This window comes from Protopterus annectens, chromosome 12.part0, assembly GCF_019279795.1.
Source record: "Protopterus annectens isolate FY-2018-M chromosome 12.part0, PAN1.0, whole genome shotgun sequence".
In the NCBI taxonomy this organism is placed as follows: domain Eukaryota; kingdom Metazoa; phylum Chordata; order Ceratodontiformes; family Protopteridae; genus Protopterus; species Protopterus annectens.
The window spans coordinates 551,147,346-551,219,434 of record NC_056746.1 but is presented as its reverse complement, the minus strand read 5'-3'; positions in this window follow the sequence as shown (position 1 = coordinate 551,219,434).

The window sequence follows — 72,089 nt, the reverse complement described above, 5'->3', positions numbered from 1 at the left end:
TGATTACAACCTGTATGAATCTCACCATGCAGGAATTGATATCTGTAGATTAGCAACAGTCCCATATTTACGTGGTCAAGACAGGTCAAGGATGTTGCATCCTCTACCGGGGATCAGTATGAGCTGGTCCAGGGCATTGAAAATGATGAAGCCCAGAAGTGTTGGGCCACTGTACTGGCACTTGGCTACTCTTCCCAGGTGATGGAGGGGAAGTCGAAGACTCATACTGTGTCAGTGTTGCGTTGGACCATCATAGATGGCAGGGTGTTGAGGAATGTGTACTGACAGTCTAGGGACATAGATGTGGACTCATAGCAGGCTGTGGTCTGGATTGCACTATTACCCCAAGGCTGTTATACCTGAAGTATCTCCAATGCATTATGATGGGATACTAGTCTGGAGGTGTTCCTAGCCAAAATGAATACGTAGACACCACCTGTTGAGGTATGCTGTGGTCCATGGTTGGGGGCTGACAGCTGTGGAATGCATCATAGCCTTATACTGCAGGTCTGCTGTCTGCTGATGTGAACCACCTCTCCATTACAGCAGACATGTGTCCTCCACTCCAGCTGCCATGAGTGACTGCATCCTGACAGTTAGATGTCTACTGTTGAGCAGCATGACTCTCAGACTGCATACATGTGTAGCTGTTATGGTGGTAATAACATTAGTAACACTGCCTAATAAGGCACCATTGGGGTGGGAAGACACTTAGCCAGTACAAGGTAACCCAGCGGTGACAGATGTAGGACATCCATGGCAAGTCATTAGGTTCTGTCAATCATGTCATCCCAAGCAGAGAGGTACTGGATTCCCCGAGAATGACACATAGCACACAAGACAATGTTGCAGTCAATCATCTGCTGATAGTACTGCAGCATCATTCTGGCAGTACACTGCCCAGGGCTACTGTCACACCTACCTGGACCACATAATCAGAAAGTTCAGCCATGTTTCTTGTCATGTAGTCCAGGGAGGTGTGTCCCATATCATTCACACTAACATGAATACAAAGTGATACTCATAGTTGTTGTGGAGTGCCATGACTGGCAGTGTCATGTGTTGGATGCTGGCATGTGATAGCTATTTGGCTGTTACCTGTTCTATGTTCAACTTACTGAGTGGGATATGTGTGTGTGCCTCAGTATTGAGTTATCCATGATCACTGTATTGTGCAAGGTGGTTAGCCTTAGGAGCTTAGGTTGAGGGGCACACTGTGTAGGTTAAATATGTGTCCCTTGGCAAGTGCCATGTCATGGTGTCTGAGTGGGTGTCTGCCTTAGTGGTCTATGCTGTTTAGGTAAATCTCCATCGAGGTCTATAGCATGTGGTCAAAAGCTAATAATAGCAAACGACCACAACTTCAAAAACACTGGAACTCGAAGTTGCAATTGCGGGGGCTGCACCCCCCACACCCCTCAATAAATATATATACCAACTCCAAGATCGCACTACAGTGAGGAAAGGGCAAATACCCCTATCTACACTGTAGTGCAACCCCACAGTAACCACTTTGAGTTCCAGTGTTTTCGAAGTTGAGATCATTCACTGTTATTAGCTTTTGACCATGTGATATAGACCCTAGCCATTGAGTGCCTCTGGGAAGGTGGGTGGGTGGCTTTTCACTGCATGTCATGGTTGTCAAAGTGGGTGTCATGTTGAGCTACATGTTCCACATGGTGTGATGCAGGTGTTAATCTTATCCTCCTGACCTGCTATTTCAGTCTTTGCTGGAGAATGCATTTGTCCACATTGGGTGATACATGGGAACCCTCACAGGTCTGAGTGTGTGGAGTTTAGAGGGGAAGATTGTCTGTGTACATGAGGCAGTTGCAACAGTGCCTTAGAATGGACAAGTGCACCAGGTTAATGGGTGAAAGTACATATAACAGCCCTTCAAACATGCCAGGAGGGATGGACATAACTAGTAAGTACTGGGGCTACATATGTGATGAATGAGTACTGCTGATGGCTCCCAGGTGTGCCACACTTATTGATACAATAACCTGGTGAAGTACCAAGCTATAATGCTAGTTGATATGCAAGACAGAAAGAACTAGCATGATGTATGGGTGCAACAGAAGGCAGACTGTCTGCCACCTGTAATACTTTACCACAGCTGCACAGTTATCAGCAACTTTGGCCATGTGAAAACTCAGTAACTCTGTAGCTCATGTGGTAACTGTGTAACACTATAGTAGACATACCTAGATAGGCAGGGGTGCTAATCCAAATACTGACAAGTGTGTGTGTGTGTGTGTGTGTGTGTGTGTGTGTGTGTGTGTGTGTGTGTGTGATGGCTTATACCATTTTTGACCTGTGTACTACCCTTTATATTTCCCTTTACTCCAATTTAGTAGTCCTGTTGATGTTATCCATCTTAGAAGTACCTGTGGAACAAGTGGAAATGTATAATCTCTGTGGTGCATCTAATAACTGTGTAGCAATCCTAGTAGGAATACCTAGATAGGCAGGAGTTCTATTCCCAGTACTAGCAAGTGAGTGTAGGTGTGTGTGAATCATGTACTGTCTAGCTCATACAATTTTCGACCTGTGTACTACCCTTTACATCTCCCTTCACTCCAATTTAGTAGGCCTGTTGATGTCATCTACCTTAGAAGTACTTTGGAAGAGGTGGAAATGTATACGCTCTGTGGTGCATCTGATAATGTGCATCACTATAGTAGGAATACCTAGATAGGCAGGAGGTCTAATCCCAATACTGGCAAGTGTGTGTATGTACGTGTGTTTGAATGATGTACTGTCTGGATCATACCTTTTTGACCTGTGTACTACCCTTTACTCTTCCCTTCACTCCAATTTAGTAGATCTGTTGATGTCATCCACCTTAGAAGTACCTTTGGAAGAGGTGGAAATGTATAACCTCTTTGGCGCGTCTGATAACTGTGCAGCACTATATTAGGAATACCTAGACATGCAGGAGTTGTAATCCTAATACTGGCAACTGTTTGTATGTGTGTGTGTGTGTGTGTGTGTGTGTGTGTGTGTGTGTGTGTGTGTGTGTGTGTGTGTGAGGATCATATCTTGTGTGGCTTATACCATTTTAATGTGGAGGGTACAGGATGGATGTAACATGCCTGCACATCTACAGTACTAACTGTAATAATACACTGTCCTGTCCTCACCATAGATGTGCACCTCTGTACATTAGAAAACCCCATCCACAACTGCAATTGGACTTTACACATGCATGTAGATACAATACAGATACATCTATGTTTGATACATTAGTGTACTAGTCCCCACTGGGCCCTTACTTGCACGGTCTTTGTCCAGTGTGCATGTGTGTGTGTGTGTCTGTGTGTGTGCGTGTGTGTGCATGTGTGTGCGTGTGTGTGTGTGTGTCTATGTGTGTGTACAAACCACCTCCACAATGCTTCCCTCAGCATCATGGCTTGTGTGTTGGGTGTGTGGCCCAAGTTTGGTGAGGAGCTCCTCGGTGGGTGTCAGTGGGGGCTGGATGGCTGGACCCCCACCTGTGTCTAGCTGGTCCCTCGCTACAGCAGCAGCCCATTGACAGGCATGGTGGTTGAGGTTGGTGGCCCGATGTTGCACATGCTCATAAGTTCTGCTGTGCTGGCTGGCATCATTTACCCTATTGATCACATTGTTCCACAGGGCAGTCCTCTCCCGCACATCTTCTGCTCTCCGTCCAAACAACAGTGCATAATGTCCAATCACATATTGGGTGATGATGTCAGTTTCCTCAACAGAGAATGCTGGTATGCGAGCACTCTGCATGTTACCTGGAACACATAAGCAGGAAAAAGGCCAAGGGACCTCATACGGTAGTCAAAATGCATGTCAACAGTGGATATTACGTGCAAATAATCCACACTACACCAAAACCGTCAAAGCTATCATGGCTATTGCAGCTTGCCTTACACGCCTGTCCCTGAGCTATCTTATTCCCCCCAATGTCTGACACTTGATTACATAATCCTGTATCCTCCATTCATTTCTTTGTAGAGGGATGACAGTGGGCATCTTCCATGTGGATGGTGGCAGGTCTGTGTTTGACTGTGGTGTATGATGGAGCTGTGAGCACATGGCTGATTTCATGTAGGAGGCAGATAGTGATGCTATTATGCCCCATGTAGATATGCTGTTGTTGCCATCAGTAGGCAATATCTACATGCTCACCATTGCTGAGTGGAGGAGTGTGGTTGATGTGCATATCCCCCTGTTCAACTGGGGTGGATAGGTTGGCAATGTTCCCAACTAACCTGTATGATGCAGGTTGCCTATAGCCATGGCATGTGTGCATGAGGTGTTCTTTACCCCCAGTACAGGGTAAATTGTGTTTTTTCCTCAGACTTACAACTCTGTCATTGTCCATGTTGGTGAAAATGACCTGTGACATACCTCACTAGACTACATGAAAAGAGACATAGAGGAGCTCTCTGATCTTGTAGCCCATGCAGGTATGACCCTAGCTCTGAGTAGCATCCTACCATCACCCAGAATTATACCACAGTACAAGCATAAAATGATTGACTTCAACAATTGGCTAAGTTTCTGGTGTCATTCTAAGGGGATCCAGTATCTGTCTGCATGGCATGACATGATTGACAGACCTCTATGCTTCACCATTGATGGCGTGCACCTGCCACCCCAGGGATTCTAGATACTGGCCAAGGCTCTTGCCACCCCTATAGTGCCTTTTTTAGTCAATATCCTAAAGTCAAAATTAACAACATAACAGCTACAAGCAAACACAATCTGAGGGTTATGCTACTCAATGCTAGACGTCTAAATCTCAAAATGCACTCGCTCGAAGCACTCCTTAAAATGGAGAACATCAAAATCTGCGCAATGACCGAGACCTGGTTCAAGGCTCCAAAGAACACCCCAGCACTACCAGGCTATAATTCATGCCACACCTTTCGGCCCCTAAACCTGGACTGAAGCACTAAAGGGGGTGGTGTCTCCATATTCATAAAGGATATGAACACCTTCAGACTAGTAGCCCAACATAACGCATCAGAGATACTTCAGGTAAAACTAACACTGGGTAAAACTGCAATCCAGGTTGTAGCTTGCTATAGATCCCCTACAATGTCCCAAGACTCCCACTCCATATTCCTAAACACATTGGAAAATATTAGGGTACAACCCAATACCCTTATACTGTGAGATTTTAACTACCCCTCCAATAAGTGGGAAAATTAAATCCAGTAACAAAAAGGCACAGCATGACCATCCATGTAAAACAAGGTTTATTGCTTGAAGCTTTTGAGTTGAAAATCTTTTTCAAGAATGAATCAGTGCATTAAAACCACAGAATAAATATAGAACACCAGCCAATCACATAACATATCTCATAAACACATTATATAATTATACAATTTACATAATTTATATAGTTGACTAAGCCTAGTTCACTAAAAAACTTCATTAAAAACAATGATCAACTTAACAAATTTCATTACTGCTTAAAAAGCTCCACAGGACAACTGTAATACTCTAACATATGCTTGTCTTAATTTCAAAATGGGTTTAATACTATTAGTTTTATTAAGCCCTGGATAGACATCAGATCTAAAAAAGTTTATCCATTTGTATTCTGCTCTCTCTCTGTAGCATTCACAATGTCTTCCCCCCTCTTGTTTTTGCAAACTCTCTGCAGTATCCTAAATTTAAATGTATGTTAATTTCCACAATGTAAAATATGCTTACTAAGTGCATTTGTCTCAACCTCCCTTCTTATATCAGATAAGTGGGATGCAGTGTTGGCTAGATGGGAAGAATGCACTATTTTTGATTCTAACAAAAATGAATACTTTAATATTGTTTTAATGCACTAAAAAAGTTTTGTAGATGACATAGTATTATTGTGGAGATGTAGCAAGGAGGCATTGGAGTTATTTGTTGAACATCTACAAAATAGCACCAGCTTCCTTAAGTTTGAAATATCTTGTTCAGTAGAGGAAATCACTTTCTTGGATGTTAAACTGATGAATATTTATGGTAAAATTCATACATCTATATACAGGAAAGAGGTACAAGCAACTAGATATATACATAATTCCAGTATGCACCCCACTCATGTTTATAAGAGTGTAGTAAAAAGTCAATTCCTGAGAGCCAGTAGGCTAAACACCACTGAAGAAGGGTTTGCAGCTGAAATTAGTACTATGACACAGGATTTTTGGCAAGAGGTTATAGTAGAGATTTATTAACTAAGAATATAGAATATGTTAAATACGAAAGGCCTAGTGTGGCTAAACCATAGTTACTTAGAGAAGGCAGTAATGCCAAGAATAACAGCCCAGTGAGAGAAGCTGGGTTTACTAAATTAGAATTTATGATGAAGTACAACAGACATTCTAGGCAGATTCAGTCCATAATTAAATGAAATTGGATTGTTCTTAGTTCTGGTGTTAATGTTAGGAAAACAGTAGGAGAAAAGCTTAATTTTGTATATAAGAAAGAAAAGAACCTCCAACAACTTCTTTGCTATAAAGAATTAGATAAAAGTGAAGAGTTACATAGATTTAACAAGGGGACAGCCCCCTGTTATAACTGCACCTTTTGTAAGCTCATTAATATGGAAATAGGATTTATACAGCCTATAACACACGTTAATTTTATTTTTAAGGCATTTGGGATGTGCAATAGTGAAAATTTAGTTTACTTGGCTAACTGTGAAAAATGTTTGTGTTTTTACATTGGAAAAACTAACTGTAAATTCAAGGAGGGGACTGCATCCCACTTATCTGATAGAAGAAGGGGGATTGAGACAAATGCACTTAGTAAGCATATTTTACATTGTGGAAATGAACATACATTTAAATTTAGGATACTGCAGAGAGTTTGCAAAAACAAGAGGGGGGGCATTGTGAATGCCACAGAGAGAGCAGAATACAAATAGATAAACTTTTTTAGATCTGATGTCTATCCAGGGCTTGTTAAAACTAATAGTATTAAACCCATTTTTAAATTAAGACAGGCATATGCTAGTTAGAGTATTACAGTTGTCCTGTGGAGCTTTTTAGGCAGTAATGAAATTTAAGTTGATCATTGTTTTTAATGAAGTTTTTTAGTGAACTAGGCTTAGTCAACTATATTAATTATGTAAATTGTATAATTATATAATGTGTTTATGAGATATGTTATGTGATTGGCTGGTGTTCTATATTTATTCTGTGGTTTTAATGCACTGATTTATTCTTGAAAAAGATTTTCAACTCAAAAGCTTGAAGTAATAAACCTTATTTTACATGGATGGTTGTGCTGTGCCTTTTTGTTACTGGATTTAATTTTGTGTTGGTTTACCAGTACGTTTAGCTGTTCTACACCTACTTCCTGGACTTTGTTAACTGTAAAAATTACTCATGTACCAACACACTTGCTCAACGTTTTCTGGAATTCATTAATTCCAATGCCCTGGACCAACTCATTCTTACCCTCACCAGGGATAGAAACAAAAATGACCTGGTCATTACTAACATGGGTGACCATTGCTCTACACCAGTAATCAATTCCTCCCTGGTCAGATCTGACCACAAGCTAATCACCATGGATATCCACATCCCACCCTCACTCCCCTAAAGGAAACCACTGTAAAAGACTTCTCCAAAGTCAATTTTGGGCTTCTAAAAACAGAGGTGGCTAACTTCACGACACCCATGCAAATGGAAAATAGGTGCATGACTGCTGAATCATACACCAATACACTGTATGAGCACATACACAAGTGCATGGAACAGGCCATACCGAACAGAAGCAAGATACTCTCCGCAAAAAAAGGAAGCCAATCTAGTGGTCCCCCATCATAAACAAACTCTACAACAAAAGGAAAAAAACTGTTGCAGAAAAGGGTGAAGTCTCAAGACTAGAAAAATCTCCCTTGTTAGCCTCAGCAAAAAAACTGAGATCCATCATCAAATCCTCTAAATCTAGCTGTGAAAACAAAATTGCTTCAGATTCCAAAGACAGCCACAAGGCATTCTATTGTTATGTCAAGAATCTACATAGTAATACTCAGATCTGCTCTGAGTTACAGCACAATGGCAATACACATACAGAACCAACTGATATTGCCAATATATTGGCTGCCAGGTTCAGTACGAACTTTACCCCCTTTTCACCCCCTAAAGGGCCTATCACAATACCTGAGGAATGACAAGTCCCTATTATCACAGCTACACAGGTAAAAAATGCTCTGTCCAAAGCCAAGAATACAGCTTTCATGGGACCTGATAATATCCCTGGCTGTGTTCTACATTAATTACAAAGTGAATCTGAGTACCCTGTTCAATCACAGCCTCATTTCTGGCTTTGTTCCTACAAAATCGTGCACTGCTATGGTCATCCCACTCTATAAAGGGGGAGAGACTACAGACCCTGGGAACTACTGCCCCATTAGCCTGGCGAGTCTGATATGTAAGGCCATGGAGCGCATCATCATGGACTTCATAAATAAGGACATAGGGAATCTCCAAATCCTGAACCTCACGCAGTACGGGTTTGTGAAAGGTAGATCATGCCTGCTCAACCTGATAGACTTCTTTGTGTCTGTCACTGTAGCTGTGGATGAGGGCAAGGTAGTTCACACAGCCTACCTAGATCTTTCCAAGGTCTACAACACCATCCCTCAATTAGGAATCATAGATAGACTCACTAAACTAGGCATAAACCCCTATGGAATAAGATGGGTTGCCAACTGGCTCACTGATAGTACCCACACTGTGAAAGTAGCAAACTCCAAATCTGACTACAGACCAGATACAAGTGGTGTCCCACAGGGATCGATCATATGTCCTCTCCTGTTTGGCATCTACTTCTCTGAAGTTGAAGCCAACACAAAGGGACTCTGGCTGACCAAGTTCACAGATGATTGCAAACTGAGAGCCATTATTGATTCTCCAACTTCTGTAGACTTTCTCAAAAAGGCCTCACTGACATCAGTGACTGGTGCCAGAACCATGGCCTTAAGCTCAATGCCAAAAAGTGCACTGTCATTCCCTTTAGGAAAAATTCAGTGCCTATGACCTACCACATGGGCGGTAGTCCACTAAACACTGAAGGTGAGATAAAATACCTGGGGATACAGGTTGACAGCAACCTCTCCTTTGATAACCACATTACAACTGTAGTCAAAATGTCCTTCTACGTGGCACATCTCATTAGAAAAGGTTTCTCATCCAGGAAGAAAGAGGTCATAATCCCTCTCTACTCATCCCTCATTAGACCTATTATAGAATACAATGCCCCATTTGGTATGTACCTTACTCGACACCTACAACAACTGGAGAGGCCACAAAAATACCTCACGTTGAGGATCTTAGGCCTTAGACACTTGCCCTATATGGACAGACTCAAAAAACTCCAGCTATACTCTGTCTCTTATCGCCTACTTAGAGATGATTTCTGCTGACCTACAAAGCCATGTCTGACCCAGAGCTGTTAGATATGCTACACTTAAAGAAATCCCAATCTCTCTGGGCCACATGCTCCAGGGACCTTAACCTCATTACCACAATAAACAGAACATTTTGGAAGGACAGGTTCTTAATCCAGAGACTTCCCATACTCTGGAACAAACTTCTCATTCATGTCAAGCAGAGCACTTCAATGGCCCACTGGTTGGGAAATAGGAAGTTCACCCAGGGATCACTTCAGTGGCCTTGCTTGACTGAGGCACTGGGAACTAACTTTGGGTGGCATGATGCCAGGTAATCTTCTTGGGCTAGGCTTATATAGGCTCCAGGGCTGTCAGCCTAGTACACACCTATGAACATATGGACATATGTGGTGATACAGTTGCAATTGTCCTTGTTGGTGTGGGTATGTCTAATTTATAGTTTTAGCCACCCTTACAGGGAGTCACCTTTCAACTTACATGCTTGCTCAGATATAGGTGAACTTGCTTCCAAGTTGTTGCCTGTACCTATATGTCCCTGTACAGCCAATGTAGCAAACTATTATGTGGTTTGTGTATTGCTGCTGCCCACCAAAGGGGATTATTCTACCTTGGTGGAGGCTGGATATACAGGTTAAGTACTGCTGTGTCCGTATAGTTACAGTGGATATAAAGGGTACCCACCCCTGATTAACTGCCTGGTATTTGTGCAATTGGAACATGACACCACAATAACTCATTTCATAGCAGTTCCCACCTGTAGTGTGACCTATAGCCTGTACAATTCAATTGAAAACATAACAATTTGGTCTGTGAAAACATATGGAAATAATACTCAGTACAATAAGCCAGTTAATACAGTTGAATGAATGTGCACACCCTTAAACTGATATGTTGTGTATGCACCTCTTGAGATGATTACAGCATTCATCCATCTTGTCTGGACTCTAACATCATGGCATATCTTCATTTGGCAATAGTTGGTCACCTTCCTAGAAACACCTTTGATTCTATTTCAATGGAATTGTACAAGTTAGGGGTCAAATAAAGATGAGAAACATTATGAAATGATCTTCTGTGGTCTGATTGTCATACAGCACACATACCTGGCATTCCAACAGGGATGTGTACACTTGTGATATCCACTGTATATAGGTGTTGATATAGCTGGTAGTGGTAGGCATGGAGAGAGGGTCATAACACAGGTGGACACTTCTCTGATTAATACCTGAATATCTTGCCTACTCTAATACAAATATCAGTGTTAGGGCAATGCAACAACCAGTAGCTGTACAGATTTATGTCTGTTGTATGCACTGACACTGATATTACACACATGTGCAACATGCACAAAATATGTACCTGAATGCTTGAAACCCATGTGATTAGTTTTGTGCCTTCCAGCTGAACATAAGCATACATACATGTGCTCAGGGGATACCTGGTATACATTTCTGTTGTATGTTAGTATGGCACACTGCATTTATTGTGTTGCCGCTCAATCATACTTCTCACCCTGTTACAGCAGTAAGTCAGGACAATGGCACACCTAAATGGGTGTCAAAAGGGACACCAGTATTGATACTGTATTAATATAGCTGCACCATACATTAATAAATTGATTGCACAGTAGGTTTTGACATCACTGTGACAACCTGGATGATGTCCAACAGTCATACGTAGGCTATTATAGTACAATGTCATTGCTCACAGACCTGCCAATGGTTTGGCTGACATAACACAGGTATATGTGTATGTGACTACAGATATCAGTCACACATGAGCTTATTGTCCAGTAGAACACTGTACAGTTGAATGTTATTAATTCAATATATAATATGCAGGTCAACACATGTCTGCAACAGTACTTTACTATACACATGCCCTCTTAGCTTTACAAGGCAAACATGTGTCAAACTCATAATCACAGGCAGCATGGATATGGTAAACATCCCATTAACTGGCCTAGTAGTGGCACAGTCACAGCTGTTTGACAGACATTCCTGCCATTGTCATATATGAGCTGTCCTTTCCCAGGGTGAGTCAGGCAGCTGAGCTGTGATCCTACCTCACAACCTCTCAGAGCATCACATCTAGACAAAGCCTAAAATGATGGGGGGATAAATAGGGACAGAATTTAAATATTCCTAGGAAGTTCATAGAATGATACATTTTGCATTACAGTCAATATTCTTAAGGATGTGGAGTCTTAAACTCAAGTGTTTGTCATTACTTGATGCCTTCAACCCTCAGCTATTTGCCAGAAAAGTACATATCTCAGGAGGAACAGACAAAAATATATGATGGTAAAATGTGGGCATTCTGTGAAGATCTGTTCAGTTGAGAGGTATGTCTGTGATATCCCCCACTGCAGAGAAGGCCAGATGCTATGGCCATAGCAGCTGTTTAGCAGGACATTAGTACAGCAAGTCTTGGGAGGTATATTCCTCCAAATCATGTTTCCCATTATTACAGACCAAGTACTGCATTCAATTACTTGCTTACATTTTCCACTTACCTTTTTTCTTCCTTCTATTTTTTACTTTATGTTTCATTTGTTATTTCTCTCTCTCTCTCTCTCTCTCTCTCTCTCTCTTTGCTACAGGGATAGAGCTGCTTTGAACAGGGGGCAGCATAGCTTTTGTATGTGATTCTCATGACTAGCTGATGGCCTGTGTACCTATTGGGGTTCCCCACTTGCTAACTGCATGCAGAGCAGCTGTGTACTTCTTCAAATAGCCAATGTCTGGCAACACACTCCTATGAATGAATACTCCATGTGGGCATTGGCCCTTTCCCTTACTTGTGAGGAAGACATCCTGGAGTTGTGTCAGCTACTACCTCTTACAACAAGACTTGTGGAGACAAGCCAACTAAATGGTGGAGAAGGTTCAAGACTTAGGGGCAGAATGTGAGTATTGCTGTTATATGCTTGGAATACTGCTAGTTTAACAGGGTTTGTCTGCACATGCTACTTCTGCATGGGTTTCAGTCTGACAAAGGTATGTCTCTGCATAGCTCTCAACTGTAGGGGCATCCACATAATGGCCACAGGTTAGCCTGTTATGTATGGGCTGTTCCCCAGACAGGTGTTTTCCTTGGCAAATCAGCAGCATACTCTGGTGATTTCATTATATAAATGGCAACATCCACTTGTTTTTCTGACTTTATATCCCTCAAAAAAGATATGTTACAACAAACGCTGGAACACCAGCAACTTTCTCAGTGTATAACAGCAATATTTCAAGTATGGCCATGTATTTGGGCCTCTGTCCACCAATTATGTCAGGCTTTGTCCAGATGTCATACAGTAGTAGGTTGATAGGTATACTGGTCTATCAGTATTTAGTGCTGTACATCCTGCTCATGGCAAACATGTTGAAGTCTGTACATTCAAGAGTTTGGTGTATAGAGAATGTTCTTAGAAGCCCTTGTAACATATTCTATGTGGGGGCAGTAACACATACTTTAAAACTAGGCTGCTAGATCATGTGAGACATATTACTGATAAGAAATATGACAGTTCTACAGCCATACATTTGAATAAATCTCACCATGGGGACAGTAATGGGTCCCAAGGTACTGTTTCTGAAAACATCTGTTTCTCTGTTTGATGAAACATTCATAAAAGGACAGTTTTTATGTAGAGACTCAATGTATTAATATTAACTGTAATACTTTATCCCATAGGGGGTTACATGAGGAGTGTAATTGGAGGCTGTGTATTCAGTTATGTAATTAGGTGTTAATTTCTTCTTGTGATTAAGGCATGCATTCCTGGCAATGATTTACTCCTTGAAGGCTTTGTCCAAGACATCAGAGAATAATAAACATGTGTGAATTATTGGCTGGTTGTATTTTTCTTTGCTATGTTCAGACATTATATTTGTTTTGCTAAGAGGCTGTTGTATGTCCGGCCATTGTGAATGGCCTGTCAGGATTTTGTAGCAGTGTACTGTTCAATTATTTGGACTGTGGGGAGGGGGGCAGATGTGAGTGCCATAGCTGCTTTTGTATCCAACTGTGCATGCTGCCCCATTTGTGGGTGGTGTATCAGCAATGTATGATTGTATGGGCATTTTGGGACATGTATGCATATATCTGCATATATATATATATATATATATATATATATATATATATATATATATATATATCTGTATATGTATGTATATCTATATCTATAAATAAATATATATATATATATATATATATATGTGTGTGTGTATATGTGTATATAATATACATATATATGCATATGCATATATGTGTGTGTGTGTGTGTGTGTGTGTGGGTGTATATATATATATATATATATATATATATATATATATATATATATATGGATCTACCTGAGATGGTCGACAGGCCATATGATCGAAAGTCATTTGGTCGACAGTTCATTTGGTCGACAAGCATGTTATGTGGGGGGCTTCGCCCCCCACACTAATGGGGGCTGTGCCCCCCACAACCACCCTAACTATATATATCAACTCCAGGGTCGCACAATATTGGAGAAGGGGGCAAATCTGCCTGTCGACCAAATGAACTGTCGACCAAATGAGTTTCGATCATATGGCCTGTCGAACAACTCAGGTAGACCCATATATATATATATATATATATATATATATATATATATATATATATATATGTATATATATATATATATATATATATATATATATATATATACACCTCAGTATTTATTGGTAATATATCTATATATTGCACACATATATGGAGCTCCCTACATCACTCTCTCTTTCTCTATGTACGTTTCTATTCAGATAACTATATATTTATAGATACCAATCCTTCTTAATTGCACATTGTCTCTTCCCTATTGTAAAGCGGCTGTAAAGAAGGGTATGTTGGAGAAAACATCCTAAAACTATACAGCTGAGGTGGCGTGCTGATAAATTGCATTGGCTATGGTGTGCAGGGTCCTGGGTTCAAAACCTACAAGGGATGTTTGTTTTGTTGCCAGGCAGAACAAGGACTGTTGGATACAGAATGGTTAAGGCAGTTTTGAGCAGCATTGAACATGTTTGCGCAAGTTTGCGCGTTAGTCAGCGGTGCTAACGTGCAGTTAAAAGAATAGGCGCTTACATCGTGTAAGCTTCACTTACCAGTGCGCAAATCTGCTTAGCATTTACATTTTAGCAATGCTTAAACCTGCTAAGATAGCTTAGCCCTGGTAAGCAGTGGTCACATTCCAGTCTGATAAAATAGCAGGATAATGACATATTTAATAAGTGCATTTAATTCCCTGTATATAACATGCTTCTATGTGCTGTCATTACAGTAGCAAGTGGTGTGAGTATACTGTATGGGACACCTGGGTTTACATAGGTAGTACCACAATCTTTTCTCTTTGTATTTGTTTCATACATGGGTAGTATCCCAGGTTATATGCAGTCACACTTGCATGTTACACCAGCTACTGTGCACTGGCTGACAAAAATAGTTTAACACATATTGTATCATTACATTAATACTTTTAACAGTGCTTTTCCAAGTAAGAGTAGATTGCACATTGTAGTACTGGAACCATAAACCCCTGCATGCAAATCTGGACTCTGAGTACTGACTATCTTGTTCTTGGTGTTTGAGCTGTATGTTTATATGTATCTCCTACTGGATATCAATCTGATATGTTGATATTGACTGTGGACTACTATGTTTTATGGACATATCATTGAGGACTGCTGTCATGTAGTAATGTCATACCTTTCAGTTTCAGATGTGTGTCTTTCAAAACATTCATCCTAATGCATAACCTGTTGGCTATCTGCTTTCTGTCTGTCCTCTATACAGATTTGAAGATGTCAGGTGTTGCTACCCACTATGTAGGCTCCCACATTGTATTGTGCTGTGGGCATGGACACTGCTGCTAGTTCCCACATATGGGACATTCTTTAATGTGGGCCTTGCCCCTTTTCCTTGCCTGTGTGAGGGACATTACAGAGGTGGTGGCCTAGCGATTCACATACAGTAGGTGGTAATATGTCACAGGACAGGACATGTGGAGACAGCCAACCAACATGGAGGACATATCCACAGATATTTGAGCAGAATCTGTATCATCAGTGCTGTTATACATATGGTGGATTGATAGATTGACAGGGTTTTTGTGGACATGCATTTAGTGTGTGACGTCACGACTCACAGTGATACTTCTCTGATATACATCTCCACTGGCATGCTGTCCACAGACTGGACACATCTGCCTGTTATGTTTTGTCTGCTCCCTGAACAGTTGTTGTCCTTGGTAAATCAGTTGTGGACTCTGGGGAATGCAGTCAGTAAATAATCACATCTATTGGTATTACCAATGTCATATTCCTCATAAAGGATGTTGCATCTGTATCAATGTATGACATCAGTATGTCCAATCTACCCCTGTGTTTGTGCCTCTGTTCCCACCTATATATATATATATATATATATATATATAGGGGTTGATGCCTAGCTTAGTGAGTTGGGAATGTTATCAAAAGCTTTGGCCAGATCAAGGTAGGCTGTATGTGTCACCTTACCTTCATCCACAGCTCAGGTAACTGATGCCAAGAAGCTGACCAGGTTGAATGAACAGATATGACCTACCCTTCACAAAAATAAACTGTGTAGGATCTGCAGATTCCCATATCCCTTTTTATTAGGTGCATGATGATGCATTCCATAGCTTCACATAACAAACTTGTCAGGCAGTTAGGGTGGCATCTTCCAGGGTCTGTAGTCACACCTAGTTTGTGGAGAGGGGTGACTGTAGCAGTGCATAATTCAGTAGGGACAAAGCCCGAGGTGAGGCTGTGCTTGAAAAGGGCACACATTTGAGGTGCCAGGTCATGCTGTAGTTCATGTAGAACACAGGGATATTGTCAGGTCCCATAGAAGCTGTATTCTTGCCCTTGGACAGTGGTGTTCTAACCTGAACTGCAGTAATACTGGGTGCCTGGCAGTGTACTGGTATTGTGATTGGTCCTTGGTCGGGGAGAGACGGGTAAAGTTTGTGATCAAAATGCCAAATTGTGTTCATATATAACAAGAGAGGAGTTGACTATTGGTGTAGAGCAACAGTCGTCCTTGTTAACAAGGACCAGGTCAATGTGATGGGCATGTGCATTGGTACATGAATAGCTTTCCCAGTTAATGGTGGGTAGCTGAAGTCAACCAGTATGAGAGAGTTAGGTTGGACACTAATATTCTCCAGGGTGTTTATGGACATGGAGTGTGAGTCTTGGGACATGTTTGGGGACCTATAGCAGGCTACAACCTGAACCACAGTCTTACCCAATGTTAGCTATGCCTGCAGGATCTGTAATGTAAAATGTTCGTCTACCACTCTGGTGGTGTGTGCATCCTTAATGATTATGAAAATACACCACCTTTGGAGCTTCAGTCCAGGTTTTGCAGAAAAAGTTGTGGAATGAAATATAGGCTGGTACGTAGGGGTGCTTCCTGCTGTCTTTAACCAGGTCTCTGTTACAACACAGATGTCATTGTTCCCAATTTTACTTCCAGTGAGTGCATTTTCAAATTTAGAATTCTAGTGTGCAGCAGCATGGCCCTCTGATTGCATGTCTTTGTAGCAGTCATATATTTCTGTATATTTATGCATGTGTATATATATATATATATATATATATATATATATATATATATATATATATATATATATATATATATATATATATATATATATGTGTGTGTGTGTATATATATATATATATATATATATATATGTATTTATTCACCTTTATATATATATATATATATATATATATATATATATATATATATATATGTATGTATGCATATATGTGGATATAAATATGGATGTATCGCTCTCTCTCTCTTTATATATATATATATATATATATATATATACATATGTGTGTATATATATATATATATATATATATATATATATATATATATATATATATATAGTGTTGCTATCATCTGACCGAAGATGCAGGTTAGCGAATGCGTCTTGGTCGAGCTGTAAATGCCGAAACAGCAAAATATCAAAGCAGCATGTAAGCGAATTCTTTCCCTGGGAAAGAATTTGCTTGGCCGCTTCAGTAGTTTTCCATTTTCAGCACTGTAGAGCAGTCTTGGAGTTGGTATATTTAAGTAGGGGGGCGTTGGGGGTAAAGCCCCCCACATAATTTCATGTTTTAAAGTGTTTTCTTTTTTTTTTTGTTGGAACAGCGATTTTTCCCTTGGGAAAAAAATCGCTGTTCTGACATTTCGGTTTTGTAAGCTTTCACTTACATGAGGTCGATTAATCACCATTCGCTAACCTAACCGTTCTGTGATCTAATATAAACCCTATATATATATATATATATATATATATATATATATATATATATATATATATATATATATATATATATATATATATATATATATATATATATATATATATATATATATATATATATACGTATTACGTATAGATTTGTCCACATATATGCAAATCCATACATATATACATGTATATATAGTGTATCTGATTGATTCTACAGACTCCTTTTCCTACTGTTGGATGACTGTACTAACTGATATGTTTGAAATGTCATCAGTATTTTGTAGGGCTCAGATAGTGTAATACTGCATTGCTTTGATCATAGTTTACAAGGCCCTGGGTCCAAGACTTGGCAAGCCTTATTATTTACTTGCAAGGTAGAACAGTTCTGCTGGGGAGGAAGGGATAAGGGCAATAGTTAAAATAGGTCCCTAATTTGGGCCCCTTTACCCCCCATTTAGACAGTTACCTATTACAAACTTGAAGTTACAGAACTTCGAATACCATACGATCGGCACCATATGATCGAAGTTTCGTAACTTCGAAAATAAAAATAAAAAATAATTGAACAAATAAAACTTACCCTGATGGGTTATAGCAGGGGGGCAAGCCTCCCTGCACCCCCACACACCCCCCACTTCTTAAATACACAAACTCCGCGATCAAATTTGAATGGAGTACGGCACAGAAAGGGAAGATTTCCCTTTCCTACAGTGTAACATGATCTCAGAGTTGGTATATTTAAGTAGCAGGGGTGTGGGGGTGCAGGGGGGCTTGCCCCCCCTGCTTACACCCTTCTTTTTTTTTATACTTTTTTAGGAGCAACAAACGGAACAAAACAAACCCGCCAAGTAAAGCACTCTTATTAAAGTCCAATGTGCAAAAAGAAAATAAAGAGTGCACCATGTATCGCCAGATCAATAAAAGCTCAAGAAGTCTTCATATAAAACCAATGATCCACGTTTATTGTAAAAACACGAATACAAAAACTGCAGGAATATGAGCGCTTTCGCGTTGCATACCAACGCTTCTTCAGATATGAATGCAGTAGAAGCCACCCCTCCCTTTAGTACAAAAAAACCTCCTGACATCATTGCATTTAATCAATTAAATAATTAAAACAGTGAAACACAATTAAAGGTGTAAAACTTAATGTTTAAGATTCTTAGACGCTAGAAAGGGTTTGATGGATAACCTATCATTAAGCCCAAATCTATGGGCTTGTAATTTCATTATCCACTTGCCCTCTCTTTCCTCTATTCTATTCTTTAAGTTCCCTAACCTTTTGTCAATGTTGACCAACTCTAAAACTTGGAATTTAAAATTATGTGTATTACCTAGCTCCATTGTATGTTTTGCAAGGGCATTGGTAATATTACCCTTATTAATGGCATAAATATGTTCTCTTATGCGCTCTCGTAGTGACCTAGTAGTCATGCCCACATAAAATCTCATGCAAGATTGACACTCGGCTACATAAACTAAGCTGACAGATTTGCAAGTGGCATAATTTCTAAATAAATACCTCTTTTTAGTGGCCGGATGTATAAAAGTGTCGGAATTAGATATATATGTGCATTGGTTGCAGGCATGACATGCAAAGGTTCCTATTCTCTTAATCAACTGCATATTGTGATGACTTCTATCATAACATAGTAGCCTATTAAGTGAGGGCATATTTCTGTATGCCACTCTAGGTTTTACATCGACCAACGATCTGATGGTATCATCAATCATTAATATATCCCAATGTTTATTGAAAACATTCAACACATGATTATTCCTGCTGGTAAATGGAATAACTATCCTATTAAAATTGTCACTATTTTTACATTTAGAGGATTGTGGGTGGCCATTTGATCTGTTGATCAAAGGGGCTCCTTCATGTTGTCTATAATGGTCACTCTTGGAGAAAACATCTGATACATGTTTTTTGTTGTAACCCCTGGACAAAAAATTCTCAGCTAAATTCTCAGTGTGCTTACAATATGCTGTTGTTTGTGATGTTAACTTAGACACTCTAATCATTTGGTTAGTGATGATGTTTTTGTATATGTGCTTGGGATGCATACTTTCTCGGTGCAATAAATTATTTCTCCAACAGTCCTTCCTGTGAAGTTCAGTATCGAAGCCACTGGAGGTATTAATAATCTTGACATCCAAAAAGTCAATAATGTCAGTGGAATATGTGCATTCAAAATTGAGAAAGTCGGTAGTGTTGTTAAGATAGGTCACAAAGACCAAAAGTTGTTCAACAGTCCCTCTCCACAACAAAAACACATCATCTACAAATCTATTATAAAATGTGATGTGATCAACAAATTCTGAGTCTCCATTCAAGACGAAATCCTTCTCCCAATGTGCCAACACCAAATTAGCATAGGCGTTGGCGCATGGTGTGCCCATTGCAACACCTTTGGTTTGTAGGAAGTATTTATCCACATGACGAAGTACATTATTTTCTAAAACAATTTCCAAAAGTGACATGTCCCTATGTATAATGCGTTCAGATAGTTTATGATTCACCAACATGGCTCTGACAAAGTCCATCCCTGAGGTGTTGGGAATAGAAGTAAAAAGAGACTTCACGTCTAGCGTGACTAATAGATCATCTCCACTAAAAGAAGTTGAGGAGCTATGATTAGCCAAATTCTCAAGAAAATTCACAGTGTCCTTTAGCACATGTTGAACCTCTGCTAAAACAGGTTTTAATGCTTTGTCAAGGTAAATAGATAAAGGTTCAGTCAACCAGCCACGACTAGACACTATAGGACGCATAGGTGGATCCAATTTATTTTTGTGGATCTTAGGTAAACCCCTGAAAGAAGGTATAAGGGGTTTGTCAACCAAAAAATAGGTGTATAAATCATTATCAATGACTTCTGCCAGCATCAAATCATATAGATGTGCATGTACATCTCTAATTAAGTTATTGAGTTCAATATTGGAAATAGGTGAATAGGTTTCATCGTCAGAGAGCATATTCTCCATTTTTCTAAAGTAATGAAAACTATCCATAATGACAATTGCACCGCCTTTATCAGCTTGTCTAATAGTAATGGTTTTATTGTTTCTTAACTCATCAAGAGCTTTCCTCTCATCAACTGTTAGATTAAAGAATTGACATTTAGCTGTATTGTTACAATATAACTCAAATAAATCCCTTTCTACTGCCCGCTCAAAGGCATCTAATAATGGATGCTGTTGGGGAATAAATGTGTAAAGAGGTATTTATTTAGAAATTATGCCACTTGCAAATCTGTCAGCTTAGTTTATGTAGCCGAGTGTCAATCTTGCATGAGATTTTATGTGGGCATGACTACTAGGTCACTACGAGAGCGCATAAGAGAACATATTTATGCCATTAATAAGGGTAATATTACCAATGCCCTTGCAAAACATACAATGGAGCTAGGTAATACACATAATTTTAAATTCCAAGTTTTAGAGTTGGTCAACATTGACAAAAGGTTAGGGAACTTAAAGAATAGAATAGAGGAAAGAGAGGGCAAGTGGATAATGAAATTACAAGCCCATAGATTTGGGCTTAATGATAGGTTATCCATCAAACCCTTTCTAGCGTCTAGGAATCTTAAACATTAAGTTTTACACCTTTAATTGTGTTTCACTGTTTTAATTATTTAATTGATTAAATGCAATGATGTCAGGAGGTTTTTTTGTACTAAAGGGAGGGGTGGCTTCTACTGCATTCATATCTGAAGAAGCGTTGGTATGCAACGCGAAAGCGCTCATATTCCTGCAGTTTTTGTATTCGTGTTTTTACAATAAACGTGGATCATTGGTTTTATATGAAGACTTCTTGAGCTTTTATTGATCTGGCGATACATGGTGCACTCTTTATTTTCTTTTTGCACTTTTTTAGGAGCATTCGATTTTTTAATAGTTTGATCATATAGGGTCAGCCTTTAGTGATTCAAACTATTAAAACTTTGGTGTTCCAATATAGACCCCATTTAGACAGCCTTTGGTCAGATTTGTTGCAGTAAGAGGTTCAGAGTGTGGAGCCGATGTCCGACTGCACTACATATATATATATATATATATATATATATATATATATATATATATATATGTATATATATATGTGTGTTGTTTATATATATATATATATATATATATATATATATATATATATATATATATATATACATATATACATATATATGTATACATACCCGATGTTGGCTATGCTGGAGGATGAGCAGAAGGGGCAGGCTGAGATTCTAATTGCACCTCGTGGCTCTCAAGCTGGCATAGCAGATCTCCCAATTCCTTGTGGGGCTAGCTACGCACCAGACCTGGGACCTGGCTTCAGGTTACAGGATCCTGTCCGTACCCGAGCCCATGGGGGGATGAGCCCCATCCCCAGATGCAGTTCCACCCAAAGGTGGCGCAGGACCAGTGGATGAGGAGGTCCCGGGATGGGTTCCAGATGTGCTGGGGCCCAGTGCCATGGCCAGATGAGGAGGGAGAGGTGGATCCACTGGGATCGGCCTTCCCTGACATACTTTGGTGTTGCAGTTTTAGAACATATGTTGGTTAGTAATGGTAAACATATTCCAGTTTTAGTTATAATAGCATGTAGGTTACATTGATAGCAACAGGCCACCAATGATAGTATTTGAACAGGGAACATTAATTGGAATGCATTTCAACATTTGTAGAACAACAGGACACATGCCCCAATAGTTGGTTTGGTGGAAAACATATCCATTCATTTATGTGTTTAATTCATTTGTGAAGATATGGTGGAGGAGGGAGAGAGAGAGAGAGTTGTCAGTTAACAAATGTAGATTCTTGCAGTGGTCACAGCTTTAATGATCATTGCTCTACTCATTACTCTACAGGTATTATTACAGCAACTATAGCATTGGGTTGGGCAATGGTATGTTTGTACACAGTATAATTACAGCCTTCTTATTGCTACTTTATGCTTTCTATTACCTAGAAGACCTGTGGAGGGAATGTCTGTTAATATAACATGCCTGTTTCTACCCATATACACATAGTCAGAGTTACATATGTGCATTCATAGTGTGTGTGTGTGTGTGTGTGTGTGTGTGTGTGTGTGTGTGTGTGTGTGCGTGTGTGCGTGTGTGCGTGTGTGCGTGTGTGTGTGTGTGTGTGTGTGTGTGTGTGTGTGTGTGTGTGTGTGTGTGTGCTACTGACATACTCTGCCTTGATTTTTATCAAGTCACCCTGGCTGTTGGAAGCAGCGACCAGTATCTGTGACAGCATGACACGTTTGAACATTTCTTGAAGGAGACCACATGGTGTATGCACTTATTTTGCTGTCATTTGCAGCCTTGGGGATGGACTGTGGATGTTGTACACAGTATTACTACTGGCTTCTTATAGCTACTTTATACCTTCTTTCACCTGGAAGATCTGTGGAGGGAATTTATGTTGACACTACATGTTTCTACATATATTCACAAAATGCTACTTGAAATTATGCATACAGCTTACTATCACTCCTGAGATTTGTACTGTGGCTGTTTCTGCTAAAAATACAACACATCTGTGTTTCATCAGAACGAGCTATTGAGAAACTGCTATTACTTCCTTGCATGTTTTCTTTCTGATTCTCTCTTAGTTGTACAATCTGACCTTGTGTTTACAACATTCTTTTATATACATTCCTATACATACCTTTTGACATAGCACAGTGTGGAAATCAGTGGTTAACACAACATTACTATTCTGATATCAGATCTTGTTGCATGAACCTTTCCAGTCATACAATACCAGAGTAAACACAACCAGTCTGGGGTTTTCACTTTTATTGACAGGTAATTACACTTTTATTGATATATGACCTGTATGTCACTATTACTCTCCTACTAGCTTTGTCAGTCACTAAAAATTCTACCCGTTTTTAAACACTGCTAGGTGATATTCTACTAAGTTTTATTTATTGCCTTACATAATACCAGCTAGATTCTTACTCACCAGTCTCGCGATGCAGCCTTTTCAGGCTGCTGTTGTGGGCTTCCAAGTTCACAACCCTCTTATCTGCAGCTGTACAGGAGATAAGAAAATAAATGTATGCATACCTATCCATCACATACACAGGCTGATCTTTGGGGAACACTTATTTTGACTAATACTTACAGCTGGAGCATTCCCCACCTGGGCATCTTGGACCCACTGGTCCAAAATGTCCCTCTTCCTCTGCTTCAAGTCAGAAAAGTGGTGCTGGGCCTACTCACCAGTCCTAGGGATGCCAGTGGTAGTGGTGAGATCTCGGGCAAGTTGGTTCCAAGCCTCTGCTTTGTATTCAAAGTCCTGGAACTGGTCCTGCAGTAGTCACCCTTCATGGTCTTTAGTGAGGAGTCCATCATGACCCTGAACTCCTGAATGCCCCAGTGCTGCACCCAAATACACACACACCTTCACCGACACCTGCCATAGTGCCTACAATTAGGAGCTACAACTGCTTATGAGTTGTATCCCCACCTGTGTGGTTTAAATAGGGCAACTTTCCCACCCTTTACAATGATTGGACAGTTTTGAAACTGCTAATCTAAGTTAAGCACCGGAAAAACCTGCTTAGCTAAGATAACTATTGCTTAAAGGGGTAGCTGCTTAGCCCTGCTTACCAATGCGTAAATCCACTTATCTATGCTAAATCTTGCTTAAACTTTAAATTTCATTGACACCTTACATTTAGGTCTGCTACACTACCCTGGTTAGCACATACATAATAATATTCACTACCTATTTATGAAAAATAGATTTTAGTTGTGTTTCACATATGAAAATATTTGGACTGCATATTAGGCAAACACTTTAAACACTATGCTACTCCAGTCTCACTATTAGGACTCTATATATTTTTATTTAGCTTCTTATGATGTTTAAACTCTGCTATGCAAAGCTGCATGATGGGCAAACCTATGCAACTATGCTTAAATGTTATTGCACACAGGGAAAAAAAGGAATATATTTTAAATATTGCTGTTAGAAACTTAGAACATTGATAGAACGACAGACTTTGGATTACAATGTATTTTCTGAGGATGTAGAGTCTTAAACTTATATTTGTCATTATTTAATTACTTCAATTCACAGCTATTTGCCAGACAGGTGCAGATTTTAGGGGAACACACCAAAAATATGAAGTGGAAATCTGGACATTCTGTGAAGATCTGTAAAGTTGAGAGGTATGGCTGTCTCTTATTTTCTCTACTGACACTAATGTGTCCATGGAGACTTTCATTCATTTTGAATTGCCAAATGGCAATTCCCGAGTACAGGGGGCATGTGGATTGTGAGAGTACTGCTCTCGGGTACACCCCCTGCACTTGGACACAGAACCGTGTCTGTTTTAGAACATGGCAGCATGCTTTCATACATATGCATGGTGAGCTGCTGTGCTTCCCAGGAACATATAAGCTATTCTTGCATGGAAGCTTTCTGAATCCTGGGACATGTCTGCACTAGGCAGCTTTCTGTATTGTCTTTAGGGTGAAATAATTACTAGTCTTGAAATGTGGAGGAATGAAATTGTTTTATGATGTCCAGCATCTGCCAAAGATCTGATGTCTGTGTATTTTCACAGCTAGATCCTAAATACTGACAGCTTCCAGAGTGGGGGTTTCACCTGGGATAGAGTCTAATGACAATAAATGATGTTATTCTGCAAGCTATCCCAGCAGTAATATTTGAGATATTAATTTGAGAAGTCTCTTAGAGAGATAGGCATTCTGTATTCTGTCTTGCACATGACAAGAACCATTCACCACATCTGTCTTGCTTTGATGAAGTACGTTTCTAGGGAACAGTATAATTCTCTTGGATATAGTCAGGAATATAGCAAAGCTTAGTCTAGATATTTTTCTTCATTTATTTGAGACTGTCCTGTAATGTTGTCTTAAATATTTCCTGTGATTTTGAACTCTGATGTGATTACATACTGAGTGTTGTCTTATTCTTTTGTTATTTATTATTAAATATATTTAAACCTTTCATTGTGGCTGATCTGTCTAGAGATATTTAATTTTTGAGAGTACTTGCATATTTATTTGGTGACACTGTGTGTGCCACTCCTAATAGCTTTGCTCTTGGTCAAACTGCCATCTGTATTAGTATTAATAGTACACAGTAAGATTGGGCACCCTTTGTTAAGGCCCTAAAAGTAGCTGATTAGTAGTCATTTGGTAGCAATGATACTACCTTATAGTATGGGTAAAAGGGGGCATAGTTATTAAACCTGTGCCAGCCTTTCCCAGGTGTATGTCTTTGTGTGTGTGTGTGTGTGTGTGTGTGTGTGTGTGTGTGTGTGTGTGTGTGTGTGTGTGTGTGTGTGTGTGCTACTGACATACTCTGCCTTGATTTCTATCAAGTCACCCTGGCTGTTGGAAGCAGGGACCAGTATCTGTGACAGCATGACACATTTGAGCATTTCTTGAAGGAGACCACTTGGTGCATGTAATTATCTTGCTGTCATTTGCAGCCTTGGGGATGGAATGTGGGTGTTGTACACAGTATTACTACTGGCTTCTTATAGGTACTTTATACCTTCTTTCACCTGGAAGATCTGTGGAGGGAATTTATGTTGACACTACATGTTTCTACATATATTCACAAAATGCTACTTGAAATTATGCATAGAGCGTACTATCACTCCTGAGATTTGTATTGTGGCTGTTTCTGCTAAAAATACAACATGTTTGTGTTTCATCTGAATGAGCTATTGAGAAACTGCTATCACTTCCTTGCATGTTTTCTTTCTGATTCTCTCTTAGTTGTACAATCTGACCTTGTGATTACGACATTCTTTTATATACATTCCTATACATACCTTTTGACATAGCACAGTGTGGAAATCAGTGGTTAACACAACATTACTATTCTGGTATCAGATCTTGGTGCGTGAACCTTTCCAGTCATACAATACCAGAGTAAACACAACCAGTCTGGGGTTTTCACTTTTATTGACAGGTAATTACACTTTTATTGATATATGACCTGTATGTCACTATTACTCTCCTACTAGCTTTGTCAGTCACTAAAAATTCTACCCGTTTTTAAACACTGCTAGGTGATATTCTACTAAGTTTTATTTATTGCCTTACATAATACCAGCTAGATTCTTACTCACCAGTCTCGCGATGCAGCCTTTTCAGGCTGCTGTTGTGGGCTTCCAAGTTCACAACCCTCTTATCTGCAGCTGTACAGGAGATAAGAAAAAAATGTATGCATAATTATTCATCACATACACAGGCTGGTCTTTGGGGAACACTTATTTTGACTAACACTTACAGCTGGAGCATTCCCCACCTGGGCATCTTGGACCCATTGGTCCAAAATATCCCTCTTCCTCTGCTTCAAGTCAGAAAAGTGGTGCTGCACCTATTCACCAGTCCTAGGGTTGCCAGTGGCAGTGGTGTGATCTTGGGCAAGTTGGTTCCAAGCCTCTGCTTTGTATTGAAAGCCCTGGAAATGGTCCTGCAGTAGTCACCCTTCATGGTCTTTAGTGAGGAGTCCAACCATGACCCTGGACTCCTGAATGCCCCAGTGCTGCACCCGAAATCACACACCTTCAACTACACCTGCCACAGTGCCTGCAATTGGGAGCTACAACTGGTTATGAGTTGTATACCCACCTGTGTGGTTTAAATAGGGCAAATTTCCCACCCTTTACCATGATTGGACAGTTTTGAAACTGCTGAGCTAAGTTAAGCACCGCACAAACCTGCTTAGCTAAGATAACTATTGCTTAAAGGGGTAGATGCTTAGCCCTGCTTACCAAAGCATAAATCCACTTATCTATGCTAAATTTTGCTTAAACTTTAAATTTCATTGACACCTTACATTTAGGGCTGCTACACTACCCTGGTTAGCACATACATAATAATATTCACTACCTATTTATAAAAATAGATTTTAGTTGTGCTTCACATATGAAAATATTTGGACTGCATGCTAGGCAAACACTTTAAACACTATGCTACTCCAGTCTCACTATTAGGACTCTGTATATTTTTATTTAGCTTCTTTTTATGTTTAAACTCTGCTATGCAAAGCTGCGTGATGGGCAAACCTGTGCAACTATGCTTAAATGTTATTGCACACAGGAAAAAAAAAAGGAATACAGGGAAAAAAAGGAATAAATATTGCTGTTAGAAACTTAGAACATTGATAGAATGACAGGCTTTGGATTAGAATGTATTTTCTGAGGATGTAGAGTCTTAAACTTATATATTTGTCATTATTTAATTACTTCAATTCACAACTATTTGCCAGACAGATGCAGATTTTAGGGGAACACACCAAAAATATGAAGCGGTAATCTGGACATTCTGCGAAGATCTGTAAAGTTGAGAGGTATGGCTGTCTCTTATTTTCTCCACTGACACTAATGTGTCCGTGGAGACTTTCATTAATTTTGAATTGCCAAATGGCAATTCCCGAGTGCAGGGGGCATGTGGATTGTGAGAGTACTGATCTTGGGCACACCTCCTGCACTTGGACACAGAACCGTGTCTGTTTTAGAACACGGCAGCGTGCCTTCATACATATGCATGGTGAGCTGCTGTGCTGCCCAGGAACATACAAGCTATTCTTGCATGGAAGCTTTCTGAATCCTGGGACATGTCTGTACTAGGGAGCTTTCTGTATTGTCTTTAGGGTGAAATAATTACTAGTCTTGAAATGTGGAGGAATGTAATTGTTTTATGATGTCCAGCATCTGCCAAAGATCTGACATCTATGTATTTTCACAGCTAGATCCTAAATACTGACAGCATCCAGAGTGGGGGTTTCACCTGGGATAGAGTCTAATGACAATAAATGATGTTATTCTGCAAGCTATCCCAGCAGTAATATTTGAGATATTAATTCGAGAAGTCTCTTAGAGAGATAGACAGTCTGTATTCTGTCTTGCACATGACAAGAACCAGTCACCACACCTGCCTTGCTTTGATGAAGTAAGTTTCTAGGGAACAGTATAATTCTCTTGGATATAGTCAGGAATATAGCAAAGCTTAGTCTAGATATTTTTCTTCATTTATTTGAGACTGTCCTGTAATGTTGTCTTAAATATTTCCTGTAATTTTGAACTCTGATGTGATTACATACTGAGTATTGTCTTATTCTTTTATTATTTATTATTAAATATATTTAAACCTTTCATTGTGGCTGATCTGTCTAGAGATATTTAATTTTTGAGAGTACTTGCATATTTATTTGGTGACACTGTGTGTGCCACTCCTAATAGCATTGCTCTTGGTCAAACTGCAATCTGTATTAGTATTAATAGTAGAGAGTAAGATTGGGCACTCTTTGTTAAGGCCCTAAAAGTAGCTGATAAGTAGTTACCTGGTGGCAGTGATAACTACCTTATAGTATGGGCAAAAGGGGGCATAGTTATTAAACCCCCGCCAGCCTTTCCCAGGTGTATGTGTGTGTGTGTGTGTGTGTGTGTGTGTGTGTGTGTGTGTGTGTGTGTGTGTGTGTGTGTGTAAGTTACTTGGGAAGGAACACAAAGCACTGGTTGGACAGAGACAGTGCTGGAGGTCTTTGTTTGACCACTCAGCTGAGATCTTAACTCTGTAGCTGTGCCAGTGGGGAGTCTTATTGGGGATCTGGAGACAGAGGGAGAAACCAGCCCCGGACTGACTGTGGCCTCTGTGTGCTCTTAAAGGAAATTGCACTCAATGCAGAGATCAGCATCTGGAAATACTGTGTGTGTACCTATCGAGTCTATATTAAATCAGCAAATGCTTAAAATAGCGAATGCTGATTTACTGACCCCTTAAAAGTGAAAGCTTGAAATCCTGAAGGCACAAAACATCGATTTTTTCCCACGGAAAAAAATTGCTTGCCGTTTTTTGGAATTTGCCATTTCCTCCACTGTGGTGCGATCTCAGAGTTGGTATGTTTAAGTAGGGGGAGTGTGGGGGCACAGCCTCACACATCAGGGGAGTTTGGGGTGAAGCCCCCTCCCACTTTATTTAGTGTTTTGAATTTTTTTTGTTTGTTTTGTGGAACAGTGATTTTTTTTTTTCCCTTGGAAAAAAAAAATCACTGCTCAGTGTCTTCGGGATTTCAAGCTTTCGCTTTTAAAGTGTCAATAAATCAGAGTTCACTATTTTAAGCATTCACTGATTTAATGTAGACTCTACCTGTCATCCTCCCAGTGTACATCCACCACTGTTACCAATGGTGAGGGTTGAGGCTCCATGAATACTGGTCCAGTGGTGGGTTGTCAGAAACGGTATAAGATGTAAGATGAAAACTACACTTTTCAGTAAATAAGCAGATTGGCAATACACTGATGAAATGAAGTGGGCTTTAACAGTGCTAAGCAGTGATATGGCTGCAAAATGTAAGTGCAAATTTAAACTCAGTATGTCATAATGTTTGCTAAAATATTATGTGATCATTGGTTTTCATAATATGAGCATTTTAATGTATGAATACAGTTACCATTTTGAACCAGAACCAAATCAGGATACAAAACAAGAATAGTGTTGTAAATGGTCATAAGAATACAAATATATAAAGGTTGTTGTTTATTTCTCATAAAAAATAGGGCATAGCATTCAAAAATGCATCACAATAATTAGTTTCTTTTTCCTGGTCACCACCTGACTGTCTGTCTTGATTGTACAAGCAAATATAAGTGAATATGGGGAATGACAATGTTACCTGGTGGGTCATGAGCCTATAAATTAGTATTCTTTAGCCAGGAAAGGTGAGATCTGCACTCCTGCTAGTTCACACAATAGTCTCAATATCAATATTAGAGATGTGTACACACAGAAACGTGTCTTGTCATGATACCAGAATGTATAGTTTCTTAGGTAGAAATAGAAAAAAGAATGCGAATGAAAACTACACAAATGTTTTCTATGCCTTACTCTCTTTCTGCTGTAGTTGCTTCTAATCTCAGCAAAACATATCAAAGCTAATGACTTTAGGTTTTGGAGTTCTGTACTTGGGTTCTCCCATGTTGACAGCATTACCACAAGAGTTAAGGCCAATGATAGATGCGGTTATCTGAAGTAGTTGGGAGGAGGGCTGATATAACTATGTATAGAAGAATGGCCTCTGGAGTGTCTAGGAACATCACTCATTGTCAAGCTTGTGGGTGTGTAATATTTTCAGAAAAGTAATTAACATTTTTAAATAAACATGCAGAATTTGAGAGATGGTGTCTAAGTGGAGAAGGTTTCTGTCTCACAGGTCTTAAATTTTCCCTGACATTTGATTACTATCTGTGTAGAGTCTATACATTCTCTGAATGGGATGCATTTGGGTATTGTGCCTCCCACCACCCACTCAAAAAAAAAGACACGCTTTTGATTAGTTACTCTAAGTATATAGTTGGCAGATTATTTTTAGTTATTCTTTGACTGCACTGAATGAATCATAGGTTCACAGGTGTGTTCTAGGCTCATGGTCCTGGGGCCTTTGCAAGCCTAGCCATAGAATTACCCTGACATAGTACCACCCAACTTTAGTTCCCAGTGCCTCTGTCAAGTAGAGCCACTGGAGTTATCCCCGGGGTGAATTTTCTGTTTCACATCCACTCATCAAGATTTCTCTTCAACAGGGTCAGTGAGGTGCTCTGCTTGACATGTATGGGAAGTCTATTCCATAGATTGGACTGTCTCTGGGTTATGAACCTGTCCCTTCAGCATGTTCTGTTAATTGTGGTAATAAGGTTGAGGTCTCTGGAGCATGTGGTGTAGAGGGATTGGGATTTCTTTAGATTAAGCATTTCTAACAGAGCTGGGTCAGACATGGCTTTGTAAGTCAAGCAGAGATCGCCTCTAAGTAGGTGATATGAGACAGAGATCAGTTGGAATTTTTTGAGTCTGTCCATATAGGACAAGTGTTTAAGGCCTAGGATCCTCTTTGTGAGGTACTTTTGTGGCCTCTCCGGTTGTTGCAGGTGTCTAGTTAGGTATATGCCAAATGGGATATTGTACTCAATGACTGACTGGTTTACCTTTAGTTGTACGTATTGCACACAGGCGAACAGCAATTGGGCGAAAGGCAGTTTGCAAGATTTGCAAACACCGAACGGAAAAAGGTTTGAATGTGCAATGCGCGAATGCACATTGACATTTGCTTATTGCACATTCGACATTGTGGGGCGGATTGCACCTTAGTGGGGATTGGGAAATGGTCCCTTTCTCCACTGTAGTGCAATCTCGAAGTTAGAATATTAAAGAAGGGGGTTATGGGGGATTCAGGGGGGCTTGCCCCCCTGCTGTACACTTCTTTTTTTTATTCAATATTAATGTTCGACAAACATAGAATCTGTTTTTCGATTTGCTGTTTTTCAAACATTAAGGTCTGTCGTCGTTTTCACTTTCATGGTTTCAAGTCACTCATATGAGTATTTGAACCACTGTGATTTGGCTTTATAAAGGTAAACTGACTGGCCTAACAAGGCAAGAGTAGAGGGAGACAATGACCTCTTTCTTCCTGGGTGCAAAACCCTTAGTAATGAGATGTGCCACATAGAATGACTTTCTGACCACAGTGTCAATGTGGTGATCAAAAGAGAGGTTGCTGTCAACCTGTGTTCCCAGATCTCTTATAATGACTTCTGTGTTCAGTGGACTACCATCAATGTGGTAATTCATGGGAACCACGTTTTTTACAAAGGGGATGACGACATTTTTTTTATTCATTGAGCTTAAGGCCATGGTTCTGACACCAGTCGTTTTTCTCAGTGAGGCCATTCTGTAGGATGTCAGCATCACATGAGGAGTTAATAATACCTTCCAACTTGCAATTGTCTGTGAACTTTGTCAGCCAGAGTCCCTTCATGTTGGCCTGGCTGTCAGACAAGTAGATACCAAACAGGACAGGACCCAGGACCGAACCCTGTGGGACTCCACTTCTGAATAGTAAGCAGTCTGACTTGGAGTTAGCTACTTTCACACTGTGGGCTCTGTGAGCCAGTTTGCAACCCACCTAGTGATATAGGGGTTGATACCTAGCTTAGTGATTTTTTCTGATTCCTGAGTGGGGAATAGTATCAAAAGCCTTGGCCAGATCAATGTAGGCTGTATGAACCACCTTGCCTTTGTCCACAGCTCTGGTGATTGACTCAAAGAAGTTGACCAAGTTGAGTAGGCATGATCTACACTTCACAAAATCAAAGTGTGGGATCCAGAGTTTGGAGATTCCCTATATCCTTGATTGTTAGGTCTATGATGATGTGCTCCATAGCTTTGCATATCAGGCTCATCAGGCTAATGAGGTGATAGTTCACAGGGTCTGTAGTCACTCCTCCTTTGTGGAGAGGGATGATTGTAACAGTCCATCATTTGGCACCGACAAAACCTGAGGTGAGGCTGTGATTGAACAGGACACACAGGTGAGGTGGCAGTTCACATCCAGAGATATATTCAGGTCCCATAAAAGCTCTATTTTTAGCCTTGGACAGCGCTGTTTTAACCTGCACAGCAGTAATACTGGGTGCCTGTCAATCTACTGACATTGTGATTGGTTCTTTGGGGGAAGAGAGGGGTAAAGTTGGCACTGAATTTGTCATCCAGTATACTGGCAATGTCTGCTGGCTCAGTATAGGAGGTACCATTGTGCAGTAGCTCAGAGCAAATCTGGGTATTGCTGTAAGATTTTTTTATATAACTACTGACGGCCTTGTGGTTGTCTTTACTATCTGCTCCAATTCTGTTTTCATAGCTAGGTTTAGAGGATTTAATGAGGGATATGAAATTCTTGTGATTGAAAAGGGGTTGTAAAGGACCAAATAATTTATCTGCAAAGAAAGTTGGTAACTAAAATAAATAAATAAATAAAAAATAGGTCTTCAGATAAGCAATGTTGTCTTTAATTATTTTTTTTTTGAGAGGCCAATTACCAAATTTAATGGAATAAGTACATCCTTTTAGTCCACGTATAAACTTTTACTAAGCTTTGTTATTTTTATGTTGATTTTTTTAGACTTATTTTGTGACTGATGATTCTTGTCATAGGCAATGTCAGTTAAAAATTACCTTCGCTGAAGTTTCCAGTTTTTTTTATCCTCTGCTGTTGTATTTTTGTTGTTAGAATAAATTACATTTTTATTAGCAGAAATTCTGGAAAATACATAACCCCGGATTCACTAATCTTCCATGCAGGATTAGCTTGGTCCTGCACGGAAGCACCCATTTAGGAGCAGGACAGATGTGCCATGCATATTAATGAAGGCACTCTGCCTGAGCTCCTAGGCTTACACGGAGCATGTACGAGTGCAGGAGGCATGTCTGAGAGCAGAGCTCTCAGAATAAACACGCCCCTGCAATGTAGAACAGCAGAAACTGGTTAGAAATGAGTGAAACAACTCATAGGTGTCCGCATATCCCCAACAGTCTCCCATGTGTACAACAGCAACAGTACATATAAATTAAATGAAGAAACCTTTTGTTTATTTTTTTTTTAAATCCGAGTACAGCTAACCGTAGGTGCTTGGGTGTGCCCATCACTTAGCTATGGTTAAAGCAGCTTAAAAGGTTGAAGAGGATAACAAGGAAGATATATGCAGATAAAGCAGCACAGCCATAGTGTAGTGGGCAGAGCTTTTGCCTAACGACCAGGCATTTCCGGTTCGAGTCCCACTGCAGCATAAATAATTTGACATGGCAAAGCATGTTATAACCAATATTTTTGTTGCAAAACCCACTAAATAACATATATTTATGAACTGGAATACTGCAGGAAATGCACATGTGAAGTGTCAGTGTCATAATGAATAAGGCACTAGTAAGGTTTAAGCACAAATAAGCAGTAGTAAGCATATGTAAGAACTAGTAAGTGTGTATAACTCCGTTTGGATGGGGGTAAGCACTGCCTACACTGGTTAAGCAACTTAGAAGCTAAATGAGTGTAAGAAACTGTAACCATAAGTTAGCAGTGCTTAGCTCCGTGCAAACCCACGCAAACCCACTTACAACTGCTTTAAAGTGCCTTAATCACTCTGTATCCAATGGCCCTTGTTCTGCCCAGCAACAAAAATAAACAGCCTCTGCAAGGCTCAAACCCAGGGCCTTGCACACTACTGTCACAGTAGTTAACCACCCAGCCATCATAGCAGTAAATAGCAGTGAGGTTTCAACAAACAAATCGTCACCATAGGAAAATCAAACTGAACATGTGAAATGAATCTATGTACAGTGTGATGTTGTATAACCTGCTACATAACATAAATATGTGAGCTGGAGTACTGCAGTAAGGTCAGATGTGAGGTGTTATTATAATAAAGTGTTGAAGTCCCCAGGACCCCATACAGTGTACGTACACATGAATTACAGATACCAGACACAGATATGATGTAACAAATAACAGTGGCGGTTCATGCCATTGGACTGCAGGACTGCAGCCCTCCCAGCTGTGGAAAGACAAAAAAAGAACATTTTTAAAAAATAAAATATTTATATTTCATTTGTATAAATTATAGTACTGTTTGTTGTCTTTACTGCTGGCTAGCTGCTTAGCTGCGAATATGATTGATTCACTGAAGTCCCGGAACTTGAGTTCCGGGTTTAAAAGAAAATAGTTTCTTAAATCCAGACATCTGTTAAAATAGTCCAGATTAAGGAGAGAAGGCATCAGTATGATGCCCATCAGTCTATATGGTTTACAACCACATAGAAATGGAAGGGGATCAGACTGCCATGCCCGCAGTCATGTACGTGATGTGCCTGGATGGCTGGATGACTAGTGGCTACTGATTGGTTCTCGCTCTCTTCCTGCGGAAAAAGAGAGCAAGAAACAGTCAGTAGCAAGTTTCTACTGATGATAACTATTCATGTATTGCAAAGAACTGCCTTGCAGTAAATGTCTTATTTAGATGTAGTTTTAGATAACTAAAATACAGAATTCTGTAAAGGGATCATCATATTTTTAAGTGTAAAATGTCCTGTAGAAAATTGTCCTTTAGCAGCACTTTAACTTATAGATGGTCACAGAGTTCATAACTTCGATCACGGATCATTGGACAGCGGCGCTGAGAGCAGACTGAGAGACTGACATAATAACACATACAGAAGGAAGGGCTACTGCAAGTATCAAACTAAGAAACACAATAAAGGGATTTATTTAAGTTATGCAGCACTGCAGTGCAGGCTGTGGAAAACATCTGATTGTACTGTATATGTATAAATCACGGTTGTGCTTTTTGTGTTTGTTGCAGCAATGTGACGCCTGTTTTCACGTTTCCTTCTTGAAACCATCTTCCTCTGTCAACTGTAAATATTAAGAAAGAAGAGAGATGCCACTATGTGTTTGTTATTTATGCTGGGGTGTCGGGGTGTCTGTCGCTTCCTCTGCCTACCTTTCTTAGTGATACATTTTTTAGTTTTAGGCTGGGCATCTTTGTAAATGAATACTTCCATTTATCTCTATATTCCTTATTTAATAATTGTGACAGTGAGGTATACTTGCTTACTTTTTCTGGGACATCTCCATTGTTTCTCATGGAACCATAAATGTCAAAGTGTTTGTGAAACAATGTCAGCAGTATAGGTCTGTACACAGCATGCTGATTGCTAAGACAGGTTTGCTCTGGTAGAAATGCTGTTTACATGATTGCAGGGGGTAGCAGCTGCAAATAAATAGACATTATAAATAGATATTATAAAATAAATAGAAATAAGCATTGCTTAATTCCCCCCATCCAAGGTAGACACAAGTACACAGTGGCTTTTCATCTGTCCTTGATTTTGCAGAATGTTCTGGTTTTCTGTCATATTTTTATACTGTTGATTTTTGCTTCTTATTATTCAGAAAATGCATTTTGTTGCAGTGCCCGTTGCTCTGTGTTTAAGTAGCAATGCTTTACTGACCATCAGGTAAGCTTGTCTGAGATTGTAAAATGCAAGTAAGCTTTAATAAGCATACTGTTAAAGAATTATCAACATTGAAAGCCGTTTTGTTGTTGCCATGAAGAGAATATTTACATAACTAGATACTGTAAAAGCCTTAGGTATTGAAATTAATATGACAGTATTTGTAATAAAGGACAGGATTACAGTATTTTCAGATGCTCATGTCATTTGTTGGAGACTTGCAGTCATCTTTGCAGGCTTTACCCATAAACTAAACAGAATGTCAATCTATCATGTGCGGTCCATAACCTGTGCAATAATCCTTTAAGCAATTTATTTATCTTGAGCTTTTCTTGTTTGCTGTTCATTTTTTACTTTGAGTAGATAGTTGTTGTCAGGCAGCAGATCTTTTTTGGATAAGAAACATTTTTACAAGTGAGGGTATCACAGACATTGCTACTTTCAGCATGTTACTTGGTGCTTTTATAAAGTTGAATATAAATTATAATTAGAACTGCAGTGCAAGGAGAAGTGGTTTGAGTTGAGTGCTGCTTTTTTTTTATACTTGATTTTTACTGGCATTTCAATAATGTATTTAAAAAGTACCACGTTCAATCAGCCTCAGCTCAGGCTTTGTGCCCATTGAATGGTGCACTGTGACAGTTATCCCACTCCACAAAGGGGGAGTCATGACAGACACTGGGAACTACCACCCCATTAGCCTGATGAGCCTGGTCTGCAAGGCCATGGAACATATCATCATGGAACTCATATACAAAGACATTGGTAATCTCTAAACTCTGGACCCCACACAGTTCGGGTTTGTAAAAGGCAGATCATGTCTCCTAAACCTGATAGACTTCTTTGAAGCAGTCACCAAAGTCAGAGATGAGGGTAAGGTGGTTCACACAGCCTGTCTAGATCTCACCAAGGCTTGCAACACCATCCCCCACTCTGGAATTATAGATAAACTCACTAAACTTGGTATAAATCCCTATGTCACAAGATGGGTTGCCAACTGGCTTACTGACAGAACCCCCACTGTGAAAGTAGCAGACTCCAAATCTGACTTCAGACCAGTGACAAGTGGAGTTATGCAGAGTTCAGTCCTGGGTCCTCTCCTGTTTGGTATCTACTTCTCTGAAGTACAGGCTAACACAGAAAGTCTTTGGCTAACTAAGTTCACAGATGACTGCAAACTAGGAGCCATAATCGAAACTCCTAAAGATGTGGATATCCTACAAAAGGGGCTCACTGAGACAGATGCTTGGTGTCAAAGCCATGGCCTCAAGCTCAATGCCAAAAAGTGCATTGTCATCCCCTTTGGTAAAAATTCTGTATCCATGAACTACCACATAGGCAGTAGTCTATTTAACCCTGAAAGTGTGATAAGAGACCTTGGGACACAGGTGGACAGTAGTCTCTCCTTTGATAATCACATCGCCACAATGGTCAGGAAATCCTTCTACATGGCACACCTCATCACAAAAGGTTTCTCATCCAGAAAAAAAGAGTCCACTGTTCCCCTCTACTCACCACTCATTAGGCCCCATTATAGAGTAGAACGGCCCTTCTGGTATGCACCTCACAAAACATCTAAAAAAATGGAAAGGCCGCAGAAATACCTCACAAAGGTGATTACTGGCCTCAAACAGATGCCCTACGCAGACCATCTCAAAACACTCCAGCTTCACTCAGTCGCATATCGCCTACTCAGAGGCGATCTCTGCCTAACATACAAAGCTTTGTCAAACCCACAGCTGTTGGACATGCTCCACTTAAAGAAATCCCAATCCCTCCTAGCTACATGCTCTAGGGACCTAAACCTTGTCACCACAATAAACAGAACATGCTGGAGGGACAGATTCCTGTCCCAGAGACTTTCCATACTCTGGAACAGACTACCTATCTAGGTCAAACAGAGCTCTTCATTAGCACTCTTAAAGAAAAATCTTGATGATTGGATGGGAACTAGGAAATTCACCTCGGGGATCACTTCTGTGGCTCTGCTTGACAGGGGCACAGGAAAATAATTTTCTTGGGTGGCAAAAAGCCAGGGTACCTTTTTGGCTAGGCTTATATAGGCCCTAGGGCCAATAGCCTAGTATCTACCTATGAACCTATGAAATATTTTTTTTTTATGCCTCACAACCTTTTTGTTTCCATCTAGGTATTAAGTAAGCTGTCATGTAGCCAATGCATTGAAATATTTTTTTCTCCACTTCATTTTGTCTTGATTGGACTTTCATAATGACGATTGGGCACCCAGGGCAGCATATTTAATTAAAGTCCCAGTTTTTGTGGTTTTGAGCATAGCCCCACCCCTTTCTAGTTGTCCCCACTGCTTGATATTGGCCCCACCCATTCAGCTGTCTCCTGCAGCCCTCCTTTGATTTGAAGTCACCAGCCGCCACTGACAAATAAAAAATCAATGTGAAAAGGAAAATATAACGCTAATTAAATATTAAGCAACGATGAGCATTGCACAGCTCAGCTTACGTGGTGTAAGCAATGTGTAGGCTGGCTAACTCAGTCTGCCCAGTGGTATACCCTTCTAAGCAATACCAGCATTAGGTAAGCAGGTGTGCCCATAGCTTAGCCTTTTCAAAACTGTCCAATCACGGGAAAGTGTGGGAAATCGGGCATATTTACACCCCACCAATAATTCCCATAACTGGTTGCAGCTCCCTACTGTAGGTAGAATGGCTAGAGTTGGGGAAGTCACATTATTTAGAGTGCAGTGCTGGGGCACCCAGAAGTCCGGGTTCATGGTATGGCTCCTGGTAAAACACTATGTGGAGAGATTACTGCAGGGACAGTACCAGAGCTCTCAGTATAAAGTTGAGGCCTGGGACAGTCTCGCTCGTGACTTCACCAGTGCCACTGGTATCCCCCGAACTGGGGATCAGATCAGGCATCGCCATGCTGATCTAAAGCGGTGGAGGTGTGATCTCTTGGAGCAGTGGATCCAAGAATTAAGGCAGATGGCCAATGCCCCAGCACTGAGTAAGTACCCATTTTACTAAGTAAATAATGATTGCCTAGCTTGTGTGTACTATGGATAAGTAATGGCTAAATATCACTGCATTTTTTTGACAGCTTCAGATGAGTGGGCTGCGAACCAGCAAGCCCATGCTGCTAGGCTGCAAAGGCTGTGTTGCGAGGCAGGTTAGTAATAATGTTGCATGTACTCTCATAAGAAAAAATATATAACAGTTCAGGAAAGTGTTGTACCAGTATAAAAATGTATTGTGTATCGGATGTACTGAATAAACCAGACAATATGGCAGGAAGACTGTCATACAGGTTGTGTGGAAATAAAGGTGTAATATCTTGTGAATAAAAGTATAACCCCTCAAGTGCTTGTGTACATTCTGCTTTCATATGCTGTTGTAGTGTTGCATTCAATAAATAGTACTGTTGTATTAAGCAGTGTTACCCACACTGCTGAACGCAGTTAAAATGGTAGGAAGTTCAATATAACAATGTTGGAAGTCCCAAGAGTTCAGCCATATAGAACAACTGAGGGAGACTTAGAAACCATTGGAATGCTTTGTACCGATTCGCTGATAGCACAGTGTACTGTGATATCAACTGTAATACTTTTACCACACACAGCAGGGGTTTGAATCCCAGGAGTGGTAGTAAGTTGTATGGAGAATCATAACCCACAACTGTACGGAGTTTGTGAGAATGTTCAGATAGAAAGCTGTATGCATAATTAGACCCAACTTTACAGACTTTGCTAGAATGTTCATATAGTATGCTGTAAGATTAATCATAACCATCAACTGTACAGACTGTGGCAGAATGTTCAGGTAGTAAGCTGTATGCATAGTCATACCCCTCAACTGTTCTGATCTGTACAGCATGTCCAGATAAATGGCCAATATCTGCTGCCTGGTAACCTGTTCCCCTGACAAATCAGTGAAATGATCCAAGAAATGCAGGCAGCTTATACTGACATATAATGGATAGTGAGACCTGAACATAAAAAGAGAATGTACATGAAAGCAAACCTGTCATTGTAGCATCTCACCCAAAGTTTATGACAGCTAGTCCAAAATATGTCACATTAACACCTGCATCATGTCAAGCCTTGACCAGAGTGTGTGCAATAATGGATTATTAGGTATATGTATAACATCAACATGGAATCAGGGAGTATGTGAAGTATTCGTCAGCTAGTGTTAACAAATATTTCTCCACAGCTATAACAGGTAAGAGGTGTAGACTGTAGTTACAACACAGTTCACTCCTATATATGTCTACAAGCATGGAATGTGGGAGTATGTGTAGAATTTGTCAGGTAGTGTTAACAAAGTTCCCTCCACAGCTATAACAGGTATGAGGTGTAGACTGTAGTTACAATACAGTTCACTCATATACTTGTCTACAAGCATGGAATCTGGGAGTATGTGTAGAATCTGTCAGGTAGTGTTAACAAGGATTTTCCCCATAGCTATAACAGGTAAGAGGTGTAGACTGTACGTACAATACAGTTCACTCATATACTTGTCAACAAGCATAGAATCTGGGAGTATGTGTAGAATCTATCAAGTAGTGTTAACAAAGATTTTCCCCACAGCGATAACAGGTAAGAGGTATAGACTGTAGGTACAACACAGTTCACTTATATACTTGACTAAAAGCATGGAATCTGGGAGTATGTGTAAAATTTGTCAAGTAGTGTTAACAAAGTTCCTTCTACAGCTATAATAGGTAAGAGGTGTAGACTGTAGTTACAACACAGTTCATTCATATACCTGTCTACAAGCATGGAATCTGGGAGTATGTGTAGAATTCGTCAGGGTAGTGTTAAAATATTTTCTCAACAGCTATAACAGGTAAGAGGTGTAGACTATATGTAAGATGCAGTCCACGTATATACTAATCTACAAACATACCATTGTATAAAGTAAGGCCATTGGGTAGTGTAATAATACATGTAATGGACAGATCATTGCAGTGACTAAGAAAGTTGTGAAAACTACAGGGGTATATTAGTTGTTAGTTGACTGCTCTCTCACACCCACCATATGTGCAAGAATAACCTATTTACACAGCTAAATGGGTACATGTACACTCCCATCTTTTATTGGGACATATGTCCTATTGGTTTATAAATATTCACATTTGGTTCTATGCATGTGCCATGTTAATATACTCCCATACTGGTGGCCTGTTGCCATCAATGAAACCTGCATACGGTTGTTATGGCCACTGTTGTTCCATATATGCATGTGATCTGCTCACCCTGCAAGTGTTGTAAATCTGGTGTCTTGGGTTAATGGGAATACTTATGCATGCTATTATAACTAATCCTGAATGCTGTTGACTATTACTAACCGATATCTGTCCTAAAATGGCAACATCAAAGCTTGTATGGGAAGGCAGGTCCCAGTGGACCCACCTGTCCTACCTCAGCTGGCCATGGCACTGGGCACAAGCACATCTGGGGCCCAGCCTGGGACCTCCTCCTCCATTGGCCCTGCACCACCTTCAGGAGGGACTGCCTCAGGGGATGGGGCTTGGCTCCCCCTGGGAGTGGGGGCTGAGAGGTACCTGTCCCCCGCCATCAGGTCCAGGCTGTGGTGCGTAGGGAGCTTGACAGGGAGGTTTGACACGAGCTACACCAGTTTGAGGGCCATGTGGCACAATTAGAGGGTGAGCCTGCCCCTCCTACACAGCCCCCAGCACAGCCACCATTGGGGACGTGAAGGTGCAGTGGTGACTGCAAATGGATGGGGACCTCAGTCCCACTGTTTCAATTTAGGGGCCCATGGGCTTGCGACTTCCAAACACCCCTCCCCGTCCAAGGTGTTTACCCCCACATGTGTCATATACTGCCCCTGTATGCATCTTGTTTGTCTTGTCTGTTAACCTACCCAAACTACCTCACCAAATATACCTACTACCCCTCCCCAACATCCCACTCTCACCTGAAGAAAATGGCAATCTGTTCCCACAAAAAAAAAAAAACGCCCCATACATAGCTGTCCATTTTGCATACGTATCCACTGGACACAAGTAATCTGATCTAATTGGCATCACAATAAATTATTGTTGTCCTCACCCGCACCCAGGGTTTTGAGTGTCCACCTCTACCTTCAAATTCAGAGTATATGCACAGCTGCTGCTGTAGAAGAAATGGGCAGAACTGGACCTTCCCTACACCCTTCCTGCACATATCTGGCTATTTTCCCTACTGTCTTTCCCTCTTTGTGCCCCCTTTTTTCACCACTTTCCTATCAACCCCTTTTTCTTTTCTTTTAAAGAAATTAGCGGGGGTAAGTAGGAGTAAGCACATTTAAGCAGCAGTAAGCGGTATTAAGCCTGCTTGCATGGGGGTAAGCACTGCCTACACAGGTTAAACAATTCAGAAGCTAACAGAGGATAAGAACCTGTAACCGGTAGTTAACAGTGCTTAGCTCCACGCAAACCCATGCAAACCTGCTTACAACTGCTTTAAAGTGCCTTAATCACTCTGTATCCAATGGCCTGTGTTCTGCCCAGCAACAAAATAAACAGCCTCTGCAAGACTCAAACACAGTATCTCACACACCGTAGACAAAATGGTTTGCCACTAAGCCATGCCAAATACACATAACACTGATGTTTTAGAAACATATCATCCAGCCCAGTCATGCAGCAGTACAGAGAATGTATACCAACATCAAGATGTATGTGTGTGTGTAAATATATTAATATCTAAACAGATACAACATATCTATATATGTCGATATATATATATATATATATATATATATATATATATATATATAATATATTGATATGTACATTTAGAAATATATATATATATATATATGAATATATATACATGCAAATGCCTACATCAACACATATATATGTCTACACCTATATGTCTACATATACACAGCAAGGCACATATATGTACGCAGATATATATCTATATGATATATATCTATATAGGCATATACGGACATAGTCACACATATGTAAGCAGATATATATATATATATATCTATATATATATATATATATATATATATATATATATATATATATATGTATAGGTATATGTGACCATATATGTGTAAATAGCAATGGTAGATTAAAAAATCAAATATGTCCACTAGCACTGTTAATTGGTTTGACAGGCCTCAAATAATATATGTCTTGTATGAATAGGCATACCACTCCCAACAGCCAAACTCGTCCACCCTGCAATACACTACCAAGTGTTGCAGATCCCATAACCAGGACCTGACATGACATGGACACAAGATGTTAACAGCACTACATCCCACCTGTATGATGTCAAGGCTGGTATTGGTAACATATCATGCAGTACAGTCTGGCTCCCATAGGAAATGTAAAACGTGGAAGCTATCAACATCCCCAGGATACATATACACAGACACATATATGCAGATACAGATATACATATATATGTATATATATATATATATATATATATATATATATATATATATATATATATATATATATATATATATATATATAGTTACATATATATAGATATACATGTGACCACACATACACACGCAAATATATTACAGTAAGATACATATGTAGAAGGTGCACAAAATATGGAACAGCCACTATGCCTACAATTCACACCTGAACACCTGGACAGTGTATGGGCCACCCATACAAATGACAATCATTGCTTGCAACATATATCCACTGAGAGATCATAGGACAAAAAAAACACACAAAGGTTTGCAGAAATGGTAAACCTTTATTTGTGTACTATTACAGTTCTATATAGTATTGCTACTGTAACTGGGATTGTCTTCACAGACATGGTGTGTGTAGGAGGTCACATCTGCTTTCCACATGTGTGCCATTGGCTACTGACAGACATCCTAAGGACATCATAGTAAAGTACCACTGCTAGCATGTACTGCCCCTGTTGACTGCATCAGAGATATTAGCCAATATGTGTGGACATTCTGACACACTCTGTACAGTCCAGAGGTATACACAGAACCCCTTAGTGCAAAACATGTGTACCATGCCTGACAATATGGATGCTAACCGCCATGTAGATGGGTATAACATATAATGACTGGTATACATATGCCACCATAGGTTATGCATTCACACACCCCTGTCTGGCCTGGCACGTAATAACCTCTGGTACAGGGATGCCATGGCCACATACTACCCACTTGATATTGACATACATCTGTACAGCATCCCACTGCTCTGTCTGACATACATGATTGTTAAGGAAGGCCCAGCAGCAGTACGCCTGGCAAGTATCTGCACATGACATTTTACTGGGTAAGTATACTAAGCTGCTAGGCATGTAACAAGGCACTGTGCAGGCTACATGCAGACTGGCTGAACACTGGGCTACATCTCCTATGGGAGAATGCACATGTACCTGCATATATAGCAGGCAGTACAGGCATGTCACAGCACAGGGTAAGATACACCTGTGTGAAAGTGCATGACGACAACCAATGAGAACACAGCCACAGCCACATATGGCAAGCTAGCATGATATTACAGTTTATGGACTATCTGTTCGACACCATCCTCATATGTGGCATTCACACACTAACCCTACATATACTGGGCTGCTACACAGTTTGGTCAGATGGCTGACTGTGGTATGGGGCATTTGGTGTATGGCCCTATAAACATGTAAGCCAATACGGTAACATACAGTGGAGCAGCATGTAACATCAGATATGATGGGACCTAAGATGATGACAACTACCACAATCTGTACACAGGCCATGGTACATATTAACAATACACACACTGCTGACATTCGCCATAAGTACACAGACCTCAGTACTGTACAACCACAGTATGTCCAGGTTATGTCATCAAATATAAACCCCACTGTACATAACATGTGTAGCAGTCTGATATCTCACTGGATTGTTATCAGATATGATGACATTAATTATGATGTACAGCACATATGCAACTCTTAATGCATGACATATATACAAAGGTTGACTGAGTTGTGGCTGGAAGCACATACACAGGGCCAATATTGACATGTTGATATGATAACATCATATATTTACTGTTGTAACAGGATTTGTTGCAACATATGTCCTATGATGGATATGAAGTCAGTAACTGTCATGGCTTTCACCATCTACAGACTGCAATCCTCACACTACCTTCTGCAGTTCACAGATACATGTTCTGTGGGTAACACATGACACCAAAGCAGGGGCGGCTCGTGCTATAGGACTGCAGGACTGCAGACCCACCACCTGTAAAATGAATAAAATAATACATTTTCTGGCAAATTAGTAGCAAATCATTAAAGATTGAAGTTAGAAAATAATGGCAGACATTTGAGTTTCAGATTTCATACCCTTCAAAAATTCATACTAATGCAAGACCTACTACTATTCTATTATCTTTCTAAGTTTATAAGAGCAATATTTAAAAATTGTCTTTTATTTTGGGCCTGTGTCCCACTTCTATGTATGGCTTTGCCCAGATTTCTTGCTCTGAGGTTGAGAGGTATGAGTGTCAGAGCCATCACCATCAGCCAGAGACATTTCAAACTGTGACCTACTTGTTGCACTCCACTCCCCATTGTAGTGGCTCTGGATGTGTCCAAGCAAGGCAAGGAGCAGTTATGCAGTGTAAGTGTGCAGATTATTCCCCCATCCAAGGTAGACCACAAGTACGACCATGGCTTTTCATCTGTTTTTGATTTTGCAGAATGTTCTGGTTTTCTGTCATATTTTTATACTGTTGATTTATGCTTCTTATTATTCAGAAAATGCATGCTGTTGCAATGCCCTGTTGCTCTGTATTAAAATAGCAATGCTTTAATGACCATCAGGTAAGCTTGTCGGAGATTGTAAGACGCAAGTAAGCTTTAATAAGCACACTGTTAAAGAATTACCAACATTGAAAGCCTTTTCATTGTTGCCATGCAGAGAATATTTACATAACTAGATAACGTATAAGCCTTAGGTATTGAAATGCATATGACAGTATTTGTAATAAAGTACAGGATTACAGTATTTTCAGAAGCTCATTACATTTGTTGGAGACTTGCAGTTATCTTTGCAGACTTTACCAGTAAACTAAACAGAATGCCAATCTATCATGTGTGTTCTATAACCTGTGCAGTAATCCTTTAAACAATTTATCTTGAGCTTGTTTCTTGTTTGCTGTTCATTTTAAACTTTGATCATGTGTTCTCCATGAAACAAGTAGATAGTTGTCAGGCAGCAGGTGTTTTTTGGATAAGAAACATTTTTATAAGTGGGGGTATCACAGAGATTGCTACTTTCAGCATGTTACTTGGTAATTTTATAAAGCTGAATATAAATTATAATTAGAACTCCAGTGCAAGGAGAAATGGTTTGAGCTGAGTGCTGCTTGTTTATTTTTATACTTGATTTTGAGTGGCATTCCAGTAATGTATTTAAAAAGCAATTTATTTTTTCATGCCTCACAACCTTTGTGTTTCCATCTAGATATTAACTAAGTTGTCATGTAGCCAATGCATTGAAATATTTTTCCTTCTACACATAATTTTGTCTTGATTGGACTCTGGTAATGACGGTTTGGCACCCAGGCCAGCGTATTTAATTAAAGCCCCCCTTTAATTTGAAGTCACCAGCCGCCACTGCACCAAAGGCATCACACATTGCCCGGTCTGCAGATGACCCTACAGATGGGGAGTCCTCATACACATACAACTGACATGGCAGGTATTCATACTTGTAGGACAGCCATATCTGCACACACCCTGTTAAACCAACACTACTCCGAATGCAGTATAGCAGCACTTACAGTCTGTAGTCAGGTTAGGCACATCCCCCTCCTGTGTGTGGGCCTGTTTCCACAGTGTATGCTGTCAAAGGTAAATCCTCACTCCATCTGAGATGCTGTCTGCTAAACAACAGAATGAGTTCCTGCTCACAGTGAATGAAAAGGACCAATACAAACATGATGTTCCTAGATACTGGAGTGTGTTTCCATGTAATTGGCTACAGGAATGTTACTGCAGCTGTTCCACATGCAATCAGCTAGGAAAGGGCTGCAATTCATGTAGAGGCCATCAGCTGATCATGAGCATTACCTAAAATATACATGCTGCTGCCTAAGAAAAGCAGGTATTGGTCTCCACATCCACCAGTGAGGGAGTGAGAGAGGCAGACAAAGGCATCGACAGGTCAGGGAGGGGTGGGAGAGTAAAACCTAAGCATGTTTGTGTCACACACCTACCAGCATAGGGTATTAAACCCCCGATGACTATGTAGTGCTATCACAGTCCTATGAAGTTTTTGGATGCACCACATAGGTCACCTGTTGTGGAGTCTGCCGAACATATATGTGATGGTGAGTGACATCTGCAACAGGGATATGGTAGGTAATATACACGTCCCTGTCCACATGAACAGGTGCCAACATCAACACAGCCACACTCTCAAAGGGATGCACACACACTGACACACTTGGCAGGGCCAAGGATACAGCTCATCCCTAGTGAGATTGCCACAAAATATTACTGTGCAGGTGTCACATGCAACATACGGGTCATATGAAGGTTATATGGGCAAAGGGTATGGGGTGGTATGGGACATCAGACTGCATGCTTCTGTATGCCACTGGGGGTTGTAGTGAGTGTGGATGTGAATACACACCATACAACACACACAAACACACAGGATACCAGTACTGATATACATGGGTGCATTTCTGCATAGGTATGGGGTGGTCGATTGTGACAGACAGCTATACAAGGCTAGGTGATGGGTAAATCTTGGCATCAGGCCACTTTACAAGGTCTGCATTGTGGCTCAGGCCTGTGGTTTCTACATTTGCCCACACAGTTGGGTATTGTATCCACCATCCAGTCACCTGTGTGGCTATTGCATGTGTCCAATGCTGTGCATTGCTTGCCATATATGTGTTCCCTCGTCCATGACATGGACGATGTCTGGGATGTGCACACCTCCCACATGCATGTACAGTGACATGTGGAACTGTACCTGGGGTGTTGAGCCCATGTTGTGTACACAGATTATCATCAGATGTGCCAGTCTTGGTCACCTGTGGCAGGAACTGGAAATGGACAGCAGGTTAACCCTGCACCTACATTGATAGCATGCATAATGCCATTCCCTAGCATCAGTAGCATCTGTCCATGCAGGGCATGTTTACAGGCATGGTATGTCCTTTGTGGGTCACATGTGATGGCACCACAGGTGTTGCAGGTGTCCAGTCGGGAACATGGCTAGGTGACCTGTTTGCATGCATGTGCCTATTGGACAGATGGACAGGGTGCCATGCCCTCTGTAGGCCACCGCATTCACTCTGTAGTAACTATCAGCCACCAATATGCAGTGGACTACTCACATATTGTCTGTTCCTCGGCATGTGCGTGTGTGTGTATGTGTGTGTGTGTGTGTGTGTGTGTGTGTGTGTGTGTGTGTGTGTGTGTGACATGGGTTGGGACTGTGCTCTGGGGAATGCTGAGGTTGCTAACTGTGATTGCATGGCCGTGATGTCACATGTATGGGTATGGATTTGCACCCAGCCTCTCAGCTATTTTACATCTGTTATCCTGTACAGTGGACACTGTGATATAGGGCCACCATAAAAGACATTTGCAAAACCCACCACACATTGGGCCCAGGTGTCACACACTCACTCCCACCTCCACACAGGATACAAGTCACAAACACACACCTGTTATGTCAGGGAGTTGAACCCCTACCTAACTAGTTTATTATATTACAACACTACACATTTATAGTACCCACCACAGAGATTACTATAGTACTCTTTCCCTAAAGGTGTATTTCACATTGGATGATATCAGCAGTACTGCCAAAGTAGGCCATTGGACATGTACTGAGTGTGACTAGCCTAAAATACATTGTTCCCCACACAGACATTGAAGCACACACAAAGCATCCACAACCAAGATGTGTGAGTATAGAACCCCTAACAGCAGTCTATCTCACACTACAGCATAGAGCTGTTATAGGATGCACCACAGAGATTATTGGAGATCTCCTTCCTCAAAGGTGTATTTCACATTGGATGACATCAGCAGGACTGCTAAAGTAGGCTAATGGACATGTACTGAGTGTGAATAGCCTAAAATGCATTGCTCCCCACACAGACATTAACACACATACAAAACAATCAGACATGCAAGGGTATAGAACCCCTAACAGAGAGTTTATATCCCATTACAGCAGCACACAGTTGCAGCACTCACTACAGAGATCATGGGACTACAGTTTCCCAGAGTTATATTTCTAGGTGGATGACATCAGCAGTCTTGCCAAAGATGAGCATTTGAATTGTAGGGAGTGTGACTACCCTAAAAGCATTGCTCTCTACACATGCAGACACACACAATCACTGGGATTAGAACAACTAACTAATTAACTAACTTTTCACAGTACAGCAGGTTGCAGTTACAGGACACGCTATGGAGATTACTGGACTACAGCTTCCCAAAGGTGTATTTCTAGGTGGATGACATCAGCAGCCTTGCAAAAGATGAGCATTTGACTAAAAAGCATTGCTCTCTACACAGACATACAAACTTGCCATGTCTGGATTAGAACAACTATCTATCTAATTTATCACAATACAGCAGTACGCAGTTACAGGATGCACTATGGAGATCACTCGATTATAGCTTTCCAGAGGTGTATTTCTAGATGGATGACATGAGCTGCCTTACCAAATATGAGCGTTTGAATTTTAGGGAGTGTGACTACCTTAAAAAGTATTGCTCTCTACACAGACAGGCACACAAATACACACAGTTGTTATGTGTGGGAATTGAACTCATACTTATTTCATCACACTACAACAATGCACAGTTATAGGAGGTGCCACGGAGATTACTGGGGTACAATCCTTCCAGGGATGTATTTCTAGGTAGATGACATCAGCAGCCTTACCAAAGTAGATCATTTCAATTGTAGGGAGTGCGCCCACCATAAAAAGTATTGCTCTTTGCAGACAGCCACACACACGTACAGGTGGCAAGGCTGAGGTTAGAACTCTTACTTAAGCAATTCATTACACTATAGCAAGTCACAGTTACAGGGCATGCTACAGAGATTACTAAACTAGGGCTACCCAGAGGTGTATTTCTAGGTGGATGACAATAGCTGCCTTGCCAAAGATGAGCATTTGAATTGTAGGGAGTGTGAGTACCCTAAAAAGCATTGCTTTTTATACAGACAGACAGACAGACAGCTGTCATGTCAAGAAATTGAATTCCTACCTAACTATTTTATCACACTACAGCAGTACACAGTTATGGGATGCACCACGGAGATTATGGGGATGTAACTTTTCTAGGGATGTATTTCTAGGTGGATGACATCAGCAGCCTTACCAAAGTAGAGCATTTCAATTGTAGGGAGTGTGCCCGCCCTAAAAAGCATTGCTCTCTACACAGACAGACATGCAGTTGCCAAAGCTGGGATTAGAACTTCTATTTAACTAGTTTATTACACAGCAGCAGTTACAAGACATGCCACAGAGATTACTAGGATACACCTCTCCCAAAGATGTGTTTCACAATAGATAATCTCAACAGGCTTGTCATACTGGGGCCATGGGGAGGGCAATGTGTGTGCATGGGCCATAACCCATTCATCTAGGGGTTGACACGCCACATGTGGGCACAACCTGGGTCATATTCCACAGGTACGTGTATACAGCTGTGAGATGACTACTTCCTTGAACAGTCATGTTGCACAGCTGGCACGTGCACCACATACTCTGTAACGCTGACAGATACCGGTGGCAAGTATCTGCAGTGTGTAACATCAGACCCTCATTTGGTTATGGCCCTTTGGCTGTGTGCTGGGTGGAAGAGCCCTTGATGGCTCCTTGTCACAGTCACCCTCTTCCACACATCTATGTATATCTACCTTTGGCTTATTATAGTGTGTTGTCCTTACATATATTATATATGCCAGTATTCCTGTCCACTGTGTGTGCAAAGCATGTGTGGTGCATACTGAGGAGTGTCTGCACTAACATCTGCGGCTGCCAGATATGTCTGGTACACTGGTGTTTGCAGACATGGCCTTTATGTGTAAGTGTGTGGGCATGCCCAGTATGGCCATCTGTATTGAATGTGTGGATCGAGTCCAGGTAGTTTGTACTGCAATGTTGACCTTTGGGCTGTACACCTACAGGTAGCATGCTGTCTCTGCAGGGTATCCATCCATCATTTGGCATGGACTGTTACTACATTTTTGCATAGGGTGGGGGGGGCACACCTGACTATTTCTACATTTTTACACAGAATTGGGGGGGCACACTTGACTGTTACTACATTTCTATGTAGGATGGAAGGGCACACCTGACTATTACAATATTTCTACATGGGATGGGGGGGCACACCTGACTATTTCTACATTTCTACACAGGATTGGGGAGGCACACCTGACTGTTACTATATTTCTACGTAGGATGGGGTGGCACATCTGACTATTTCTACATTTCTACACAGCATTGGAGGGGCACACACCTGATTGTTACTATATTTCTATGTAGGATGGGGGGGGGCAAACCTGACTATTTCTACATTTTTACACAGGATTGGGGGGGCACACCTGACTGTTACTATATTTCTATGTACGATGGGGGGGGGCACACCTGACTGTTAATATATTTCTACGTAGGATGGGGGGGCATACCTGATTATTTCTACATTTCTACACAGGATTGTGGGGGGCACACCTGACTGATATTTCTGCGTAGGATGGGGGCACACCTGACTATTTCTACATTTCTACACAGGATTGGGGGGGCACACCTGACTGTTGCTATATTTCTACGTAGGATGGGGGGCACACCTATTTCTACATTTCTACACAGGATTGGGGGGCACACCTGACTGTTACTATATTTGTATGTAGGATGGGAGGGCACACCTGACTGTTACTATATTTCTACGTAGGATGGGGGGCACACCTGACTATTTCTACATTTCTACACAGGATTGGGTGGGCACACCTGACTGTGACTACATTTCTGCGTCGGATGGGGGGCACACCTGACACTTGTACACATTTGCTAGGATTGTACTAGTATGTCGGGTACTCCACTTCAGTCTGTAGTCTTACCTGTCGTGCTGGCTAGAGGCATACCAGTGTACTACAGATCTTAGCTTTTAATTACCTACATATTAGTTTCTGACTTCCTACCCTTCAGAACTGACATCCCATTGCCTGACCTGCTGTAGTCTGTCTGTGTAGGCCTGGGGGGTTACCCACAGGCCTCATTCAGAGGCCATAACACAGCCTTTGTTTTTGTTTATCTACACCTGTCCTGCTGGCTGTGACTGTTGTTGGGTATGTGACCCCCCCCCCCGATTGGCATGTGTGAGTCACTTAACTTGTGGGTGTCGCAGTACTGAGGGTGGTGCTGCAGGGCTGCCTATGTCGGATGAGCATACTACACTCCCTACACATGGTTAGGCACAAGTAGTGTACTGTTTGGCATCCCTTATATATATGCATCATTATCGTAGAGTATTACCAGAGTGTTTACAGCATTAAAATCACAGAATGTTTAGTAAAGAATTCTAACTTTGTCCAAGTATGGTGAGATCTCTGAGACAGTGTATTTAACTTAGGGGGTATGTGGGGAAAATTGAGGTATAAGCAAAACAGTTTCCCATTTGGAGGGTGGGTGCAGGACTGCTTGCACTCAGTAAAAAGAAGTGAAAAAGTGATTTTGCAGCATGTTCAATAATTTAATACATTGGTGTTTTTTTTTATATTTGCATATGGAGTTCAAGGAAATTCTGTTTCAATGAATTGCCTTAACCATATGTGTGTGTGTGTGTGTGTGTGTGTGTGTGTGTGTGTGTGTGTGTGTGTGTGTGTGTGAAATAAATATACACATATATATATATATATATATATATATATATATATATATATATATATATATATATATATATATATATATATATATAAATAAGCGAAATGTACATGAGCGAATGCACTTTCGTGGGAAAAAACAACACGCAATAAAAACTAAACAAATAAAACACTATGTCAAGGGGATGTGCCCCCACACCCCCCCTACTTTAATATTCTCACTCAAAGATCACACTACAGTGGGGAAAAGGGAATATTCCCTTATCCCTGCTGTATCACAATCTAAGCAACAGTTTGCTTAGTTGTACAATCAATACTACATGTTGATGTACAACTTGCAAACTGCTTGTTGTTTTTTTTTTTTTTTTTTACGCAAGTGCATTTTTGATAAAATACACTTTCTCGAAGTGAGTTCGCTCATGTACATTTCGCTGAAATGTACTTTCGATGTTCAGACCAGGACCCATATATATATATATATATATATATATATATATATATATATATATATATATATACATATATATATATATATTTATACGAAGTGTTGTGGCATTTTATCTGCAGCTTTCTTTTACTAACAGCTCCTTTTCTCGATTGAGTTAAGTGGATCAGTGTTAGGGGTGAGAGTATTTGAGTGAGTGTTCATGGGGTAAGTTTACAGTAAGTGCTAGGAAAGGGGGTAGCTTTAGTGTGCATGAGTGTGTCCCTACTCTAGTCTAATCCTACTAATAGGGAATGGGTTTTTCAGAAGGTTAGGTGCAGGGTTGGGTTAGGGACAGCAATAGTCTTAGTATTAGCACACATGAGTAAGGATGGGCAGGGGGGACTATCCTTACTCATTTGTTAACTCTAACCCTATTCCTGCCTGTGACCCTAACTCCCATCCCTGCATCTTAAATTCTGAAAACTCCCTTCCCTAACAGTACCACTATTCAGACAAATTATGCCTGATGGTATTGTTAGCTGTTTATGGTTTGTTTTATTCAATAATTGATTTATACTTAAACTGATCAGATAAGAAAGCTTATTATCTTTCTTTGCAATAAGTTTAATGTGGGATGCATGTAGTGTGTGTTTGATAGTATTCTTTTTTTAGGATATTTAGTTATTAGGATTTTTATGTAACAGCATTTTATGTTAGGATTAGTTATATATGTGTGTGTGTGTGTGTGTGTGTGTGTGTGTGTGTGTGTGTGTGTGTGTGTGTACACACACACACACACATATATATATATATATATATATATATATATATATATATATATATGGATGTATGTATGTATCTATGTATACCTAGATAATTTGATGGTTAGCCAGCCACCAATTCTCCCCTTCCCTACTGTATGTCGCCTTTCTTGAGGCTGGAGTAACTTCTGAATATATTTTAATGGCTAGGCTTATAATGTTATGTAGAATGACAGCTTAGGTCTTACCTCTGAACCTATGAACCTATGAAAATAATATTATGCAGTTTTATAAATATTATTCTACAGATGTGGTCCTAAATTTCTGAAGGGTTTATCAAAATATAAGAGAATAAGCAAATATTTAATTAATAAGCTGGGAATTAATAAACTTTGCACCTTGCTGTGGTTTCTATGTTGGTCTCATAACTAAAAAGAAGAAACAATAATGATCAAAATAATAGAGTATTTCGAAATTATGTGACATAGTTAAAAAAAAATCATACCACAAAGACACTTTCAGACTGAAAGACCACTGGAATTAATTATGTATCTCTAACAGTGAATCAAATGTACTTATGAAATGTTCTTTACACTGCAATTAATGTTGTCTTAGAATAGACATATAAACTGCATTAATTGATTTTAATTATAGAGAACAGAAGTGCTTTTTTTCTATAACAATTTCATTGATTTCAGAAAGTAGAGAAGTCTGAAATAAAATCAAGTTCTTAAAAGCCTGAATTAACTTTCAGATCTCTGCTGAAAAAAATAAATAATTGGCTTGATCAGAGCAACACAGATATTTAACCTAAGGAATCAAAAATAATTGGCTTATACTAACCAACAAAGATATTTAACTTAATGAATCTTTTTTTATTGTTTGAATTTTCTGCTACGCTATTTTAATTGTAGAGTGTTTATAGACAAGTAAATGCATATAAAATTAAATTCTATCCAGGTGTGAGAGTTGATGGCAAAAAAAAAATTACATATTTAAATGCAAAGATATTCAACGCTTTTCTTTAATTGCAATCAGTAGATGTATTGGATGATGAATGTTTTGCAATGAAGAATAATTTCTGCATATTATACAATGATTCTTGTTTGCATATTTTAGTTATGGTGTGAATTGTGCTATTCTGAATTTTCTGTTGCTTATATCCTAATATGCTAGTGAGTTTAAGCTTTTTTTAAGATCAGTACCCAAGTGTATTCTAAGAACATTTCATTTTTGGGGTTAGTGGAGCTACTGTAACTAACATGTTACAGAGTTTCAGTACATTATCACATTAGCAGCCACATTAACTCAGTAAAACTATCATTTGTGAAAGCCCATTCATATGTTACCATTCTGCATGTATGAGGGCAGGAAAGGGGCTGTTAAATACAGGTCATCTAGTTTAGCACTATTGATAAAACATTTTGAGGTTACTGATACAAATACAAATATAGATTCTGACGTGAGATAATGACCAGTTGCACTGCTTAAAGAATAAGTTGCAATTGTTGCTAAACAACCAACTTTATTTTGCCCCTCACAGGAACTGCTTTCTGTCTCTCCTATTTTTTCCTGGCTCCTCTCAATTTTTTTGAGTCTTCCAACTTCTCATGGTGGCTTTTCCAATGATTTTCCTTAAAATTTACTTGGTTGCATATCCTATGAGCTATCTCATACCACTACATATACAATTCCATTTCAGGCTCTACTAACAGCTTCCCAATAAAGACACTCTCTTCCATCCCCAAACTATACAGAGTTCAGTATCTCCTTCACCCTCATCAGTCCACTGAGAATCCCTAACACACAAAACCAAATAAGTGCCTTTCTTTCCTTCCACAACAGAGACATTACTGCTGTCACTGAATCTTAGATCAAACCAAGCAGTTCTACCTTTCAGCACCACCTCCCCCATAAAAGTATAAGTATGACACAAAGCCTTGTAGTGAGAAAGGAGGAGGCACTATATAAAACTATTTTCTATACAAAAGTCATATTAAGCCCACTGTCATAGCCAAACCCAACACTACAACAGACACAGACCCTATCTGGGTCCACCTAAAATTCAACACCGAGAAAAACAAACCCTTACTTATTGCAACAGCAGCATATCTTCTTTCTCCTTCATCTCTTTCTAAATTCAAATTCTACCCTCTGAAATAGTCTCTGTCAGCAACTTCAACAAGAAAGGACTCAAAAGCAGAAAAAATATCTGATTTTTCTTGGTGATTTCTTCATTAACCTTAGGTCCTCTCTGAAATGACATTTCCAAATTTCACGCTAACATAATTTAGCAGTAACAAGTTAACCCAAATATCATTCCAGCTCAATTATAAATTCTTCCCAATAATTAAATGCCTTTTTTAAACATGAATAAACTTCCAAAGTTTATCAAAGAGCTTAAACCTCTGCTCAAGCTAAAGGATGAAATCTGGCAATCATGGAAAAGTAATCCAACCCTTGATAACTGTAGTACTCGTACCAAACTCTGAACTTGTCCAAACATTCCATATGCAGAAACAAAACAAGCCATTTCAAAACTAAGCAGCTTTCCCTCTTAAATAAACCCAAGCATTGCCACCATGAGGTCAGTCTGCTTGCTGAATGAAAATCCTGTTACAGTAAATCCTCTGTAAATCTAATTCACCCTAATCAAGGACCACTCACCTACTCCTACTTTGTCAGAGAATTTAGCCACCCTCCACAAACCATCAACTGGATCTCCATTTCCCTCTCCTCTCTCTTAAAACTCCCTTCCTACTTTCCTTATTTCTAATTAAAAAAGAAATCTAATGTAAAAAAAAAATCATTATGCAACAACCTCCCATTATAGGTTCATAGGTTCATAGGTTGGTACTAGGCTATCGGCCCTAGGGCCTACACAAGCCTAGCCATAACAATTCCCAAACTGGTCTATATGATGAGTGCTCAATCACAGTTAACAAATACAAATAAATGCATAACAAAACCCCTTAATATTCAAAAACCTGCACGCTGATTGGTCAGCGTGCATGTTGTAAATCAGTTATAGTAATGGAAAAAAGGTCCGGTCGCCCGTACTTTTTCCATTACTATAACTCTTTTTTTAAGCAACGGAGAATGCAAGATCTCCATTGCTTCATACTGTCTCGCTATGTTAAAGGAGTTTAACATAGCAAGACAGCTTTAAAAAAGCAATGGAGATAGTCTGTTTCTTTTTATAAAGCTGTCTCGCTATGTCAAACTCCTTTAACATAGTGAGACAGTTTGCAAAAAGCAACGGAGATCTTGCTTTCTCCGTTGCTTTTTTCAAAACTGTCTTGCTATGTTAAATGGGTTTAACATAGCGAGACAGCTTTAAAAAAGCAACTGAGATTATCCGTTGCTTTTTTTAAAGCTGTCTCGCTATGTTAAACCCATTTAACATAGCGAAACAGTTTGTAAAAAGCAATGGAGATCTTGCTTTCTCCATTGCTTTTGCCCGCAGCTCTGATGTACTGCGTAGGCATACGCATGCGCAGTACATCAGAACTGCCCAGAATACCTGACAGCTGCGGAAGGGCAGCAAGGAGGCATTATACAATGCCATTATTTAAGAAAAGTAATTATTTTTTTCTTAAATAATGTCATTGTATAATAGCAATAACCCACTTCTGGGTGTGGGTAATGCTGGATTTACCCACGGTTGGCTTTGTTTGGCCACTCGGGCTTCGCCCTCGTGACCAAACCACACCAACCATGGGTAAATCTAGCATTACCCACATCCAGGTGTGGGTTATTGCTATATTAACCTACTTAAAAGCATGTCCACTGACCTGCCCCCCAAACCCCCATCAATTCAGGCCACATTTTCACTAAGTTATCTACCACTACAGGGAATTTCTAAGTCAGGCTCTTCATCACATCTTTCATCTTTGCCTGGCATAAAATATAATGTCAAACATCTGGAAGAAATCACTCATTACCACTCCACCCAAACAATTTAAACCTCAAACATCATTACACTTTCATTCTATTTCCATCCTATCCATTCTTGGCAAGGTGCCAAAAAAATAATTTATATCCAACTGTCAAGCTACATTCAGCAATAGTATCTCCTTACCCTAAAACAGCATGGATTCTGGAGAGATCATACTACAATGATGTCATTTTGGTGACTATGATTACATGCTCCTCAAGATGGGCAAAGGTAACTTGACAGGAGTACTAATACTCATTGACTTCAAAAAAGCCTTTGATATGTAATCAATGATTAACCTCCTTCTTGAATGTGATCTGTATGCTTGTCTTGCTTATGTAGGAAAACTATGTTATGTGCTGAGCTTCAAAAATGTAATCACAGTGCACCCTGCTCGAAAGGAGCAGAAATGTGTATAAACTATATGCCAATACCAATGTGTGTTTTCATGGTAAAGTCTGGAACATACAGAGTTAACTTGCAAACTCTAAGAAAATAAGTGAAACTTGTTTATGACACTGTTATCTCTGTTTCAGCTCAAAGTAGACACAATGGCTAGAGTTGTAGGCTTTCCTATTGTTTGGAAACAGAGGTAATTACAAGTTTCCAAGGTAATTGTTTTACGACTTCCAGTTTCTGGCAAGCTTCTTAGAGATAATTGTCAGTTTCTGAGAGATAAGTATTTTTAACAGAGACATGTTAAAAATTTAAGTCCCTGCTAGCCTGGGAAATTAAATCAGAGGTGACAAGGATGATGTAATCTGAGATGATTCAGTAGTAATGTGTATTATCAATTTATGAACTAGCTCAGAGAGAAAAAGAGTGCATTTTGTATCTTGTCTTTGACCTAGTAAGTACATCCACTCACCAGCACTTTGATTTGCTCTGTAAGTAAGTTTCTCTTAGAGATAGATAGGAATATAGCAATGGTAGTCTAGATGTTTTCTGTATTTATGTGAGACTGTCCTGCTATGTTATTTTAAAGTATTTCCTGTGATGTCTGAACTCTGCTGTCACTTTGTTGAGTTAATATGTATTTTCTTGTGCTTTTATTATTTATTATTAACTATATTTAAACCTTTTAATTGTGGCTGGTTTTGTTTAAGAGATAGTTAAATTCTTAGAGTACTTGCATGTATTTGGTAACACTGTACAAGCCACTCCTCAATAGCCTTAGCCTTGGGCAGACTTACCATTTGGATAATACTAACATTGCACAATAGAATTGGACACCGTTTAGTAAGGGCCTTTATAGTAGCTGATAAGGGTGGTTGGTTGCAGGTGATACTACTGTATAGTCTGGGAGAAGGGGGAATAGCTGGAGGACCTGTGCCAGCTTTCCACAGGAATGTCTGCGTGTTTGTATATAAATCAAATCCCGAAGTGTGTGTGTGTCAGCTACTTGGGCAGGGACATGAAGCACTGGTTGGATAGAGAGGGTGCTGGAGGTTTTAGCTTGACCACTTGGCTGAGATATGAACCCTATAGCTGTGCCAGTGGAGAGACTTATTGGAGATCTGGAGAGACAGGGAAAAAACAGACTCAGACTGACTGTGATCTCTGTGTGTTCCTAAGGGAAATTGTACTTTACTTTGTGTGTACTTGTCATCCTCCCAATGTGCATGCCCATCACTGGTGTTAGTGATGAGGATTGAGGCTCCTTGATTACTGAGCCAGTGCATGGGTGTCACATATTAATTGCCTGGCAGTGGTGGGATATCCACATCAAATATTAATTGGTTGATAGTGGTGAGTTAACCACATCACATATTAATTGGCTTGTAGTGGTGTGGACATTGAATTCCTGTAGCTTGTGTACAGTGATTACTGAAGGTGATTTTGTACTCTAAATCAGCCATGCAATGAACATTCAGAGTTGATTATTTATTTACATTTGTTGACAGTGACATTCTGACCGGACACAGGTCCTTTTTCAGAGGGGGCATGGGCAGAAAAGCTCCTCAATATAGATTCATTTAAGAATATGATTATAAGAAGTAGATGTAGTTGCATGTATAAAAGTACCAGTAATAAAATCCTAGTTCATGATGAATAACATAATACATACAGTACTCACAGAACATCTGTGCCATCTAATGGCATGTATTCCAATAACTAAATAGCAGATATTCACATTGTTACAGTAAAAATATTACAGCAGTGATATAAATGGTAAACTTTCAAGCATCAGAGTTGGCTGTAATCAAAATAGTTAGTGGGGTGGAAGAGAGGTTGAGGGTGGGTGGAGTAGGAGATGCTAGTGAGGAGTGTTACAAGGGCATAACCAGCATTTTTTAGGTGAGATTTAAGTACAGGTTTGAAGTGAGTGCATGATGGTACAGAGGTTATTGTAGCGGGGGGGGGGGGTGTTCCATAACTTGGCTATTGAGTTGGAGAAGAGTGCTTCTCCAGAAGAGTTCTTGGCTCTGGTTACCTGTAATTGATTTTTGTTGCTGGAGTGTAGTGGTCTGGTGGTGTAATAGGGCTGGAGTAGATTTTGGTTGGAGGGATGGGATTTTTAGAGGATGGTTTACTAGTCTGTGGTCAAGTGAGAGTTGGTACCATTGAAGGAGGTGAGGGAGATCTAGCCAGACAAGTTTGGTAAGTGAGATACAGTGGTTACTGTGGTAGGAGGCCTCGGTGGCAAACTTGACAATTTTGTTGTAGCAGGTTTTGAGTTTATTTAGATTACTTTGCATAAGGTTGGTAAATATTGGAGAGGTGTAGAGAAGGGTGGAGATAAGGTGGGAATTAGTGACTGAAATTCTGGCTGTTTTGGTGAGGAATTCCTTATTTTTGTATAGAGATCCTAGTTTTTTGTGGACTTTTTTATGGTCAAGGAAATGTTTTGTCGTTTTAATGGACAATTTATTTCAGTGAACTTCTCACTTATTGTTTTAGTTTGTTGTTTGGGATATTTTTGCAGTGACCCTAATGATAATGGACATCAGCTGGGTATAACAGCCCTGTGTTTCTTATGCTTAGTCAAACACTCTGCTTGAGCTGTGCTGACGAGGTCATAACAAGGCTGAAATATGCATATCCACAGCTAGTGGGGTTTGGCTTTATTGGCCTGAAATTGTCCATTAAAATAATGAAACAAGTCATGGGCATTCAGAATCACCAATTAGTTGAAACACTTGATGTTCATAGGGGTCATTTGCATATATCCCATGTGCCTCTGATACAAGAGGTTTGGGAGGTCACTCAGTGGAAGTTCTAGCTTTGCTGGAGTTTTCATTTTGTTTTTACTGATTGTTTTTTCAGTGAACTTCTCACTTATTGTTTTAGTTTTTATGGTCAAGGAAATGTGAATGTCAAATTTGAGATTATTGTCCATCTCAACTCATAGCAATTTGGTGTGATCTGTTGGGTGGATAATGGTGTTGTTGTTGGCTGTAATATTAAAGTGAGAGTAGTTTTGAGTATGTTTAGTAGGTTGTAAGCTGAAGAGTTTAGTTTTGTTTGGATTGTGTATTAACTGGGCATCAGATAGCCAAGTTTCAATTGAGGAAAAGGCATCCTGTGTGACCTTTTGCAATTCGGGTAGGGATTGGACTGAGCAGATGATGGTGGAGTCATCTGCATACTGTATGAGAGAGGCTTGTTTGGTGGCAGTGACTAGATTATTGGTGAAAATGGAGAAGAGTAAGGGTCCAAAGATGGATCCTTGGGAACACCAATAGAAACAGAGAGTTGGGGAGATATGTCATTCTGCCAAACAACGGATTGCTGGCGGCCTGTCAGGTAGCTCTGAAACCAATTGGTGACAGATTGAAAAAAAGGATAGGTCATTGAGAACAGAGATGAGTTGTTTGTGTGAGACCATGTCAAATGCCTTAGATAGGTTTAGGAAAATTGCAGAGGAGAAATAGCCATTGTTTTTATGCTGAAGGATAGTGTCAGTAAAAGTGAGTAAGGCAGTGGTAGTGCTATGGTATGGCCGGAAACCATGTTAACTGTTAGAAAGGAGGTTGTTAGTAAGGAGGTAGTCGAGGATTTGAGAGTGAATGCATCTCTCAAGTATTCTGGAGAGTGGAAAGAGAATTGCTATAGGCCAGTAATTGTTGAGTTCTGTGGAGGGGCCACCTTTGTGGAGGGGAATGATGTGGGAAATTTTCCATAGTGGAGGGATGTAGCATTCTGATAGAGATTGGATAATCAAGACTGAGACTGGATAAGCTAGGGCATCAGCTGCAATTTTTAGATATTCACTACAATTGTTTTATTTCTTTTGTTAGCTTAGTTAGTCAGGGAGAGCAGGCAAACATGTCAGCAGAGGAGTATGGCAAGCTGACAAGGAGCCAGTTGGCTGAGATGTGCCAGGCTAAAGGACTGGTGCATGGAAACCTGACTAAAGCAGACATGATTGCAGCTTTAGTCACAGCTGCATCAGAAAATACCAACCAGGAGGATGTTCAGACTGGCTGTGGAGATGTACAACACTCAGAGAATGGACAGCTCAACCTTTCTACTGAGGACTTAAAAATCCAACTGGAGCTAAAGAGACTTGAGCTGGAGGCCAAGCATTTGGAAATAGAAGCAGCAGAGAGACTGATGCATCTAGATACTGAGGAAAATGAGAAACTGCGATGTCTGCAGGCAGAGGAGAATGAGAAACTGCTACGCACGGATGCTGAGGAGAAGGAGAGGCAGAGGCAACATGAAAATGAGATGCTGACTCTTTGCCAAAGTCATGGAGGTAATGGGGAAGGGAGAAACCGGACTCCAGAACACAAAATGTCAGTAAATTTCTTCCACAGTTTACAGAGGGGGATAATTTTGATAGTTTAATTCATATGTTTGAGAGGGTATGTAAACAATATGATGCTGATCAAGGGCTCTGTGTATGGTTCCTGACCCCCTTACTCCACGGTAAAGCTGTAAATGTTCTTTCCAAATTATCTGATGTTGACTTTTTAAATTATAATGTTGTAAAGACCAGTTTGCTAGAATTTGTTAAGCTAACACCTGAAGTTTATAGGAAAATTTTTGTGTGCATAGACACAAGGCAGATGAAAGTGTGTGTGAATATGTTGCTGAACTGAGCACTTATTTTCATAGGTGGGTGAGTGGATGTCAGGACATCACTTTTGAAGGGCTGGCAGAACTTTTGGTGAGGGAATAAGCCCTTAGCACTTTGCCTGAGGAGATGAGGATCTAGTTAGCTAATAGACAATGCCTTATTTGGTAAATCATCCAGTACCTCTGTTTTAAATCATGGAACCAATGTGATGCTATATCCTAATAAAAAATGTATGTTTGTATGGAAATTGTAATACGTTATATGTATATATTGATAAAGTCTTTGTAATATGTATGTAGTTTATAGCTTGGAGCTTTTCTCCCCAGGCCTCTGCTGAAAATGGACATTTATCCAGCCGGCTATCCCGGTCAACAAATGTAAAATAAAATAAATAAATAAATACTGTAGATGAGTTGGGAAAGAAGGGAGAGGTATACCTAGCAAGCAAGGCATCACTGCACAGGAAAGGGACACCCAGTGTTGCTCATGGGTTTAAGGGAACCCATGGTGAGCAACCCAGACTGCCTCAACAAAATATGCCAGTAGCAGGGGAAGCCACTAGTCCAGGTACACATCCAGGACCTAGGGTTAAATGTTTTGAATGCAACCAGTGGGGCCATGTAGCATATAGATGTCCATGGAGGCAAGGTGAGGAACAAAAGGTGAGGGAGGCAGTAAGTGGGAATGACAAAATGCCAATAGTATGTTGTCTTGCGACAACAGGAGTACCAAACTGCATCCTGCAGTTGTCCTGTCAGGGAAGAATTTTGATAAGGCAGTACCATGTGTTTATGCAGTTACACTCAGTCAGGCTTGGAAACAAGCATGTGGGTCTGGTAGCCTGGGGGAGACCCAGTCAGACCGTATACTTGCAGCCAGGTCTGGTGAGGTGGTTACTTCAGGGAGAGAGATACCCTGTAGCAGTGAGACTGAGGGTGAACCACAGCTGTTTGTGGGTACTGGTGTTTCCTTGGATAGAGTCACTGCAAGGGCAGAAGTGAGTAGTAGTACCCAGGCTGAGAGTGAGGCACCACTGTCAGAGGATACTAGACTTCCTGTGGAAGGGGAGCTGAGAAGGGTTACAAAGAGAGTTGAGACAAGCAATAATCTCAGACCCTGCACTATAAGGCCTGAGACAGGTAACTAGTGAGGCACCTGATTCTCAAGGGAAGGGGGAATCTGTATACTGGGACAAAGGGTTACTGTATAGAGAGTGGACCCAGAGGGAGGGCTAGAAGTGAGAGAATACAGCAATTGGTAGTTCCCAAAACCTACCATCTGACACTTCTAGCCATAGTCCATGATATTCACTTTGCAGGTCATATGGGCATAAAACATACAAAGAGACATATTATGCAGAACTTCTATTGGCCTGGAATATCCAGAGATGTAACAGATTACTGCAGGACCTGTGAGCAGTGCCAAAAGGTTGGCAAGACTAAAGACAAGGTGAAAGTTCCTTTGATGCCTTTGCCTGTGGCTGAGGAGCCATTTCAGAGGGTAGCTATGGATATTGTGGGGCCTATGAGTACCCCAAGCTCCACAGGGAAAACGTATATCCTAGTGGTAGTAGATTATGCTACAAGGGGTCCACTCTGTAATCCCAAAATACTGAAATCCTGAATTTCAGTATTTCAAAATTACATAGCCAAAAACACAAAATTCTGAAACTCGCAGAAGCGTGAAATTCAAAATCCCGAAGCATGGAGATGTTGAATTAGCACTTCTGCTGGTGCGGTTTGTGACTGGAAGGGTGGAAGTTTAGGTAAGTATGTATGTGTTAGTGTGTTGGTTAGGGGCTTTAGTGTGTGTAAGTGTGTGTTGTGACTGTGATGTGTGTGTGTGTGTGTGTGTGTGTGTGTGTGTGTGTGTGTGTGTGAGGGACTGTAAAATGTGTGTGGGTGTGAGTTTCCTTTGTGTGTCTGTGCGATCTCGGAGTAAGAATATTTAAGTAGGGGGTGTGGGCAGAGGCTCAGCCCCCCACATGAGGGTGCAGGCGGCTTGTCCCCCTGCTTATTTGTAGTGTAGTATTATATATTGATTATGGGGGGAAAGTTGTATGTATGTGTATGTGTGTGCTGTATGTGTAGAGTACGTTTGGGATTTTAAATTTCGCGATTATGGGGTTTAGAGATTTTGTATTGTAGTTGTGTTTTCGGCTATGTAATTTCAAAATACTGAAATCTGGGATTTCAGTATTTCAGGATAACATAATGGACCTGCTACAAGATACCCTGAGGGTGTGGCTCTGTCTTCCATTGAGGCAGAAAAGGTGGCAAATGCTTTGTTTAAGATTTTCAGCAGGATAGGTTTTCCAAAAGAAATACTGACTGACAGAAGTGTCAGTTTCATGTCAGACCTGCTGACTTGTCTGTGGAAGTACTGTGGGGTGAAGCACCTAAAGACCACCCATTACCATCCCCAGACTAATGGCCTTGTTGAGATGTTAAACGTTACAATCAAGTCCATGCTGCGAGCATTTGCAGACCAGTTTAAGAGGAACTGGGGCAAATATTTGCCCCATCTGTTGTTTGCTTACAGAGAAGTTCCCCAGGAATCCATAGGTTTTTCACCCTTTGAGTTGCTGTATGGTAATAGGGTGAGGGGGCCTCTAGACTTAATTTGAGATCAGTGGGAGGGGAGAATGTGAAGCTCCCAAGGGGTCTGTTGTGCTATATGTCCTAAACCTCAGGATAAGGCTCAGGGAACTCATGGGCTTGGCCCAGGAGAACCTGGCAGAAGCCCAACAGCAGAAAAAGGTCTGGTATGACAGGAATGCTTGAGCTAGAGAGTATGGTGTGGGGCAACAGGTAATACTTATCATTCCTGTCAGACACAACAAGCTGTAGGGTGCTTGGGAGGGACCCTACAAGGTGGTAAGGAAGGTCAGTGATGTTAACTACATGGTCGAACTGCAAGACAGGAGGCAAGGGCACAAATTGTACCATGTTAACATGATGAAACCTTACCATGATATGGAGGCCTTGTGCTGAGTATTTGCAGTGGATTGCAGTTGGAGTCTGAGGGACATCTGGTGACTGATCTCCTCAGGGAGGCTCGGACTGAGACCTCAGTGGAAGGGGTGCCAATGTCCCAACAGCTATCTCCTACCCAGGTTTGAGAAATCTGAGCAGTGTTACAGGAGTTTGGGGACATGTTCAGTGGGAAACGAGGGTGCACCCACCTGATGCAGCACCCTGTGGATACAGGACCCCAAATGCCTATTAGGCAGGCTCCTTATAGGGTGCCCGAGAGAGTCAAATAGACTCTAAGGGAGGAGATACAGAACAGTTGGAACAAGGGCAATTCATGAGTCCAGCAGTCCCTGGGCCTCTCCAGTGGTTCTGGTTCAAAAGAAGGATGGCAGTACCAAGTTCTATTTGGACTACAGGAAATTAAATAGTCACACAGAGTCAGATGCTTACCCCATACCTAGGACAGATGAAGCCCAAGAGCACCTGGGTGCGGCTAAGTATCTTACCACCATTGATCTTACCAAGGGTCACTGGCAGGTGCCCTTGAATCCCAGTGCTAGAGAGAGGTCAGCCTTTGTGTCTCCTTTTGGCTTGTATGAGTACACAAAGATGTCCTATGGGATTGAAAATGCCCCGTGACTTTCCAGAGGCTCGTAGATCATATCCTAGCAGGAGCAGGAGATTTTGCCCTTGCTTACCTACATGATATTGCCATCTACAGCCATTCTTGGCAAGAGCACCTTCAACATATCAGGGAGGTGCTGGGCAGACTACAGAGGGCAGGGTTGACCACTAAGCCCAGTAAATGTCAGATGGGTATGGCAGAGGTCTCCTACCTGGGACATAGAGTGGAAAGTGGTAAGATCAGCCCACAACCAGCCAAAGTGTAAGCCATTCAGGCATGGCCTGCACCTGTTATGAAAAAACAGGTTAGGACATTCTTAGGGACAGCAGGGTACTACAGAACATTCATCCCCAGTTATAGTACCATAGCTGCTCCCCTCACAGACCTGACAAGAAAAGAAACAAGCCAGATAAGATAGTGTGGAATCTAGCATGTGACCAGGCATTCCAGAAGCTTAAAGAAGCTTTTGGAGGATCCCCTCCATGTTAGTCAGTCCAGATTACAGCAAAGAATTTGTTGTGCAGGTAGATGCTTTGAACCATGGAGTGGGGGCTGTACTTAACCAGATTTCTTCTGAGGGAGAAAAGCACCCAGTAGTTTATCTCAGTCATAGTCTCTAACCCAGGGAGAAATGCTATGCAGCTGTAGAAAATAATGTCTAGCCATAGTGTGGGCACTGCAGAATCTTTAGCCTTATCAGTATGGAAGGAAATTTACTGTAGTCACAATCCCCTAACACAGTTACATTGAGCCAGCCAACAAAATGCCAAGTTGCTAGGATGGAGCCTAGGATTGCAAGCATATGATATGCAGCATCACAGTGGGGTTAGCAATACCAACTCAGATGAGATCTCAAGACAGGGAATGGGGTAAGGTATTCCCAGATAGTCTCAATCCTCTCAAGCAATGTTTCTCAAGGGTCACTTGAAATACTAGCTTGAGTTCTGAGGGGGGGGGGTTGTGAAGGCTGCCAGACCAGCTAGATAGAATTTTGTAAACAATCTTATGTCATTTGTAAATATTAATGTGATTTGTATGCTTGTCTTGCACATGTAGGAAAACTGTGTTATGTGCTGAGCTTCAAAAATGTAACCACAGTGCACCCTGCTGGAAAGGAGCAGAAATGTGTATAAGCTATATGCCAGTGCAAATGTGTGTTTTCATGGTAAAGGCTGGAACATACAGAGTTAACTTGCAAATTCTAAGAAAATAAGTGGAACTTGTTTATGACACTGTTATCCCTGTTTCAGCTCAAAGCAGACAAAATGTCTAGAGATAGGCTTTCATATTGTCTGGAAACAGAGGTGATTACGTGTTTCTAAGGTAATTGTTTTACGACTTCCAGTTTCTGGCAAGCTTCTAAGAGATAATTGTCAGCTTCTGAGAGATAAGTATTTTTAACAGAGACATGCTAAAAATGTAAGCCCCTGCTTGCCTGGGAAACTAAATCAGAGGTGACAAGACTGATGTAATCTGAGATGATTCAGCAGTAATATGTATTATCAATTTAACAACTATCTCAGAGAGAAAGAAAGTACATTTTGTATCTTGTCTTGGACCTAGTAAAAACATCCTCTCACCAGCACTTTGATTTGGTCTGTAAGTGAGTTATTTAGAACTTAGTTTCTTTTAGAGATAGATAGGAATATAGCAAGAGTAGTCTGGATGTTTTCTGTATTTATGTGAGACTGTCCTGCTATGTTATTTTAAAGTATTTCCTGTGATGTCTGAACTCTGCTGTCACTGTGTTGAATTAATAAGTATTGTCTTGTGCTTTTATTTATTATTAAGTATATTTAAATCTTTTAATTGTGGCTGATTTTGTTTAAGAGATATCTAAGCTCTTAAAGTACTTGCATGTGTTTGGTAACACTGTACAAGCAACTCCTAAATAGCCTTAGCCTTGGACACACTTACCATTTGGATAATAGTAACATTGTACAGTAGAATTGGACACCCTTTGGTAAGGGCCTTTACAGTAGCTGATAAGGGTGGTTGCTGGCAGGTGGTACTACCGTATAGTCTGGGCAGAAGGGGGTATAGCTGAAGAACCTGAACCAGCCTTCCCCAGGAGTGTCTGTGTGCCTGTATATAAATCAAATCTCAAAGTGTGTGTGTGCCAACTACTTGGGCAGGGGCATGAATCACTGATTGGACAGAGTGGATGCTGGAGGTTTTGGCCTGACCACTCTCCTGAGACATGAACCCTATAGCTGTGTCAGCGGGGAGTCTTATTGGGGATCTGGAGAGACAGGGATCTCTGTGTGCTCTTAAAGGAAATTGTACTATACTGTGTGTGTGTACTTGTTATCCTCCCAATGTGCATGACCCTCACTGGTGTTAGTGGTGAAGATTGAGGCTCCTTGCTTACTGGGCCAGTGCATGGGCATCACACCTACATTCATAGAAAACATATCTGGCCAGTGCCAGATTATGTGTACCTTTGAGCTGTTTTCAAACCATGGGTTCCCTTCACACATTTTTAGGACCATGTAAAAATGTATGTGTTTTTTGTATCACCTTCCTGATAGCATTAAATTATTTTCCTTGTTTAATACAGCACCGCTTGTTAGTGTGTTTTACATTTGTAGTTTTAAACATTTTTTTGCAGAAAACAATGAAACAAAATACATGAATCATTAATGACAAAACTACCCTGTTCAGAACATTTCAGCCATAAAAGGACACTCAAATGGCTATTATTATAAATCTGCCAATATCATTCAATCTGCAAAATCCCTAAAGAAGTAAAAATCATCTGAATAATTCCACATTAAAGAGAACTATAACTAATGAAGAGGTCACTGCTGGCAAACATCTTTGCATTTCTGTGTTTCGTCTACAAATTCAATGCCTCCTGTCCTTGAAGAAATTGCCTGCTTTACATAAAAACAAATGGTGTGTGGGTGATGTACAGTAAGGAATGGCTGGCAAATGATTCCAGGTTCATAGTTACTAGGCATCTCATGCAAAGGAGGACCTACCCAAAAGTGCACCCCCCCCCCATACTGAACAATAGTGTTAGCAATTGATCTATCTGGTGCAGGAAAAAACTCAAAGCCCTCTGTACCAAAAGCAATCATGCTACTTATTGCACCACTGACACTGAACAACATACTTCTGAAACTTTGACACTGACAGACTGTAATCATCAGTGATTTAAAGAAAACAAAAAAAAAGAAGAAGAAGGAAAATGAAAGGACGCTTTGCAGCTGGCAGTTAAAGTGGAGGTTTAAGGAACTTGGCTATTCTTAATAATTAAAGATTCAGGATTTGACTCTGAGTAAAGTCAGTTTACTAGACAGCGCCCTTAACTGAAACATTATAGATACACACTTAATTCTAGCTCCCTCTTCAAAATGAAATTGGGGCTTGCTCTGAAACAGATAGTGGATTGACAGAATCTATCAAGGTTTGCTAGTATCTCCCCCTTTATAGTAGACATTACCTGAAAATTTCCCACATGGTTTGATATTTAATGCTAAGGTTTCCAGGGATTACAGTTCTTGGTGAGGTCCTAATGCTTGCTGTGTTTGGTTCGTCAGAACAAAGTTTTAGTTTCTTTTTTTAGAGTGAACCAAGCCAACATGGGCCCCCAAGCCAACATGGGCCCTAGGCAACTGCCTATATTGACTAGTGCTGGATACATCCTTGCTCTCATAAGCACCACTGCCTCACCCTCAGAAAATCAAAATGTCTCCCTGTACAGCACTGAACAGACCTGCTATTGGCACTTACATGCAAACTTCTCTAACCCAACTCATTCTCCCCGAATTGCTGCCAGTCTGTATACTAAACACATACACTAAAATCTGAAATGATTGTCTCAACCACCATTCCACTCCAACCCCCATAAATGAGGCCATCTTGTACCAACCACTTAAACTCCATCCTTGCTCCTAAAATATGGTACCCTTTACCCCCTTCTCCACTTTCAGAGCTCTGCATCAAATTATGTTGATATCTATACCTTACTTCTTCTGTATTCTACTTTTTCTTCTTTATGACTGTTTTTACTCAGGTAGTACCTGGAAATTGTCAGCTGAGATCATTTTGCTACTCCAGTAAACACACGTAAAATAAATAAAAACAAAATGCAATCTCCCTTGCATGTTCACATTATGTTCTGTTGTTGAAATTCATGCATTTCTTCACAGAAGTTCTGCATGCAAATGTCAGTTTTGACAATCTTCATTGTAAGTAAGTAAACAAAAGGTTGTTTTTGGAGTAGGAATGACATGCCCCTTTTGCCAATAGTTCAGAGACCTCAGAGCTCACTATTATTTTTAGAAGGGGAGTAGGTGTACTGCTCCAGCTTGTTGTATGTGCGGGGAATGTTTCATCAATATAAAATAATAATTCTGTTGTTATGGAGACTGCTGCTTTGTTTGTACATTTCTTTTCATATGAAATGACAGTTGCAATACTGATCTCTGTAGGATTTTACCATTCCATGCATAGCTCTCAACCTCTTAGCACAACAAATTTTGACAAAAGAAAAAATAATGGGGGGGGGGGGTCAAAGCCCCAAAAATAGAGACAAGTTTTAAATATCACTCTTATAAACTTAGAACATTTCTAGAATAAAAGGTCTTGTGTTGCCATACATTTTCTGAAGAGCATGAAGTCTGAAACTCAAATGCCTGTCATTATTTAGTGGATTCAATCCTCACTGATTTGCCATAAAAATCCAGAAAATCACAAATTTTAAGAGGAACAGATTGAAAATAGGAGACAAAAATCTAGTCATTCTGCATAAATCTGGAGAACTGAGAGGTATGATCCCATGCCCTTTAAAAATATAGGACCTGCTTTGAATAATAAGCTTCTGTCATGCCCCTGCATGTCTTCAAGGATCTGTTCTGTAAATTTCTCTTTATATAGTTTCTAGTGAAGACAGCACATTGTTTCATTTCTCCCAATAAA